Raw genomic sequence first — 53,803 nt, forward strand, 5'->3', positions numbered from 1 at the left:
GAGAAGTTCTATGTTCCACAAAATGGTTGCTAAAATGTGAGGCGTGTACTCACTTTTGATACAGATACAGTGTGAGGGCTTCATAGCTAACTAACTTGCATGACTGAGCTCTCATTATGATGCAGAACACAACAAAAAATATTATAATATAATTATAATATACAACAATATTTTTCTACCTGTGCATGTGTGGGTTTTCTCTGGGTACTCCGGTTTCCTCCCATATTCCAAAAACATGCTAGCGTCAATTTGGAGTAAATTGTCCATAGGTATGAATGTGAGTGTGAATGGTTGTTTGTCTATATGTGCCCTGTGATTGGCTGGCGACCAGTCCAGGGTGTACCCCGCCTCTTGCCCGAAGACAGCTAGGATAGGCTCCAGCACGGCCGCAACCCTCGTGAGGATAAGCGGTAGAGAAATTAATGGATCAATGAATGAATGAATGTTTTCATGACAGTGGTATGAGTCTGAATGAATCTTAAAGGGATAGTTCTGATTTTTTTTACATGGAGTTGTACGACACTACATTCCTCAGCACCGAAATCCGACTAGAACTCTGCTCAGGACAGGAATTGGAGAGTGAGTCGCTGTTGACGGACTTCACTGCTTATGGGGCTGTCATAAAACTTCATGTCAAAAAATTCGAACTATCCCTTTAATGCATTGCAGATTACAAATGTGATGCACGTATGCCAGGAGAGATGAAATTCCAAACAGCATGAGTTCTGTGTGACTGTGTAAATATGTGTTCCTCATGTTACTTCTGGCATCCACATATCTCTTAAGGCTTTCCTTCAACATTGATGATGTCGCACCTCATTGAGCTGTAGCTTTTGGATTTGCCAAATATGGATTCTGGCTCAACTTAAGCAATGGAGATGTTGTGACAAATATCTTTGCTATTTTAATGCTAGAAAATGTTTAATTTAAGTTAAGAATCTGTAAAATTTGCTTGTGTATGCATATTTTGGGAGTAATATTTTTTGGGGGGGGAAGTAATAATAATAATAATTCAACCATGAAAAATGATTTATTAATTAACGTGAGAAACCATGATAGAGTGTAGCTCTGAAATATCAGCTGCAAAGTGGTGAGTAATGACTGTATAACAATTGTGTATTGACACACATGATGCATACTTCAAATATATTGAAATTATTAGGCATCTTTGAGTAAACGCCAAGCATCACTTGAGTATCTCATTCCCGGGCTGATTGTACTGAAGATGTCACAAGATCTCATCAAGATGAAAATGTGACAAGATTTGTCATCCAGAACAAAACTGTCTTGCGGGCATTAGGCCAGTAATAAGTAAATTAATTAATCACACATTAAATTAAAATTAACTGGTTAATTGGCGACTCCAAATTGCCCATAGGTATGAATGTGAGTGTGAATGGTTGTTTGTCTATATGTGCCCTGTGATTGTCTGGAGACCAGTCCAGGGTGTACCTCACGTCTCGCCTGAAGACAGCTGGGATAGGCTCCAGCATGCCCACGATAAGCGGTACAGAAAATGCCAACACTTTTAAAAAGAAATTTAATTAGTAGATTGCAATAAGTCGCCATCTATTTTTTACATTTTCCATTGTATTTTTCTGTTTTCTGTTTAAGTCTTGTTTGGTAGACCCAATCTTCTGGATCATCTTGGCTCGTGACCTGAGTTTCTTTCTTTTACACCTCTTTTGGTAAACAAAATATGGATCCCCCTAACATTGAATATTTGACAATAACAGCTGCAGAACTACATGAGCCCATTGTTACTGTGTTTTTACAAGGTCTAAACTGGTTGTTTAGAAAGACAATCTGGTTTTCTTTTGCAATCAAATGTTTTTTACAGTGGACAGGTTCCAAAGTGAACTGAGCTATTTTATTAAAGCACACAGGCTTCTGGCCAACTCTCAGCATGTTGCATTAAAGTGTGGCCAAAGTTTAATACCAGAAGAGGGAATAAAACTGAATGGTACAATAACAACCACAACAACAAGTCGAAAAGCTGCAATTTTAAAAAAATATGGAGTGGGCAGCTTAATCCTGTAACAGATAAATTGCATTTTTAACGGTGGCCCAGTGGTTGGCATGTTGGCCACACAGTAAGGAGATTGGGAAGATCTGATTTCATTCTTTGTTTGGGCATCTCTGTACTGGGCTACAAGTTAAATGTTTGCACCTTTTATTTGAACAAAAACATATAGGCTTGTTCCAAAGCTGTGATAGTCAAGTACAAAAAGCATACCAACACAGTGCCAAGCCAATGTACCTCTAAAATAAATTTTCTGCTACCTATATTTTTTTTTACTGAAAGCTGAGGCACGATTCTTCCAGCCGAAAGCAGCTGTGTTTAAAAAAGGAAAGCTGGTGAGAACCGGCACAACAATCATTATGTTGGTGTCATAAAAATAAATGTTAGGGCTGTTTACTTTTTTCACAACCAATCCAAATCCCCAGTTGATCCTGATGCTGTGTCATCAGTATATAAATGTAAACAGTGTCAAAGCACTTTGATCACCTTAGAAGTGGAAAAGTGCTATACAAGTGAAAGACCATTTTCCATTTACTGACAAACTGTCAGATTTATTGTGCATTTTGAAAAAATTCATCAATGGAGTGGCATCCACAGTTCATAGACACATACAAATATGAATGAGGTGTCAGCCTGGTGGTCATTGCAAGTTTCACACACAGTTTCAGTACTTTACACTTGTTACCTTCACAAAAAAGTGTTACAAGCCTGCAGCTGGACTCGTGAGAATAAACTTAGAGTGTGTAGTTTCACATCCATTCTGTCAAGCTTCAAGCTGTTCTAATTTTCTGCCATGTCACACATGGTTATGACAATATTCTGTGAATAACTGTCAAATATGGGTCCGATGCATCTACTTTGAAGGCTCCTGTCAAAGATTCTGGATGCTGGATTTCTTATTTTGATCATTCATCTGCCGTTACATGACCTGGATTCTAGTCAGGGATGGTACCAGGAAGAGCTGTGAGGCATAAACCCTCGAGTGTGTCTTCTCCCGGGCCTTCTCCTAGCTGGGCATGCCCAAAACACCTCACCGGTGGCAGCAACCTCAACTGGCTCCTCTCAATGTGAAGTAGCTATTCTATGGAGGAAACTCATTTCACCGATTGTATCCGCAATCTCGTTCATTCAGTCACAACACAAAGGTCATGACCGTAGGTGAGGGTGGGAACACAGATCGAGCGGTAAATTGAGAGCTTTCCCTTCTGGCTCAGTTCTCTTCACCATGGCGGTCTAGTACAGCGACTGCATTCGTGCAGATGCTGCGTTGATCTGCCTATTGACCTCAAGCTCCCACCTGCACTGTGAACAAGACCTTGAGATACTTGAACTCCTCTACCTGGGGCAGGACCTCATTCCCAACCCGGAGGGTGCATTCCATCCTTTTCCGACTGAGAACCATGGCTTCTGATTTGGAGTTGCTGAGTCTCATCCCAGCTTCACACTCAGAAAATGTTATAAATTAGTAGCGGGGGATGCTGGAGACTATCCCAGCTTTCTTTGGGTGAGAGGCGGGGTACAACCTGGAATGGTCGTAGGGCACATATAGACAAACAACCATTCACACTCACATGGAATGTGGGAGGAAACTGGAGTAACTGGAGAAAACCCCTTGCATGCACGGGGAGAACATGCAAACTCCACACAGAGATGCTCAAGCAGAGAATCTTCCTGATCTCCTGACTGTATGGCCAACAAGCTAACCACTCCTCCACCGTGCGGCCCCAACCCCTTTCCATACAGTTTCTATTGACTCTTCCGCAAAGGTATAGTATTTGTGAACAAACCATCTGGCTTGTCAGGTTAATGAGTCTCTCAAAGAAATGATTTTAATTAGTTCTTCATTCACTACCAGTAAATGATTTAACGTTATCATCCCTGGCCAGATGGTAAGACTGCTGTGAAATTTCATTCATGTCATTGTGTGAAGGTTTGTGGATTTAATTAGGACTATAAATATTGTGTAGTTTCATTTCATTTGGTTCCTCCACCCTACCTTGGATCTTCCTTCCTGTGGTCTTAGTTAAACATACCCATATGGCTTCCTCCTTTGAAGTGTTTCCCAAATCCTTGTGCCTGTTGGTTATCATGCTGTTGCTTCATGGTTGGCACATTCCTGCCTTACAGTGTGAACAAAGCACAATAACACTTATATAGTAGTAAATGCACAAGGTATCCCCCTATCTTTTTAATGTGAACCAAACAAACTACGATCAGCAGATTCTAAAGTCATTTCAGCAGCTACACACATATTATTATTATTAATTCCTACATGGAGTGAGTGGTGCCTGCACAGTGAGCGGCAATATGTCACCCGTTTTGGCAAGCATGAAGGGCACCGCTCTCATCAAGCCACACGATGCTCGGCAGCCTTCTGCAGGTGACAGATGACCTCGCTCACAGACGTTTTATGGCTCCTTCCGCCATGCTTAATGTTGAAATATGGCAGATGATAAGCAGAGTATATTTCACGGCAGACGAGAGAGGTCACATCCGTCCCGTTATGAATTTTATAGCGGTTCATATTCCGAGATGGGGGAGAAAGGCAGAGTAAGGGGGGGGTGAAATAAAAGTCGCAATCTACGTGATGAATGGGAGAACATTCTCAGCGAGAAGTGTCGTTCTGAGAGATTGATGGGTCTCGCTGGGTCCACCTGTTTAGACCTCAGTGGATTCAAGGCTTTACGATGTGTGTCAATGTCTGATATCCTAGAAATGAGTACTGGACAGAGCAGAGTTACTATTGCAACTATACATCAACAGTAGGGTAAAACTAACCTGTCTCACACTGGTCTAAACCCAACTATCGTTCCCTGTTAGTGGTACTTAAATGCTTTTAGATTGCTTTCTCTGGGCCAAATCAGTTGGTGTTTGTAAAGTGAGCTTGTAATTTGCATGCACGCAGGTCAGACGCTCCCAGTATGCACACACTATAATGCTACACAGACAATCGCTTACAAAATTAACATAGTTCGGACACTGAAAAATGGTTACTTACAGCTTCTTCAGCATGACCGAGTAATGTTGGAAAGGCATCGGCCTTCAGCAACAGTTTGGTGGAAAGTTCAGCTTCATCCATGGTCACAAAACAGTCCCATATTTTTTGCTTGTCAGGAACCTGCAGCTCCACTTCTGCCTGATGTTTGCCGCTTTAGGCAGGTTCAAACCTGAACAAATATTTCCCGGAATCCATTAGCATTAGCTCTGTGGTAACACGGTGAAATCTTCCACAAATAGCAGAGTGGGGCAAGGGCAAGCCTACAGCTTGTACCAGGGAACGCCCATATAAGGAAATCTGGCTCACTGTGAAATCACAGTGAGCTGCTGTTAGGAACAGCTCTCTGAAACCGAGTGTTCAGAGCCATCCCAAACTTCTTTCAGAGCTCACTTCCAAATGCACAAACCTCATTATCTGAAACTTTGGCATAGTTTAATATGATAATACAACATTGGAACAACATTTATAGGTCAGAAAACTTGAAAAAAAAATAGCTCACCTTAAACAATCCTTTCTTTTAAGCCACTATTGGTTACATGTGTTAGGAGATGGTGTCTTATATATTAATTTTTTTTCATGACACCAGTACAATGGACAAAACAGCCTCAACAAGGGGAAGAAAAACATGAGGACAGCAACATAGACAACAACACTTTAATCAGTAGGAATACTATCATTAAAATAGTTTTAAAAATTTCCTAGGTGTCATATGGCACCGCAGAGCTTGCCAGAGTGTTCTAATTGTGTGCAATTTCACCTTTTATCTTTCTAAACATAACTCAATGTAGACCTTAAGGTGCCACATGGACATCATTTAATGACTGATCATTTTCAACAAATGTTATCATACTATTACACACCCCTGACTCTATTCATGATAAGTGTATGTTAATGCTAATTCATCCCCCCGTGTATGTGGTGTATGTATATGTGGGCACAACCGCGCCTGCATGTGAGATAAAGAAGAGGGAGACTGATCACACAGAGGCAATCACTCTCCTGAAAGTATTGTGAGGTTGGTGCTATTATGCAAATGAGTGCGTTTAAAGTAGATGCACATCAGCCAGCGTCATTAAGGCTCTAATGGCTGTAGGCCTTAATTCAATGTAGGCAGCTGAAGCATATGCTTACCATGTCATCAACTTCCAACATCTTTTTTGGTTTTTACTATGCAGGCAGCTTGTTTTTTTTAATGGTACATTGTATTTTTTTATTTTATTTCACAGAGTAGAAATAAAATTCAACCAAAAACACCCAGGAAAATTGGAATAATAGGGCACCCATGGATTACTCAAAACAAACTGTGTGTTATTTGTTTCATATGGAGACTTATTAGATGCTTATACATCTGTTGCATGGCAAATAACTAGTAGACTTTAGTTCTGAAAAAAACTGACCAATCACCTGTATGCATTTTTTTATATGAGCGGTGTACAGAAGCTTTCACATTTGGAGATTAAGAGTTTATAGCTTTCTTATCTAAAGAGGAAATTGCTCTGGCTTCTTGTTAGTATGCAATTTAACTGCTGTTTGTCTGCTATCAATTGTCAAATATTGACAGTTACAATGAAATTCTCTAGCCATAAAATTGTGTTGGGATGGTACTGGGCTGTAGGTGTTTTCTGAGGTGACAGGCAAAGAAAAGGTCACAAAAAAGCAAAAAAAAAAAAAGAGCAATGACAACAACAGCTAAGATGGAAAATAAAATAAACATAAAATAAACAACTATACAACAACAAAATTCACCAAAACTCCCCAACGATAGTGATAGATTCAAACAAAACAGACAAAAAAAAAAAACTACAACGGCAACTTGGCTTGTGAGGGGATAGAGAGAAAAAGGGGAACAAAACAACAACAAATAATACCAGTAGATACTGGAAAAACAAAGCAGACAAAAACCCTGGGAATAACAGCAGCGATATCCTCATTCTTTTCCCAATTTCCTCTTTGTCCATCCAACAGTGTACTTTCCATTCCAACCCAAATATTATCCAAGTAGAAATAAAAATAAAGCCTATTACCAATGGCTCATCCTATTATGCCACTGGACAGAGTGTATATGACATAAATGTAGCAATCCACTCCTGCTTGTAATGATGATCAGAGGACTGCAGTGGAAACCCATTACCCCAATTACCCAATTATATCAAATGATGGGTGATTATGAGACATCACTCACATTGTTGCCGTGTAGCACCACATTGAGAGGAGAGCTGTGTTGAATAAAAGTATCCATACCCTGTTTTTTTTCCACACATACATTAAATCTGGTCTGGTCTGCTCCCACAAGCGTATTTTGACAGGTCATTCAGGGTTATTGTTGGCTTTTTGTCCCTGTGCTTAAAACTTGGGTGCTTGATGGCAGAGGAAACAGCTTTTGCTGCAGGGTCACAACCTCTCACCTGTAACGTGAGCAGCCTGTTTGTGAATGTGGGAGTTCAGACATGTGAGTCGGTCGCACTGCTCAGCATTTATTCAATGGTTGAGTTTGGGGTTTCTCTCTGTGCCCTGCTAAGTTGCTTTAAATGCCGGTCCACACAAACTTAAAGAGATATGCACCCTTTTTTCCGGACTGTAAGTCACAGTGTTTTCCTGCGACCATGTCAAAATTTTGAATATTGTGTAATTTTTTGATGAAAGACAGGAAGTGATATTGTGGGTTCACTGTTGTGTTTAGACTTACAGTAGCCTTTGTTTTTATTATGGATTATTGTGCCTGCTGTGAGACAAATCAAACCTGCAATAAAAGCCTGCTTTTCTGGCGATCAAGTCTGGCGCTTAAGTGTCATGACCGGCACCTAATGACCAGTGTAGAGTACTACATATCCTTCACAGCGTCTTTGAATGCGTCTTACGAATGCCTTTTTTAGTTCATCTAGCCAGTTTACCTTGTTTATGCTTGAACATGCTGAATTTCAAAAGGCAAAACAGTACAGCCCTATCTGGGCTGGCTCACGGATGTCTCCATGGCAACTGCTATGTTATTGCAATGTCACTAAGCGAATTGAGGCTCTAGTCTTGTTTTCATGTTGTGTAAAAATGTGCTTACTTGTGCAAATGTATGCTAAGGTTTTTATTTTTTCATTTTTAACAGTCCCACGCTGTCTTCCTCCCCTCTCAATGTTCCCCTTCTCTCCCACCCCCCATCAATCATCCTGTCCTGTCAACCCCCCCCCCATCTTACTGTATAGTATGTTGTAAATGTATAGACAGATGAATGATTGCACAATTTAGCTTGTCCCTCTGTATAATTGGCAAATAAAGGGCTTATTCCATTCTATTCTATTCTATTCTATTCTATTCTATTATATTCTATTTATTCACCAAGTTAGTTTTTGTTGTATAATACTAGTTAGTGTGGCCTTAGTAAAACTGAGCTCATTCATGGTCCATCAGTTGAAGATATGACAGTAGCAATGAAACTGAAATACAGACAACACTTCCGTCCTTTCATTAGCGATAATAGCTCAAGGTGTCCATGCATTAAGAGTTAAGAATGTGAATGTGAAGCACAGACCTGTTTCCTGATGATTATCTGTTTCCTCCCCTCATCTGTCCTCCTCCTTCCCATATTTCCCACCCACCTCCTACAACTCATGGCATCAGAGTCGGTGATGAACGACATCTTTAGTACAGACCCAATGTTTACTCAGTCTAAAAATAAGAGGTTAGACTCCAATGCCATAACCCACGTACTCCTGGCATGTAGGCTGCAGCTTGTATTTACATGTGAGCGTGTGTCTGCATTAGGAATTGCTGGGTCATTCCGTAGGTCACGACTATATATCTACATACAGGTAAAAGAAATGTCCCATGAAGGACGTGTGCGCCTATGTCTATCTCTCGTCTGCGTACTCGCTCACTGACTGGTAGTAGTACATATTAGGGGCTATTCTTAGATTCTGTGTCAACCCTGTCTCTGGGGAGCTGTCAAGGAGTCTCCATTACATACGCACACATCCATGCAGGTGTCTTCAGACATCTCTATTTGATCTTTACTATGCGCTGAAACCAATTGTAAGCACACGCCTCTAAGTACAAGATCATGTTGCCGCCATATCTGAAAAGTCAATTAATTGAGGGGGACGCGGATTGGGTTGCTGCAGTAGGTTGCCAGCAGTTGTTACTCGCTAATATAAAGTGGCCTGACCCTGACGGAAAAACAAAGGAGCACGCCGTGTTTATGGTTCCACGGTAAGAATAAGAGCTGACATCAGCCATTCCCAAACACTGACTCTGGAAACAAAAAATATTATATTTAGGTCGCTACATTTGCAGGCTTTAACAACGCATATGCTGTTATCGTGTATATGCTGTTATTTATACAGCAACGTGACCATGAGGTCAATCCTAGTGATGGGTGGTGATGGCATTTGTCATAAAGTACCCAGAAGATCACTCATTAGATAGGATAGTAATTACTTCCATCTACATATGCACTCTTTAAAAAGCATTACTTTTAAGTATTTTTCCCTTTGATACAGTTCTCATCTTGAATTTCATTCAATTCTGCAGGTGTTTCTAATTTTGTGGTCAGTAAGTATATCAGTTTCAATCCAAGTGAAACAATCTGAGACACAATCTTTTCCATGTTGTTCATGTTTGAAACCATTAAATCAAAATAATCAAGCTATCATCATCATGTAACTGTACAGACATGTTTGAAGTAACATTTTAACAACCTTAGCTATAAAATAAGTTCACCAATGCTTCACGTTACTTTGCATGAAGACTTCATGGAGTTCATTTTGTGGTCTACATTCTGTTTTTCTAGACAGCCTGGCAGATATGCATATATTCTGCATTTTTACTTGTGGGGACATGGGACAAACAGCAAGTGTCTGGTGTAGGGTGTCTGGTTTTTTTTTCTAATTATCATTGCCAACTGAGCATAACCGGAAAATTGTACAGAGCAGCTGGGACAGGGTGTATTGCCTTTGGCGCTACCGCTACGTTGGAATAACATTGATATTTCCGGTTCTATGGTCTTCATTATATGTATTTCTCCTCTTGACATACTGTGACGTTTTGCAACATTTGCTTTAGTGTCACGTGACATAATGGCATTTTGACCTCCGAGATTTGTGTGTCTCATAATGTGCTATGCAATAATATAATTTATTAATAATAATAATATCTGTGATTGGCTGGCAACCAGGCTGCACGGTTGAAGAGTGGTTATCGCGCAGGCCTCAGAGCTAGGAGACCCGAGTTCAATCCCACCCTCGGCCACCTCTGTGTGTGGTTTGCATGTTCTCACGGTTTTCTTCGGGTACTCTGGTTTCCTCCCACATTCCAAAAACATGCTAGGTTAATTGGCGACTCCAAATTGTCCATAGGTATGAATGTGAGTGTGAATGGTTGTTTGTCTATATGTGCCCTGTGATTGGCTGCGACCAGTCCAGGATGTACCCAGCCTCTCACCCGAAGACAGCTGGGATAGGCTCCAGCAGACCCTTGTGAGGCTAAGCGGTAGAAAATGAATGAATGAATGGCAACCAGTCCATGGTGTACCTTCTTTTCGTCCAAAGCCAGCTGGGGTATACTTTTGACAAAAATGCTCCATATTAAAAAATCAAATAAAATAAACATTGGTTGTGAACAAACTCTCATTAATGACTGAAACTTGGATAAATGTTAGCATTAAATAAACTCTGCTTCATCCTAATTGTTTTAACATGTTGAGTTGTGCAAATCTAAATGTGTGAAGATCTTTAATGTAACATGTTTGTCACGGTTTGGCATGTCGGTGTTGCGGTGCGACCCCAGGATGCAGAGATGAAGGGAAGGTGCAGGTAAAAGCTTGGCTTTATTTCCAAAAAGCGAATGCAGCACTGGCATACAACAAGTCGAAATGAACAAAATGAACAATGCACCAACGAAAGGAAGACTCACCCGGCTGAACTAAATACAACAATCAAATTACAAACAGGTGCACGTAGAAGAGAAAGGAAGTGACGGAACACAGGACAGACCAACACAGGAAATAATACAGAATAAGTACATGAAAGCAGGAACTAAGGCTGACAAAGTGAAAAACAAAAATTGTCACACAGGCAACGATGCAGATTGTGACAATGTTAGGCATGTCTGAACATATTTTCTGAGTTACTTTTTTCATTAAGATACACTCTTTAATCCGTTGCAGAAGGTCGGACTCTAATTGAAATGTACTCTAACCATATCATTTTTTTCCCAAAAGAAGTGTAAATCCAATGAATCCGTTCCAGTAAGCCTAACACTTTAAAACACGTTTTTATAGTTTTACAATTATAGTTTCACATGCAGAAAACAATTTGAAACGCATAAAAAACATAGAAATGACAAACGGAAGGTATAAATTAATATTGAAGGTTACTTTACCTTCTTTTAAAACAACAAAGGCATGATGATGTGGCAGCAAGATCAACACGGACCCACTTTTGTAGGGATGTCATGAGACGCCTCGCTCACGAAACGATACAAGAGATTGGGGCCACTTATTTTATTTTTATTTTTAAGAAAAGTACAATGAAAAAATATGTGACTGGATATCCAGACTTTTTAATTTAACAGAGTTACAAAACTATACAGATGCATTTTTTAACTTTTTTATTCTCCAAAATATTATATAAACAATATTATTGTAAGCATTATTAATCCCTGTGCAAAAAAAAACAAAAACAATGTAATTGTCCCTTTTTTCTGCCCTGGTGACCTTAGCCTCACCATGTATTTGTGGTGGTAACTCAACCCTCTTTATAGATATGATGCACACTTTGCGGCAACAAATTTATTCCGATCTCACTATGTATGTGACAATAAGCATGTTTCTATTCGCTGCCACGTTGAAACTCTAGCACCTGGCATTTTGGTGGCATTTGTGAACACCCCATCCCGTCACATGTAAATCCCAAGGTGGGCGTCTCAAGCACATAGCACCTCATAACAAGGGCATTACCTTACAGACCACACGCAAGATCGACACCCAAAGCTAAAGTCAAGAGAGCAGAAACCCTGTCCATGTGTGTGGCGAAGGGACCTGGTTTGGAAGTCAATGCAGCTGCTTTTAAAGCAGCATTACTTTTGTTGAACATTTTAACCGTGTTAACTTGATTAATCTGTACATATAGTATAATTTCATATTATGGAGTAGGCACCCCTACATAAAGGTTAAAAACCTGTGAAGCTATGGACGTTTTGGTGATTATTATGTCTCACCAGCAAATTAATTAAATAGCCTGGTTTATCCTCAGAAAGTATATACACATAAAACAATATTTTCCCTTCCATTTCAGCTCTCCACACAGTCACACTTAATGCTGCTACATGTAACGTCTTAGCTATTATGTACTTTTTCCTCACCACATGATCTCTTGTAAATGTCAAGGTAATTGTAGGTGAGCTTTTCAAAACTTCCACTTTCCTCCATTGTATATGAAGTTGCAAAAGTGTAAGATTGTTGGTAAAAATGTTCACCTGGCTCTGACAGTTTTGATGAGGACCATGTTGTTGTGCTGTTGGTGTCTAAATGTCATGTGTTTGGAGGGAGATGAAACGAAAGTAAAGAAACGCTGATACAACACATTCTCTGAATTTGTGGTATAATATTAGTAGTTATTAGTATGAGTATTTCAGCTTCTTCTGTTTCCCACTGTGGGACTAATAAAGACTACTGTACATTTTGCCTTTTTGCTTTATTTTTCCCATTGTTGCTGACTTTCATTTAAGTCAGACTTAAGACTTTTGATTTAATTTTGTGTCTACTATGTGCTGTGGGAGCTGGGATAGGCTCCAGCACCCCCCGCGACCCTTGTGAGGAAAAAGCGGTAGAAAATGAATGAATGAATGAATGTGCTGTGGGTCAGTAAAAAAAAACAGCTGTCTTGTATAATGCACCGCGTACGTTGCGAAATAAGTTTTCCAAGTAACTTTAGATACAAATCGAAATAGAGGCAAGCAGAGAAAAACCCAACAAAGTTACATACGTGAACGAGGCACTGCAGCTCCTCTGTGGCTGCCGTCTGCAGCCTGTAGAGTCGCTACATCCAAGTCTATATAGTATTGTCTGACAAGAAGATGTAATAAAATGGCTGATGGAATATGAGATACTGTACAGTTAAATTACTATTAAACTGAGATACAGTACATTGAAAAGAGCATAACAAGTAAAAAGCAATACTAAATTTATTGCAAATCGAGGTCACAGCTGGCTTGCGTGTTACAATCTACCACTGTATGGTTCAGCTGCTGAAACTGTGCCTGCAGTCATTTGCTCTGCAGCAGAGCTCTAAAGCTACATTTCTGGTGGTTAATGGCCTCCCATGAGCCTGCTCCCGCTTTTACTGCCCAGTTTGTGTGAGGGCGGAAGAGACAGTGATGGTGCCTGAGGTCTAAAAAAAAAAAAAGTATAGAAAGTCAGAGAATGAAAAAAATTGATAAAACAAGGAAAGGACTGAGTTTGAAGGGTGCAGAAGGAAGTAGATGCACTGGTATGAAATGGGGAATGAAGGATGTTGACAAGGAAGAAAACAAGTAGGGGTTGTGGTGTGAGACATGGTGTAAGGTAACGGCCCTTGAGTCAGTCTGACCCGTGCTGATGGATGAGCTGTTCAACGGGAGACGTCTGACTACTGAACAGAAAGGTTCGACATGAACCGCACAACATCCACATGAAAATCCATTCAGCAAAATATCAGTTTTCAACCACTGTGCAAATTTCATCTTGCATATGCTAAACAGCAAACAAAAAACTGAAATTCATAGTCAGAGAACCACAATGAATGTATTCAACTGGGCATCTTCCAAATGTCATAAAATACTGACATGAATCGTATGTAGCCTGCAAATTCAGTTAGGTTAAGTACATAAGTTAAGTACATCCAAATATTTTTGTAGTGTAGTGTAATCTTAAGGTTGATTAGTGTCTCTCAATGTAACTCAGTTTGTCTGTAGTTACTGGATATACATCAGCTAGTTGAGCAATGTGTGTGTGCTTGCATGTGTTAATCTTAGTAACTGGTTTTTGCAGGCTGCCTCCCAAAGTACAGACGTCCACCATCAAGTTCAGGGTCACATTCACAGACATTAATCACAGACCAGATTCCAGCATTGAAATGCTTGCTTCCTTGCCACCCCCTACCGACCCCCAGATGAGGATGCATTCAGCATTTAATGGTGAGACAGGAAATTGGTGACTGAGATAATTTGACTGTGGGTGTTTCTTGGTTATAATAAAAACTTCATTTGAGGCCAGCAAGAAAACTACCAGGAAGTTGCGGTTGTACTTTATGACCTTGGTAGTCTGAAGTCGATGGAGTCATTTACAGGGCAGAAAGACGGAAACATGCACCAAGGCATATATATATATATATATATATATATATATATATATATATATATATATATATATATATATATATATATATATATATATATATATATCTTTACTATGTATTTGGTATATTTGGACTGAAGGTATAACTTAGACCTTACTAACGACAAAAAATATTGATTGACTATTCAGCCACAGCAGACATAGTTGCACATTTGACCTCTGCCACTTCATCCATCCTTTTTTTCACATATGAATCAATAGTTTCTTGCTTTGACATTGAGAAAAAGCCCCTTTCAACTCAAAGAATACTGCTTGGGCCCTTCCTATAGATAATTCTACAGCTATAGGCTATATTCCTATATTTGAGGCCCATGTTTCTATTGCTGCTTTTTGTCACCTTTTACAATTAACTCTCTGGATCTGCAGAATCCAGTAAAAAAACTACCTTGCCCGAATGGCATCTAAAATGTAATTGCGCCTGGTGGTAGCAGGCCGTGCTTCTATAAATCGTTACACAATCCAGGAGCCAAGCATTTTGTCTGGAAAAGCGCAATTATCCACACCTTCACAGAGAAAACACACTTTCATATTGAATATTGTGTATCATTAAGTCAGTTCAAGGATGTTCTGAGGCGGGATACACTGAACTGGAGGTGGTGAGGGGTCCAGGTGAGAGCAAGCAAAATAAAAGGGTTGGCAGGAGTCTGGGTGTTTTTTTTTCAGCGGGAGAAGACGCTGACAGCAACAGGATGCATGGACATTGTAACGATGCAGTTGTTTGGCGGAGTGGGAGTGGTTGGAAGTGCTTCACTCTGATTTAGTGATGTTTAAGCACACACACTGTGGCCATTGTCCCGAGATGACTGACCGCTCATTTGCTCTCATTGACCAGGTGCAGAGGCCAGACAGATGACCTTCGTATGGAGTCTGCAGCCACTAACGACTCATGGAGGGGCGAAAATTATCACGTGCAGCTTTTAGCCTTACACCAGTGGTTCTCAAATAGTGGGGAGTTTGGGAATTCTTTGACGTTTTTTGCCTTAATTTTTTTAATTACAGACCACAGCTTGTTTTGCACTGGCCTTTTACAATTTGTCAAACAAACATACATTATTTTTTATATATACTGTAGTACTGTGTTAGATATACCAATAATAATTTGCTTTGTCACCTAAAACCCAAAGTTAAAATGGATGTTTTTTGTTGGACAGCTTAATATAAAATTAACAATTTGATTGGTTTTAGCGTCTTTAATGCACAAAATATGTAGAAGTGGCCCATTCAGAAGTGGCTTTTACAATTTAAGTATGCAACCTTCAGTGGAAAAATTTTGGACACTTATGTCATATATAAAATAACAACAACAACAACAACACTTAAGACATAAATCAGCCGTGTCTGGTCCTAAGATTTCTGTAAATGTGGGCCCCAGAAACATTTAGCTGAATAACACCTCACTAGGCACCTCATTGTTAAACTGTTAACTAGATGAAAACTATTACCAGTAGTATCAAGAAGGAGTACCATTGCAGGATGTAAATGTAAGCGCCATATGTGTTGCTTTGTGTGTTTAAAAGGCCACACTGGGTGCCAATCACCTCTGGTGTACTGAGAAAATATTTATCCACATTCATGACACTTTCTTTTGTTCAACACCTCTGTTTCTCTTCCAATCAATACAGACTGTTTTTTTCTACTTGGTACCATGTGTAGCACCTGGTGTGTGTGTGTAAATCAACACCATGTCTCACACGTCACAGCCACCTGTGGACAAGTGGCCATTAAAAAAAGACACAGGTGGAGCTTGAAGGCAATATATTTTGCCACTTTTTGCTCTGCTATTCACATTTCATGTGATGTATTTGTCATTCAAAAGCCATCTCGAGTCCCACTGACTGTAAAACCTATTGTGCTCATTTTCGCCACTTTGTATTGCATTGTGGACTCCTATAGAGCAGCTACACACCATAACCTACACGGAAAGCTTTCTAGATCTTCCAGATTCTGCACCTATTCCAGCTGTATTTCAATACAGTTCCTGTTTCCAACCCAAACAGTGTGTTTAATTTACTCCACCTGTTCCGGAGGACTTCCGGATACATAGGTCCTCGTTAACTAAGTGCAAGCAATCTGCATTGACATCAGTAGGACTCAGTGTTACAAAAATCTGTTCAGACCCACTCAAAACTTCTTTCAGGGCTCACATCCAAATGCATAAACCTCATTATCTGACAATTTGGCATCATTTAACACGAGAATACAACATTGTAACAACATTTGTAGGTTAGAAAAGGGAAAAGCATAATAGGTAACCTTTAATTTGAAAATGACTTTCAATAAATTTATTTAGTAAACATGTACATCAAGTTCTATGTATACGCGTGGCAATTTTTGAAGGGCTATTATTTTCTTCAAAAAATAATACACTGTTAGAAGTTTATGTTGTTCGGTTTCATTGTATTTCGGTGAGCAGCAAGTCTTCTCACTTTGACTTGATGGGCCTTGAATGCACCATAGCTCTGTTTTCCGACGTTGCACTGATAAGACTTACGCTGTAGTTTTCTCGTTCATCTATCACCAATGTTTAAAATGATTTGTATTCATTTTGTACTTATAAGTTGATGTTGTAGGTGTCGTACACATTATGTACATAATAAATAAATAACTTTAGCATGGTAAAATGTACAACCCCACCCCCTTTCAGGTCTGCCAGAGGTTTGTGGGACCACGAGCCAGTCTGCGGGTCCTAAATAGTTTGGGATCACTGCCATTAGATGTTCTGACAAACACTTATGTTCACAAACAGACTAACAGTGCCACAACCAGCTGCTGACTTTGGCTGAGTGTGAAAGAGAAAAACCTAACAAGACAGCTACAGTGCGAAGGTGTGGGAAAATGATGACCTCCTACTGTATTCCTGATCAAGTACTTTGATCCTTTGCATAACATATTTTCACAACCAGTAACTACTCCCAAAGCTGAATCTACTGTTACTGTTAAAAAAATACAAACCCAGAAACAGATACTTGGAAATGCATGTGGTGTTCATCAAAACGTTGTACAAATACAGAAACATTTACAAGACACATAGCCAGCATTGGCACTGCATGTGGACCACACAGTTTCTATCTTGCGGTATCCATTTTGCAGAAAAAACAGCCTGGATCAACAAGTTGTGCTGGGAATAAGGCACTTTCTGAAACATATAGGTGATTGGATGAGCTGTATCATCCGATTGAGCTGTATTAAAGGGAACCTATTAAGCTTTTCCCAATTTTCTGACCTAAAAAAAAAAGCAGTACTCAGCCATATTCTGATGGTTATTTACTTTTAAACCATTGCTTAGTTAACTAAAGAGAGGCATCAATTGAAAAATCTCCTCAAAGTATGCTAGGACACCATCTAGTATTAGCAGGATATACTGTATTCAAGAGTACATGCCAACAAGGTCATAGTGAGCATAATGAAATGCCAAGAGACACTTGAAATGATGTCAATATAGTAGCCAATCAATACAAACGACACTAGCCAATCAATAATAACAACACTAAGCAAGCCTCCATGCACTAAGCAGGCTTCCATGAGCAGTCAGATCTGTTTTCAGCAGCCACATGTCAGTATTGCAAATGAGGTCATCTGATACGAGAGGCGTTGTCTAAAAAATGTTCCTGGACCAAAATGGCCTCGATATACACTATTAAACCGATGGTCACCCCAACAATTCAGTTCTGTGCGTCCTGGATAAATCTCCAGAAAGTCTTCATTCTAATACAAGTTATTGAGGAGACCACAGCAATAATATATTGCAGTAATACACTGTTCTAATATTTAATTAGCGTATAATCAATAGCATGTGTCTTGTTAATCCTAGTATGTGTGGAATGGTTAACATCTGTAATAGTAATGTTATCAGAAATTAATTTTTTTACCCAAGTATGAGTAATGCCATTGAAGCTAAAGTCAGCACGTGTTCTTTTTCCTGTCGCACTCTGTGCTCATCAAGGCTGTAAAATTGTCATCACAGGACTATTGGACCCCCATCGGCATGCAGAATCAAAATCTGTGTATCATATCTGCACTTTATCTGCAAAGGTTGTGACAGTCATATTTTTGAAAAACCGTGATAGAGTGAAGCCATGAAATTCAAAAGGGCAAAGGGGCAAAGGACAACTGTAACACACACACTGGTGATTTTCCCGTCTTTCCCCCAAAATGTACACAATGAACAGTTGAAGTGAGGCATGGCTCTGCAAATGCTTTATTTGAACGTATTCATTATGACCACAAAGTAATTAGCCTCATTCAAATACAGCTAATACGGCTAACAAACAAAACATGTGACCTAATAGATGTATGCTGTATATTTTACCTGTACATCACATATTTAAAAATAAGGTGAATGAGATGATGAGATGATGAGATGTGCTTTCAGTGGGAAAAATGGCCTATATAAAAAACAATACAAAAGTAACTGTAAAAGAAACCGTCTCTACTGTCATGGATCTGATGCAGTTATTTTGGGGGATTTCAAATGATGAAGTGGAACTACTTCCTGTATAATGCTACCTTGCAGGCATTTTGACCAGTGGCTGACATTTTATTTTTTTAAACAAAACCTTCAAACCATATCTTCTACACAAGCTGCCATTTGGGAGCATTCTAATCTCAATCCCATAAAAAGTGCCGAACATATGGTCATAATGACCAATGGAGTTAAATACATTCATTTTGCTTTTAAACCTAATTGAAGTTATCTTAGCAGGATGGAATAATATGTTTTTATTTATGCTTCTCAAGCTGCACCTCCCTGAAGTCTTCTGGCACCTCTTCCAAAGTATTCCATCCAAAGCCCTTTATGTGCTACTGTACAGTATATATTATACAGTAAATGGTGTCACTATACTAGTGGGAAGACTTGTTACAGCAGTGTAAAGTATTAAGGTAACTCTTGTTGACAGGACAGCACCACTATTTTAAAAACATTCTCCCACAATACAGTCCTAACAGCCCTCAGCTATATCAAATTGCCAAGATGGAAAGACGCCCTGTAACTGACTCGAGTGAGTGGAACCATCTGTGGGGCATAAGCGTCAGTATGCAGCCCTTGTCTGCAGCTGGATGAAAAATACACACCAGTCGCTCTAATCTAACATGCCCTGCTTCACTATTTATTATTTCAACCTGAGATGGAAACACACTGTAACTGGACCTGCACTAGACTGACAACTACACTGACAAGTTCAGTGAGTGTTGAAGATGATGTGTCCAGCAGCCGTGCAAGCGATCAGACCTATACCTTCCGAAAAAACAAAAATTGACCTATTTATAGTGCAACAGCGGCTCAGGAGGTAGAGCAGGTCGTCCACAAACTGTTGGTGTAAATTGGCAGCTACGTTTCCATTAGTTCACCAGAGGGCAGCTGTGGATACAAATGTAGATTACCACCACCAGTGTGTGACTGCAAATGAATAATGGCTTCTCAATGGGAAGCACTTTGTGTGTCTGGAAAGTTAGTATTATTAATGAATTTGGTCAATTCATGACAATGTAGGCCACACAGTCAGGAGATTAGGGAGATCTGGGTTTGAATCTCCGCTGGAGCATCTCTGTGTGGAGTTTGCATGTTCTCCCTGTGCATGTGTGGGTTTTCGCCGTGTATTCCAGTTTCCTCCCACATTCCAAAAACATGCTAGGTTAATTGGCGACTCCAAATTGTCCATAGGTATGAATGGGAGTGTGAATGGTTGTTTGTCTATATGTGCCCTGTGATTGGCTGGCAACCAGTCCAGGGTGTACCCCGCCTATTGAGGATAAGCGCCGTAATGGATGGGATGGAAATTCATGACAGATGTTGACTCTTTGGGTCCAATCCAAGGATCCACTCTAAGAAATCAATCTTAAAGTCATCTAAAGTCAACAACCGTATTGTATATTTTTTCACTCCTAACCCCTGCTTAAATATTTAATCCACATGGACTCCCTGGAGACTCAACTATGGCAAAAGAAACCCAACCGGATGAGCCAAAGTTCATGTTTAGACTTAAAGGTTAGCCTAATTTGTCTTAGATTAGTATTAAAAGGGGGTAATCATTATGTTGTTATGATTTATAAAGTTACAATCAACTTGCATATGAAACAAAAGCAAATTTAAACCACAACTTCTCAGTAAAAATTAGATTCCAATTCAGAATTCAATTAAGACTCCAACTGTAAGTGGCAGCAATGATCAAAACGATGGTAGAATGTTTTATTGGTTTTTAGCAACAGTAGTTAACTTTACACTAATACCCCCACTAAGGGACAGAAATGTTTTAGCCCTCTTTAAATGTCCCATATTGTATTACAGTACAGTATATTGTACTACAGTATTTGCAAACATCATGCAAGCTTATCTTACTTATCTTAAAATTTATGGATGAGTTCTTGTTTCAAGGTTCAAGGCATTTTGGTCACGCTTGAATAAAATATTGCTGTATGTGTCCCTCATGTGATGATTGGTGAGTGTACAGTATTTTTGTGGAACACTGCCAATGACACAAAACCCTCTGAACCCTCTGTGTGCCATAATTTTCTGGATTTTTTACAGCACTAGTTGAAATGGTTGCCCTTCACATCTGTGCCTATCTGCCTACATTCTCACTGTACTCCCCTGCTGTTCACTCCCCCCACTCTCCCCGCAGAGGCGGGCAGCAGACGGGCATGCCCAACGCTCGCGCCTGTCCTCCTCTGAGAGTGGATGACATCACCCTCTCTTCCCAGGTGAGTGTGTCATACACATCAACATTTTTACTAACACACGTACCTTTTCACATCAGACCATTAAGGAAGGAAATATGTGCACATCTTTAGTGGTGCTCAACACAACAACAAGGCGGCGTTCTGTGGATCTGCATTTACTGTAAGTGAACATTGTTTCCTAGCTTGTAGCTTGAAGCTTGTTTTATTGACATTAGATTAGCAAATTGTGTGTTTCCTTGACACAGTATGTTTACCAAGTGAGTTACAACAATGTTTTTTTACATATGATTTTAATTATTATTAGGGCCCTTCAGACAGGAAATAATCGTCATCTTTCCATGCATATGACCCAAAATAGTAAATATAATGAGAAAATAAGACTAGTGCTTGTTATTGTTTCAATAAAGGTCGTCCAGACGTGTAGACAGGAAGTGACATTGGGGATTCAGAGTTGAGTTTTGGGCTGGAATAAGTATGTTATAAGTTTATTATGAATAAGGAATCGTACTTTGCGGAAATTCACTGACCATTGTCGGTTTTTGAACCAACTCACCACACCATAAACGTAGGATTACTGTACTGTATTGTCTGTCTAAGATTCCATTTGAGGGGAAGAAAAAATGCCATCTGAAAAGAAAACGTAGGGAGAGTGTATGTGTCGTAAATAGGGGCAGTAATGAAGAGCAAGTGTGTTGGGGTGTGGTTTATGATGGCAGCCCACTTAATGGAATTATGAAGTGTTTGGTAATAAACTTGCGGCTTTTATGGAGTCTGCAGAGGCTTGTAATGAGCATGTTCGTCTGTAGATAGTCAATATGTCGTCGTATAGTACATGCATTTTGTTTATATGGAGCTGTATTTTATCTATGCAGAAGGCTGTTTCATAACTCTGCTCAACAATATCAACTATAAAGTCAAACGAGTTGGTGAATGCACACTTGTATGTTGCTGTAACATGATACAGTCTACATAAATCATTTTGGGGGCATCCATTAAAAAAATAAGAACATATGTCTATTGGAAATTGTCAGTGTCCTCATCAATCTTCAAACTGTAACAGTGACTAAAATAAAACCGATGTGTCTGTCACAGTGTGAACGCACCATAGAACCTGAAACCAGTGCTTCAAGCTGTTTACATGAATCATTTAAGTCTAATCAAAAGAAGATGGAAGTATTCTCACATAGTTCTCACAAGTGAGTATCTGAAAGGCGTGAGAGCTTCTTTTTGCTGCAAACCTCCAAGGAGACAAGTTGTTTTCGAGATGCTTAGTCCGTGTAGAGTTCCCTCAAGTGAACCAAACCACACCAGAGTTCACTTGCAAGCGGACAGAGACCCATTTCACAAGCGGTCTCGGTCCACTTGTTTAGTGCAGACCAAGGCTCACATGATCTTGTTCTCACATGTACAGGCAGAATAAAACACACCTCAGTTGATTTAAACAGATCCAAACAAGACAACTCTGAATGCACCCTAAATTAGAGAAATATGACCTTAAGGATTTTGGCTCAAAGGCCATTCAAACTCATTAAACAGGGAACAGGAATAAGAAATGAGAATATTGTGACGAGGAACATGCAAACTTAAATAGCATTCAGTGCTGTCATAAAAGATCAGCACAGTGTAGGGGTATAACACATTCAGAGACGCGAGCATAATTTTAAATCCGATGATACAAGTAGGTCATAAGGAGCGTCTGCATCACACATACGCATTCAGTCTCCTGTCATTCGGTCTATGCAGCAACGTCACATCTACATCACACGTGCATTGGTTTCCGTTCCTGGGAGTACACTACCAGGATACCTCATTAAGTGCAGCTGACTGTTCCCACATGGAGGTGAGGTCAAGTGGGGTTAGCATAACTCGCCTGCTACTGCTCAACTAGATCCTGTAAAATTAGACTGTTTTCCAAGCAAAAGTGGCTTGTTTTGTGCTCTGTCCAGCTCTGATAGTGTGATAACCTTGGACAAAAAAGTATCATAATTACAGTTCTAAAATGTGTTTGATAACTTCTATTGTGAGGAATAAATGCTAATATGGAAAGGACCATATTTAGTACCTTAAACGAGCAATTTGTTCCACAGAATTATCTGTTGGAAATTCAAAATATCTGAATTCTGGAGTTAAATGATTCATGATTTAACATTTTTATTGTCAATTTCACTATATGTTCAAACAGGAATATTTAAATATATATTTTTTCTGTCTATTTCAAACAATAAACAAAAAAGGACATTGATCCATCCATTTTCTATGCCGCTTATCCTCACTAAGGTCCAGGGGTATGCTGGAGCCTATCCCAGCCGTCTTCAGGCAAGAGGCGGGGTACACCCAGGACTGGTCGCCAGCCAATCACAGGGCACATATAGAAAAACAACCATTCACACTCACATTCATACTTATGGACAATTTGGAGTCGCTCCAAATCACTCAACAACAAATATTAAAAAAAAAAAAGAAATTATTTGTCTGCTACTGCGCAGATTCCAAATGGATAAAAGGCAAAACAACTTAAAAAAATAATAATTTTTCCATGACAGTGAAGTTATGCTATTCTAAAATCATCCAATTTGACTGTAGAATAGCAGCAAAGAAAGAAAAGGGAGGACTCACTCTAATAAAAGAAATATATACAATAATAGTCACTTCAGCAGTCCCCTCATTGTCCTGATGAAGCGAGGGATGGTGACACTTTATTTCCTCTCATTAAATGCACGTCACACACTCTTAGGGTCAGTGAGTGGCAAGCTAATTGAGCCTTAAGATGACTAAAATATAACATGCTGCCAGTCAGCTTCCACCGCAATCTGGCATTGTTGTAGCCACACTAGCAAACAATTCTTCTGGTTGAGTGTTTGCAGGCACGCAGTCAAAATTTCCATCACTCGAGCCTCGTTTGTTAAGGAAGCAGACACAAACTATCCGGCCAATGTGGTACTGCTTACGTTTTGTTTGTCAGTGGAGGGCATTCCAGAGAATGTGAATAGTGATTGTATGGTGAATGGTGTTTTTTGTATCAAGTCGACTACAATATATGACTTGAGCCATCCATCCATTCTTTTTTAATACCACTTGTCCTCACTAGGGTCGCAGGTATGCTGGAGCCTCCCCCAACTGTCTTTGGGTGAGAGGGTTACACCCTGGACTGGTCGCCAGACAAATAACCAACCACACACACTGTGTTTCCAATTAACCTAGCATGCATATTACCGGTGAGAACACACGCGCGCACAACATGCAAAATCTACACAGAGACAGAGACACAAACCCACAATCTTCCAATTATGAGGCGAACATGCTAATCGTATTAGGTTGTTCTCAAAATGCTTTGGAGCACATGCTACTTAGCCTTATGTGAAACATGAACACGTATTTTACACAAATATTTCCTTTTCTGTCTATTCTAATGAAATAAAATGAGTTAATATAAGCTAGCTAAAAAGGCACGTCATTGGGAGGTACCTATTTCTACTATCAATACTCCAACAACATTGTATGGTTTAATATACATGCTTACATCACACAAGTACATTGACGATAACATGTAATACTTACGGTATCTTGCCGTGTTTTGATTATTTAAAACATGACCGAAATTTATCTTCTAGTGCATTTATTTCCAGTACCAACCCAGGAGCTTACACTACTTCCATCAAAAACAGCAGCATAGACTTACAATGTTCACTCTCATTGGGATGGCTGTGTCTTCCAGCACAAGACTCCAGTCCCCAGTTACAAATTGCTGACAGCCTTGCAGGATGTTTTTATGTAGTTGTTTACTGTTGTTGCATTTTGTGTCATGTTCCTGATTACCACCAGTATATTCCCCAGGAGTTATTTTGTTTTAAAATGCCCTTCTTTAATTTAGTGTAAGTTTGTAGATTGGCCAATCTGTTCCAAAGTATTTGGTAACTGCTACATTTGAGGTTTTTGGAAGACCTGCCCTCATGTTGTTATACATCTGTTTTTCCTTACCTCTATTACCGTCTATTAGCCCCAGTCCTATTGCGCCATCCTTTTTATTTGAATGATGTTACTGTTGACTGTTATCTTTGGCTTTTCTTAGCAACCACATTTCTTTTTGTCATCAGTTCATTTGGCTGACCCAACATGTCCCATTGGATGCTTGTGTTTGCAAACGATGACCAAGTGTCACATTTGCCCTTTTCTGGTTATGCAGGCGGCAGGCTGGAAATGGTCCTTTACATCACACTGTCCAACCTCATTGAGACACAGACACACACATACACGTGCGGACAAGCCAGAGCATGTCCTCACATAGACCAAACATGCATTCCAGGAAAGTAGAGTGAAATCTTTTGCACCTTAAATGCCATTCAAAATCCTTATCCATCCATCCTTATGAGCCTGAAGGACAAAAACGAAGTGATCATTTGGCATTTGCTTAAGTTGCCATTGAACCGCATGAAACGGTCTGTCTCAGTGCAACTTAAGACGTCCTCATTAGCTCAATGACTCATTAATTTCTAGCAGAGAGTTATTAAGATAAAGTTAATGAAGGTAAAGCTAATTAAGTCATGATGAAGTGACGTTTCTTGTGGGGCCATTAACACACTATCTACTGCTGTTATCACACACGGTTGCTTCTACTGCAATATACTGCCAGCCAATTATAAATTCATGAGTCATCCAACTCATTTACCTTAGCGACTGACTTTGGGTACTTGGAAGAAAGTTACATTTCTCATTGGCCATTAACTTTCAGATTATTTTAGTTGTTGAAATTAAATGCAATTCTAAATTAAATTAAATGTAATTCTTGCAGAGGCAATCGGCAAGCAACGGTGCCATAAACCACCAGTGAGAAAATGTCCTTTAATTCCAGACTGACTGATCAATGTAAGCTTGCATGATGTCAAGTTTCTGATCAGAATGGATCAAGCCTTTGCTTCTTGTCTACTTGTGATGGGATGGGCCTTTCACAAATTGCCATGTTGTTCTTCTTGATCCCACAGTTTAGTAGAGACTGAATCAACAGTGCCTCCAGATAAGCAGTGCACACCAATAGCTTCAAGATGTGACGCTAATGCTACATCAGCTACAATAAATTCCATACAAGAGAATTCTGCTTATCCGCTTCAGGGCTGAAGCCTATCCAAGCTGATTTAACACAAAAGATGGAATATATCCTGGACTAGTTGTGGGATTGCAAAAGAATCAGATTTGTTCAAACAGCAATTGCACAAAAGTCAGCTGTGTGAAACACAGCCTATCCCAGCTGTCTTCTGGCGAGAGGCGGTGTACACCCTGGACTGGTCGCCAGCCAATCACAGAGCACATATAGACTAACAACTATTCACAGTCACATTCATACCTATGGACAATATGGAGTCTAATTCAATATTTGTTTTGAAATTGTGCAATTGTGCTTATCGAAAATGCTGAATGGATTATAGATAAATTAGATGTTACTTCTGGTCATCCTTTTAAAATACCTTATTTTAGCTGATAAAAGGTAAAAAAAAGTACAGCTGGAGACTTAATGTGTATCCTTTGGTCATTTCCAGCAATAACTTAAAGTGAAGAGCAATTTCTTCTCGACTAATTGGTGTGGAGTTGGTGCTATTTTACCTTGAGGCCCCCAGAGAAGTGAGCTGCATGGTTCAACTAAAAAAGAAGGTGCCAAGTTGTCTGGCTGTTGCTGTGATCCCGTCTCTCAAATATGTCTGCATGCTTACCGAGAAGTGGAGAAGTGTCTGTTTTATACGGGTCAATGTGGGCTGAAAAATAACTCCTTTCTAGTCTCATCTTAGTCAAAACAGCAACTTCACATGACCTGGAAAATATGTCTCTCACCCCAGGAATGATGTTTGTAGTAGCCACCCACTCTTCCACCACATTCAAGGTAGGTGCTAGGGATGAGCGAGTGCGCTACTATCTGTATCGAAATTATCTGTATCCATATCCGTACTCGGGGCGAGGGGGGTATAAACTGGAAGCGTGCATGGTTTAAATCTATACATTATTCTAAGTCAGAAATTGACTTGGCATGATCAGAACTTGTTATATATATATTGTTTATTATTCAGCTTTATGTGAACTGTGTATGTGTGTAAGTGATCCTTGAGACTTTATACTTTAATTATTGTTAATGAGCTGTGTGAAGGTGGTGAATTGTGCAAACATGGCAAACAGGGAAATAATCTGTCATCCTTGATGACTCTATTTTTCTTAAACGCACCACTTTCAGCAATACAAGCAATTTTCCAACTGACTTTATATCACCAGCCAAACCAAACAGATGAAAAAAACACCATCAGTGACTGATGCACGATTGTGTCCGCTGTCTTGTGAAATGCACCGTATTAGTTATGAAACAATTTTCAGATTGTAAGGTGCATACTGCAACGTATTGGGAGAGGTGTAATATTTTAGCATGCTTATGTCAGCCACACATGCAGAATGTGTGATGCTGCTCTTGTGCTACTGTGCAAGTCTACCTAATTTTTTGGCCTGTCAATGCAGGTTACCGTTACCACTGTTTGTGTACTGTTAACTGAAAATTAACACAATGCTTAAATTGTAGGTAGCGCGTAATTCTGTAATTCGATGGTTGGACAAACGATGTGTGCCTCCGAGTTGTGGTAGTGGTAGATTTAGTAACTTAGAGAGGACCGGCTGGTGTGGAAATACATTACAATGACCAAAAATAAATACGCAGTCAACAGTAAAACGGCATGTTGACTCTGTTTTCCTTTGGCTTTGTTGGTCTTTTGTCCTTTTGTCTTTTAATGATGAAGAAGGCATTGTGTTCATGTCACCCAGAACTGGCCAAGGTTACACAAAGACTACTCGATATATGTGCAAGCCAAGGTCCTGTATGAGAAGGTATAAATCTATGTGGAAGGATGCAGACGCATAGATCTCTTGTGTTGTGACCTGACCTTAACACCAGGAGCCCCATTAAAAAAGATGACCCCAATGGATCGATTGCGCCTCTTGAGACTCCCATCACTATTGACGAGGTCAGTCTTATCCATCATTAACTCTCTTAACACACAATGTTTAGGAGGCTCAATGCATGCTGATCCAGTTATGCAAAAATGATCAATATGATTAAAACGCACTGAGAATGATTCACATGGAAATGGTTTGAATTTTAATGAAATAAGTTGTTTAATTAAGGATGTTCCGACAAACAGCAATGCTCAAAAATGTTCTTGTTTTCTTTTGTATCATGTCAATGATGAGTGGTATTGTTATTAAACTACTAAGTTTGAGTTGTGACACCACCAGCCCATTGGGGTTGGTAACATGCACATTTTAAAGCCAAATATTATAAAGCCAAAAAAAATAATGTTATTGTTACTGGGTTGGTATAAATGAGTCAACCAAAAAAGATAATAGACGCCTCTGTGTATAAACAGGTTATACGAGGTAAAAGTGAAGCAACAGTAGCTCCTGTGTGTCCCCCACTTTGCCTTCAGCGCTGTGGCCGCAACATGGAGGAAAAAAAATAAGGGATTTTTTTTCAGTCACATTTCTTCCGATAATTTAATGTTATGTCTACTTCTCAACGGAATACCATTACATGCCTGGTGATGGTTTCGAACTCCATGGTCCATTTCCTCTGACTGCGTCTAAACATTTGTACTTCTTTAGTTAAATATGGCTCCTCTGTGAGTGGGGCGTCATTAGTCTAGAGTCATATAAGTGTGTTATTATTTTATATTTTTTAATAATTCTCATGAGTGAGATTTGTGAACCACCATATTCATCAAATAGAACGCTGAGAAGTTCAAGTGTCTGCTATGTGGTTCTGCTTTGACCAGTCACTTTGGAGCCACAGCCTGAAAGGGTTTGATGGTTTCTTTCATCAATCTATATTAATATTATTCATGTAGCCAACCAAACATTAAATATGGACCATCTATTAAAGGAATACTGCTGTAGTTACAGTATGTCCTGAGAATGGAAAGAGTAGAACCAGTATGTGGGTACTGACCATAATAAAGGTAAAAGAGAATAATTGTGGGTTTTTGTAGATCCCTGTGGAGACGAAAATCAGGTAGCCCCAACATCTGAAATATTGATGGATGATGATAAATTAATGCCAGTGGTATAAGTGCTGGAATTCTAAAACACTAAGTATGATTAAAGTTTTGGGTTATGAGTTTCATGCACGTTCATATGCTATGGTGGACCTTCTGACCACCATGATGAGAGTGTAGTCACGTCAGTGTTGGAGCTGATAAAGTAGTGTTCACAGTAAGCTATTCGGCAGCACTGAGGTCTTTGCTGCATACTCATCCATATTTCATTATGAAAGAGTAAATAACCAACAGCATGTGGTTTATGTAGTCATGAATTGTGCATGGCCCTCTGTCATGCGTCGTCTTGTCTGAGTGGAAAAGAGTTTACCACAATGTTGCTTAATGGCACTAATGAGAGTTAAGCACTTTTTTGTCCCAGCTTGTGCTATTTGGGTTTCGCTGGGTGAAATGCATGTGTTCCTCTTATAGTATACTGCCAAGATAGCCTGGGGGGACACTGGTCAGGGCTGGTTAGGGGTTGTAGTTTGTAAGAGAGTAGAAATGCCCTCCTTTTTCATCCATGCTGGTACACACAGCTGGCTCGCATCACTGAAGGTTTACATGCGGAAATAATACCTAGAATGTGAATACATCATTCCTGTCATTTAGAGGAACCCGATATCCACAACGTGGCCCATTGCATACCCTCAGATGTTGAACAGTATCTTCTAAAGTTTTAAGGACGAATAACAAGGGCTTGACAAATATGATTCATGTGCTTTAACCTGCTGCAAGTCAATTCATGCATGGTGCTTGTTTTAGCCATTCACTACTCCCCACCGTGAGGCTAATCTTAACCCCAGCTGGAGCGGGTGGATGTGTGGGGGGAGCTATGTAGGTTGGCATTGTAAAGGGTAGGTGGGCGGCAAATGTGGTTAATTTGCTCGTCTAGAGCTTGTGGTTCATTTTGCTGAGCCAAATCCTCTCATTTAGCGGATTATGTTCCCATGATTCTGAAGAAAGTAGGTAGAGGTCAGAGGGGATAGACGATAGAAAAGGTGGACTGGAGAAAGTGGATTTTCAGTTGTTTGTATGAAGAGTGGGATGTTGGGGGAGGTGAAGCTGAAGAGGAAAGCAGCTCCCGTGTAGAGAGATCTGAGGTTTTGGGGAGTACTTGTGTGGCTAAGAGGTGTGGTGAAGTGAAGTGTATTGTTTAAGAGAACTTCTTACTTTAAATGGGCACTGACAGATCCCCTCATCTGCTGTCCCTAATCCACACCTCCATGCTTTTCTATGATGAACTCTGACAAGAGAGTTTAGATCATAAGGTCAGCTGAGTTGCTCCCTCTTTGAAACACTCTATTTCCTTTCATTTTGAAGAAACCTACAGACAGTCAAGAACACAGCCCTCATTTTACTGCAGCTCTGTATTTTAAGAGCAAGACAAAGGGAGAGGAGATGTAACAATTCAAGATTACAGGCAACCTTATGAGTTAACACATTTGGACCAGAACTGTTGTTTTAAATTAAATAGGTTTAGTTTAAGAATTTTAGTTATGGTGGGTGGAGGTTAATCAAGATAAAAAGCAGGTATTGCTTGCAAAATAATTACAGTTAAATTTAGCCTTCGTCAAGTGCTTTGTGGTAGGGCTTGATTTGGTTTGTTGCAATGAGATATTTTTCCTTTGTTACTGGTGAACTATACCCCTGAGGTCTTAAGGTCAAAAACCACTTGGGCAGTTATGTACATACTTACTATATTCCAACCAAGATTGGCGGCTACATGGTAAAAAACGCAAAAAAAAATGTTTTCTTACGTTTAGCATGTGACCCTAAACCAAACCATTGTGTTTAACACTGCAGTGACCAACTCCTTGCCCCAGCGCTTATACTTTGACCTGTTAAAACCTCTGAAGCCTAAGAAACTATGTTGTGACTATCAAATGTTTTGGTGTTGATTTGCAAGTGGAAAAGGAGTGAAAAGCAAGAGTTTCAGACAAACAATGCAAACAGATGAAGGAAAATACACAGTGAACAAATGTACGGGGACCATTGGCCTGTACAACTACAGAACCAATACTTTGGTCCATATAGTACAGGGGTCGGCACCCTTCACTATCAAAAGAGCCATTTTGCTACCTCACCCACAAAAGAAAAATTATCTGGTGGTGCAAAATATATGGATGATAAACTTCCTTGATAAAGGTTTAATATTTCTTAATTTTAGCTGTTCGAACAGAATACAACAAACATAAGTACAGTGTGCATATGTAACAGATGCCAACTGGTCGGGTTGTGATCGTACTTTGGTTAAACTTCACAACTAGTGACTCAAAAAACATACAACAGAGTGATTGAAAGCGTTTTACTTTTAGCATGCTGGCTAACGCTGCTCAACTTAAGTATCAATCACTGGACTTCCGTGGTGGCTGGTTGGAGGCCGGCATGTGCATGGCTGGACTGAAGGGAAGACCACTGTTACACATGTAGGACTACTTCGAAATAAATTATTACTTTTCAGAAAATGGGTGTTTGTTATGAAAATGCCTTTCAATGTTTTTTGTTGTTTCTCGCAACATACTGTATGAAGCATATAGGTAAGCCAGCATCATTGGCAGAGAAGACTAAATAATGAAAACTATTTCTTCTGAGACGTTTATTTTTTTCGGGGGGATATATTAATTTCTAACTTACCGCGGGGGGGAAAAGAGACGTCTCTGTCCTGTCTCAAAGAACGCAGGAAAGCAAACAGTGGCTTCCTCTTTCTTCTCATGCCTATCCTGTCAGCAGTCACAACTCAGCCACGATGCATTCATAGAAAGTCGGTTATTTGTAACACTTTTAAAAAAATTTGAGCATTGCGAAGGGAGCCACAACAAAGAAGTTGAAAAGCTGCGGGCTGCTGTACCTTTACTTCACTTTTTATTTATTTTTTTTTTTTTACAATAACTATGGGACCTGGTGTTGCCATCAGAGAATTGATGAAAAGCGGTCCACTAAGCTAAAGTTAATTTCCATTTAAGGACCGAAATAATACTAATTATTTTAAGTCAAAATAGCAACTAAATGCTGATTAATATTTTTCTTGAATATATCCATATTTGACTTACTTCTTTTAGGTAGACTGTTATCCACTTAGCAGTTGTGTTCTAAAGACATGGCACTTCTGTATGGTTATTAACATGCAAAGTGCATGGCGAGAGGAAGTGTCGATTAAATTCCCAAGTGAACCATTCAGTCTGAATTCACCTCAAACAATTGCTCCTTAGCAGTGGCAGATTGCGTTACATGATCTCTAGCATAATGACTAAAATCCCACAAAGAACAGTTGGGTAAGCAGAGACTGCGGTGTGACGCTCGTTCCGTCCATTTCCGAGCCAAACTTACATTAGCATAACGGCCAGGCCTCTTCCACTCCCTGCAGGATTAGTTCTGCTCTCCGCCCACTGTCTGATGGGTCTTTATCCACACAGATTCAGCCTGGTCGAGGTCTTGACCACCCCCATTGCCAGTGAAGTCATTATCATTCACCACGAGAAGGAATCAGCTCACTGAGAGTCTGCTGTTTGGAGTGTGATTGACATCTCATTTGGGATGCTTAAAGAGAAAAGACAGGGAACTCCCCCCTTTGACTATGATGGAAAAGCCAGTCAATCTGTCTCAATGCTTAATTGTTTTTTAAAGACACTTCATCTGATCTGGTAAGGATATGTATTGTTTTAATGCACAAATCTGCCTCTACAGTCGTCTGCTCAAATAGTAACGTTGACTGCCTTTTGCCTTTTTTTGTCTGGGAGCTACGATCAGAGTTGTATGCATCTTGTGTGTGAATTTCAGCCTTGTATGCAATGTATTTCTGTCCCAGTAGGGGGCAACAGTTCTGTTTTCCTCTGATCGGCAGCAACTGATTGGATATGAAGAAGTTGGTGAGATACGCGCTGACAGAGGAAAATGGTGATGAATCCAGCAGAGACAAAAATACATGCAGCTTACACTGGCACAGAGCTTGTCTGGCTGTGGATCTGTTCGCGGTCGCGAACGATAGGGGCGACATTGGTGAGGGCGTTGTTGTTGTTCGTCCTTAAATATTTGGCGCGCACACAAAAGCACGCGTGCAGACACAATCAGTGGACTTACAGACACACACATCTATAGATTACGCATGTGCACACATCAAATAGTAATATAGTATAAATCTTCTTTTACCTGTGTTCATTTGATGTTTCATACATGTAATCAACTGTTGAGATGTTTGAGGTGTCACTCAAACAAAAAAATATGGATGTCACCCTTTTGCTTGAATTTGCTTCTCTGCAGAAAAAGCTAATTTTCGTAGTTTTTTTGGTCAAAATATTCGCTCAAACCACCCTATGTTCTACTGCCAATTTATAAAGACCCCAAAAGGCTAGAAACTAATTATTTTTTTCTGATGAAAGAAGAGAATCTAAAGTGTATTCACATAGTTTTGATGTTTATGTAGTCCTAAAACACAGTATTTTGTGGATCTTGTAAGTTCAGCAAAAATGCCCAAAACCTCTGGCAATATGTAGCTCTCTCCTCTGAAAATGGCTGGAAGTCAATGGATTAAATATCACATTGAGGTGGGGGCTTGTGATTTGATGATGAGTTGAGATGTTTCTCGACAGTAATAAAACATTTTAAAATTTGAAAATGTAGTTTCCAAACAAAAAGACAAATTCTAGGAAGTACCTTGCTCACGTATGTGACAGTTAAAAGCTTTGTGGTGCTATCACCAGTCAGACCCATCTCTAAATCCATTGGTCTCGAGTGCGTTTGGTTTTACTTTGCAAAGGCATTCATGAAATAGCATGCAAATGTTATGGAGCTCCTTGCTTGCTATCTCAAACAATATTACCTGGGATTTTCAAGCTTATGATCCTTGTCCATGACGGTGACCACAGGGGCCGACCAGCTTTGGCAGTGTTGATCTCTGGTTTCACTTTCATGGTGGTGGCTTTCCTCTTATATGGCATCTGGGGGTCTGCCTTGCAGTAGTGTAGTTACTTTCAACTATGTATACTTCCTCTATGCAAACAACTACTTCTCCAGTGAGTCATGTATTTATGATCCAAACCACTTTGGTCAAAATAAAGCTTTTAAAGGGACCTATTATGCTAATATTTATCTCCTCTCCGGGCACAGAAGAGGGGGTCGGCTGTATCTGCGCTTTAGACGGCAGCGGATGCGGCTAAAGGGATCCAGCAAAGGTGGATAAACCTGATTTTCATGCAGGTTTTCAGTTAATAATGTGAGAAGATTAGAAATAAATGCATTGTGAAATACAAAATGTGAGTTGTGGATACCAGCATTTTGGTCATGTTTTGATAAAACAATCATATTTGCTTGAAATAAGCTATGAAAATAAATGTTACAAAATTGAGTAGCTCTTGGTCATTTTCATTTTGTAAAAATATTGATATCAGTATAGGCCGATTTCAATGATGGATTATTAGGATCAGTATCAGAACGTCCCTATTTATATTAATGCCTTTGACATTGTCAATCTACATGATGCATTCTTTATGTTCCAAATCATCAAGCATCAAACCTTTCTAATGTAATCCTAAAAACAAACATTAATTTCTCATGTCCAACTACTTTCCTGTTTTTTATTGCCTTGCCCTAACATTAACTTCTGCTTTCTCCTTTCTCTTTATGTGTGTCTCTCCCCCGCCTACATTTCACTTTCTTCTCAGTCCCTCTCTCCCTCTCTTTCCCTATCTGTGTGCACGCTGTCTGGTTCAGCTGTGCTCACTTGCACTGTGCAGAGTGGACAGGACAGAGCTGTTCTAAGTGGAGTGCTCAACTCATCCACATGACTGTTGAGCAAGCAGGGGAACAGAGTGGATAAAGAGAAATCAACAGAGAAGACCGGATTTAAAAAAAAGCAGATTGCAAAGCGGAATTGTTTTCCCTCATTGAACTGAAGCGACGGTGTGGATGGTGATTGTAAAACAGGGCTGCATGCTCTATCCCAGGACTATGGCAGATATACTTTGGCTTATCTACAATTCATTAGTAAGCTGGTGCTGGTGCTAAGTTCACCTTGGGCTTGCTGCTGTGACGAGATCTGATGCAGTGACACTGACCCGTAACCCCCTGACTCATCTTGCAGGTTCCCTCAGAGTTGGTCTGGCTTTTGACCCTTGAGAAAGGAACTTGTTTAGTCGGAGATAAGTCCAGCTGAGCACCAGTCTGGACTGACCCACAAAATAAGGACGTGCATCTTGAGAATCTTTTTCCTCCACTTCTGTGGATCTGTAGGTCCGAAGAAGTGTGCAGAGAAAAGCCTGCTTTATAGCGTCTTTGAAGTCAGGACCATGGGCTCTTTCTGGGGCAGCGTGGCGGTCTTGTGTGGACTGGTTCTACTGAGGAACGAGGGTGATGGAGCCCAGCAGACCGAAGCCAATGTCCCACGGCTAAAACTGTCATACAGAGGTGAGCTCTTTGAACTCATTGTCCATGCTTGTTTAGTTTGAGCTAAAAAAACTGACGCATGCAATAATAATCATAAATGTTCCATTTAGATTACTATGTTTTATTATTGTTCTTATTATTATTTGTACATTGGATGTATTTGTACAATGTGCATTTTCCGGTTTCTCAATTGCATTTTCTGGCTAAATGACAAATTGTACAGAAAATCAGTCTTATTTAAGCATACGCTCACAAATGTACACAGTAAAGATCTCAAAAACTGTACCAAAAGTCCTTCATTAAATAAATAAAATGGCAGTGAAGTATAAATGCAAAGGTCTGTAGTGATGGTTGTGAATTAATATTAAATTTAATGTGAATATTGTCACAGATGACATTTACAACTGCTGTCTTAATACTCTCTAAATCAGGGAGGAAAGAAAGAAAGTTAAAATAAGGAGAAAATCTCTCAAATAAACCACAGCAGCGATTTCAAAATCCTAATGTAAAGAAATAACCCAAATGGGACTTGGTATAGAATTTATTTAAACCACACTTGCACTAGAGACCAGAGCCAAGATGTGCAAGAATCAGAAGACACGTGCATATCTCATGTGTGTTTGCTTCTATTTTATAGCTGAAATGTGTCTCTCATCCACTCTATTGGCCCACCCCACGCTTCCTTATTCAGATCAGCCGCGGTTGTCAATTGCGTGCTGTAAAAATGTTGCCAGAGACAGACTCCCAGCTGAGCGTCATTTATTTCTTTTCTCCCTCCATGTCATTTTCCTTTCTGTTCTGCAGTGCAGGGCAATTATGCTCGGAATGAATGGCACACGTCTGTTTAAGCAGATGGCTTTCCCGAAGAGAAATAGTCCTCGCTCAGCACTGGGAGATCCATAATTACACACACACACACACACACACACACATACACACGCGTGCAGACTCGTTTATCACATTGCCATCTGTAGATCGCTAATGATACCTGTGAGTGTAGAGAGTCGGTTAAAAGTACATGTTGTCAGTTTGGTCAAACACACCCATTCAGCGATATCTATATTAGACCGGAAGTATTTTGCCCTGTGTTGTCCTGAAATACGGAATTTTTAACATCTAATGCCGAAAACGGTTTTCATGTGAATGTATGTTTCAAGATGCAAAGTGACATGTGATTATTGCATGATGAATCATTCATATAAATGATGTACAGTATGATAGAATGACAAGCAGATTCACTGATGCAAAGCAGGAAATCATCATCAGTAGCGCATTAAAGAACAGTACTTTTCCTTGACAGTAACATATGGTCCCGTCCCGCATTATCAGTGGCACGTGGACCGATGAACTTAAAGAACTTTGACCCCCAGAGGTCACAAGGAACACTTGGTGTGGGTCTAAATGAGACTACAAAGACTTTTCTTGTATGTCGCAGAAATATGTTTCACAAATCACAATGTGATTTCTGTCTCCATAGTGCGAGTTCCTCGCTGAACGGTTATACTATCTGACAAAACACACATACAAAACACGCACAGCTCAACCGCAGGAGATTCCGACTTATCCTTAGAAGTGAGGGCTGAAGTGCAGAAGGTCAGTGGCGTAGGAGGAAAGATAACAATGGTACCCCACGGCTACCTAAACACGAGCTAAGGTCCAACTGTATCAACAATCAAGTGTCGAGGTGATGCCGAGGCAGACGCAAGGGAATGCTTTAAAAGAAAACGTATGATAAACGATGACTGAATAGCTAGTGGGACTAAATGAATTACCCGGGAAGTAGACAACGATTCATAGTCTTTATGAGCCACAAGAGGTAGAGGTGTTAACTGTAAACAAGTGATGACATGGTACTTTACTTTAATAGGATATGTGACTCATTTCTGTTCTGTCAACATTTCACAGAGAAGAGCTTGCAATTAAAGAAAATGACAGCAGGCGGCAGAGGTTGTACTTCTCGTAGTACTTTTCTCAGACATTTGTGTTTTCATTGCGGCTTGAACTGTAAGTGGTTAACATAAGCATGCAAAGAATCTTCAGGGTGGACTAGAATTTCGTTTTCTGAGTGTTTAGGACAGACCCAGTGCCTCCGAATGACCATTTGATGGAGACATATACACTCTTGAGAACTTCATGACGAAGAAGATCATGATTGCAATCTTCTTTCTGGCAAAGAGAGGCATTATGGAGAATCGTGTCCTTTGAAATAGGAACTTGTAACCCTGATTGGCACAGTTTGGTCTGTGGGACGCTGTTTCATTAACTATGACTGTGGTATGCATCTTTGTTTCCCATGGATTACCTTGGTTTGTGGAACAATGTGGTCGAAATTAAGTATGGTATTGCCACAGTTGCCATATTGTGTAGATATCACAATAATATAAATGTATTACTGCACAGTTGTTCAAATCCTGTGGAACTGAGGGTATAGTAGACCTCGTTATTAGACTGAAATATACAGATTTCTTGCAAAGCTGTAAAAGCAGAAATTAGGCTACCACAACTATTTTTAGTCTGGTATATCCACAAGATAATCAGCAAACACACAGTTTGTATTCTGCCTCATGTATAAGGGGAATGGCGCATAGGGAAGGGCAATGTGGAAAAATATGAAACAGAATAACATACATACACAGACTAACAAAAAAGGGCAGAACGACTGGTAATTGAAGAAGAGAGAGAGGAATCTGCATAACGATCCACAACATTCATATTAGCAGTAGGCCAAACAAAAAAGTAAAAATAGGCAAAAGTTTAGTGTATGTAGTGTGTGTTTTGTCAGTGTGCATTCACACATACAGTTGAATGAACGACACATTAACAAAGCTGCAGTGTTCATAAACACACTCATTCCACTTGTGGGGTTTTGACATTATGTGTTTGTGCTTTTCTACTAGAAGCACTTAAATAACACTCCTGGTACCCTCCAGTCAAGAAAGAGAAAGAATGTAGGGTAAAAGAGTTTATTTTTACCGGTCTCACATGGGACTGTTGATTCTTTGCATCCCTTCCATCTGCCCTCTCATCTCTCTCTCCTCTCGTTCACATTCTTTGAGGCAGAAGAAGAGAGTTGGTGAACAACAAAATGGAAAGGGATGTTAGTAAGAAGGGGCAACTGTTCAAACAGAGGATGGGATGCCGGTAGAAGAGAAAGTGAGCTCAAAGCAACTGGTGTAAAAGCACGAGGGTGGGATTGATCAGAAAGAAAGGAGAGAACAGGTTGCTTACAGTAGCAGCTGACACCTGGAAGCGGCATATCCTTCGATCCACCTGCTTATATGTTATTATCCTCTTTGTTTGTTCATGTGGTTGTTCATGTTTGCATCCTCAATCAAACAGCGGACATGTCTTTCTAATTATAGTCATTGAGAAAGCTTTCCAGTGGATGCCCCACAGTGACAAAAAAAAAGGCAATATTGTCTATATGCGTAACAACATTATTGATTGGACCGTGACCATTTAAGAATTAGCAGTTTTGTGTAGCTACAAAAACACAGTAGTGGGCGATATGTGAGTGGAGATAAGAGTTTTGTTGGAGAGCACCAAACAAACAAAACAAAAGACAAGCTTGATAGGCAAATTAATTATAGTCAGAGATTTTTTTTAAATTGAATTGTTCTGCATTGTGCTTTTCTATAACTTCCTCAACACTCACTTTACCTTCTCACTCTCTTGGGTTCTGACACAATTCAGAGTTGGGACAATCTCCCCATCTAAAAGATTCATGAGCACTTTATTTATTTACTCTGAGAAAAGACAATACATGCCAAATAAATTAAATGGTTCATTTCTTTCGCTTGTGTGTGCATCCAATCCAGTGTGGCTAGACCTGAATATGAAAAAAAAAATAAAATAAAAAATGCAGCCATGAGATTTTCATTGTCGGTTAGAAACATGTTCAGCTTTCCGCTGTGAAGGCAAATGTTGACTTGGCAGACGCTCCGATTACACAGCAAAACGTGAGCTGTAGCTGTCTACTTAATGTGTCTTAATAGTGTCTGTGGTTAAGCGTAATACTGCAAGTACTGCAATTTGGGCTATGGAGTATATTCACACTTGAAATATTCCTTCTTGTTTTCCACTGTAAGAACGCACCAATTTCTGCTTGGTGTTCTGGAAGGGGAGGGGTAACTTTACCATGCAGATAGTTTGATCATTGGCTCCAATGTTGGCGGGCCAGTTAAGCTTAGCAGTTCCGCTTCGCTTTTGCCTGAAGTATGGCAGTCTATTTGAAATATGAAGGAAACCACATCCCTATGTCAACACACATTAACGGTACCTTTTAAGTGCAAAAAGTGCAATTTTCCTTTAAGGAGGTTCTTAAGTAGAGCTTCAAAATGTAAGAAATTGAACAAAAATATTTTGAGTAATCAATTTATTGCAACAGCTGCACGGTGAGAGTGGTTAGTGCATGGGCCATACTGCTAAGAGACCCAAGTTCGATTCCCATGCACCGGGTACTCCAGTTTTCTCCCACATTCCTAAATCTAGGTTAATTGGTGACTCCAAATTGTCCATAGGTATGAATGTGAGTGTGAATGGTTGTTTGTCTATATGTGCCCTGTGATTGGCTGGTGACCAGTCCAGGGTGTACCCCGTCTCTTGCACGAAGACAGCTGGGATAGGCTCCAGCACGCCTGCGACCCTGGTGAGGATAAGCGGTAGAAAATGAATGAATGAATTTATTGCAACCAACATTTAAACTGAAATAGCTTTATTATTGTATGTTAAAAAAAAAGAACAGAGCCCCCCCCCAAAAAAAAACTCAGTTACCACACAGAGGAGGGCCTTCAATCATAAAAGATGCCCACTGTAACATTTCCACAGAGCCATGTGCTGTTTGATGCTCCTGAACAACCTGAAGTGCCATTGTTCCATTGAAGAAAAAAGTATCCAAGATCATGATGGAATCTTCTCCACCGTGTGGAAACATTTTTTTGGCCTTTTCCATCAACACATCATGACTGTGTGAATATACCACTGATATATACTAATATACCAATGACATTGAATCCACCTTTTTTGCTTTTAAAGGCTGTTGTCTTAAAGGAAAACTTCACTTTTTGTATTTTGTTCATCGTTCACAGTCCTTATGTGGAACATGAAGATGGATGGCTAAAACCATTTTTTGGATTAATTTTCAATCTGGTTGGAAAAAAAATGAACTAAAAAAAGAAAAGGTGATCGCTACTATCAGTCCTGTGTCATGCCAACAGTAAACCATCCTGAAATAATTAATGTGCGGGGGTGCTTCTCAGCCAAAACAGCAACTTCTAAATCTTTCCACCTCCCCCTGCAGACATGCTGGAATCAAACAACCTTGTGACGTTTGAAGGTCTGGTCAACAGTTCGTCTTACCACACCTTATTGCTGGATGAGGAGAAAGGAAGACTGGTTGTGGGAGCCAAGGACCATATTTTCTCATTCAACCTCCTCAACATCAGCAAAGACGTTGTACAGGTAAAACAAACATTTCGGGATTGTGTCTGGCCGACCTCTTGGCATCCAGCAATCAGAAGCTGATGTACCGCCGGGTCTGTTCTGTTTCAAAAGAAAAGTGCCTCATGAATATTAGAAAGCAGTGCTGTCACACACTATCACACGCTGTGCCAGGCATGCTAGCCGCTCTAAGCTCACCTGGATGAATAATAGAGTGAACTGAAACAAAGTGGATGACAAATCGCATTGTGACCCTTTCAACCCTCATATGTTGTACACACGCATGCATGCATGCACACACACTGGATGGACAGAAGGAATGATTCTTTTGGTTTACGTTGCAGATCCCTTGGTTGGCGTCTCCCACCAGAAGAGATGAATGCAAGTGGGCAGGAAAAGATCTCTCGGTAAAACACAAATCAGCCTTCAGTCAAGTGCAAAAAGAAAGAAGTACCACAGATAATTACATTTCAGAGCCTAATCATATTTTCTATCATTTGGAGAACACACTGGCTACCTTGGGTCTGATCATAATCTTAGTGCCAACATCTGATCTTAAACTGGTAAAGCTTCTTGGAGCTACATGTAAAAAAAAAAAAAAAACAAAGCCTTGGGAATTGCTAAAGCTCCAAACTATTGTGCTGGTATGATAAGTTCATACTTTTCATTATTGTATGTCCAGTACCACACATCATATTTCATTCTTTTGTCTTTGTGCTATTAAAACCTATATGTAGATGTTTGTTTTTTTATTAATTTAATTAATTTTTACTCTAAACGCACAAGCAGACGTGAACTTGATTAACTATAACTGAATCTGTAGCATTTACATTAGAAAGACCTCAAACTATAGCCATCCATCTTCCAATTTTTCTGGACATGATTAATCTGAATAGTCAGATTTGTTTTGCCTTAACAAAGTGCAATTTTATAGGTGGGACCTTTAAAACAAACAAGTACCCTCGTATCTCATATTTCAGTTCAGCATCTGCCCACATTTGTAGTGTAGATGCTCTGCATGTTAGCACACCAAGATGATGCTCCACAAGCTGTGCTCACTATGCAATTTTCAGCAGAGCCTGAGGCACCACTGTTTGTTGCCTGAGCTCACAGCTTGGACGTTGGCCAGGACAAGGAACACACTTCAGCTCTTAACTTTGTATGAAAGATGTAAAGGACACTTTTGTGTGGTATCCGTAAACATTATGGCATAGAAAAATAAAATGCCGAAGGGATGTTTCATCCATCAAATCGTAAGAGCAGGGTGAGAAATAGAGAAACAGCGAGAGTCTCCCTGATGCATTGAAAGGAATACAGTCGAGAGAAAACACATAATAGGTGTGAAAGAGAAAAGCTGTATTATGCGACCATAACCAAAAGAAATCTTGACAATATCGCAACTTACTTTGCGATTCCTTTTCCCTTTAGATGAGAATGTTTTACTGGTAACATATTGCATTGCACAACCACACCGAATAAATTCTTGGGTGCAACATCTGTTTAAACGGTGGCTGTTGTCTGCATATGACCCATTAAAGCCAGATGAGCTTCGTCATGCATAACTTGTGACATTATTCATTTGTTTCCACCCCTTTAACAATCTGATGACACAGTGTTTTATTTGAGGTCGGGCTTGCTTGCCTGCCACGTGCAAGAAAATAAATACACCATAAGGCAGCGGAGGAACGGATATAAACACTTACAGATGCCACACACACAGACACACACATCGTCACAAGTACACATAAATAAATGGTAAGTCTGCAGATTTAACTACAGACTAAAAACAGGTTTGTCTTATATTTGAGTTTGTATGAGTATATAAAGAGAGCCCTTGTTGGTTACATTTTAGTGTGTCAGCATAAGTGTGAAACAACTACATTGAACAGTATTTTCTTGGTAGATTTCAATTAACTGCCTCCTGTGTCCTTTATGGAATTTATTACAAAGCATGAGGAATTGTGGAACAAGGCTAGTCGTGATATGACATTGGAGGTTTTTAGAAGGAATGGAACATAAGTACAAGAGGTGAAAGAACCCCATTGCATGAGCGGCTTGCACAATCTGAGTCATAGCACATCCACAATTATAAAGGCCTTTTTGTGTGGGATTATGCTAGTGTACATTACAGCCCTGTGTGATTTCTCCTATCCTTGCTGGATCTCTTATTACATTTTTTTCCTCTGTGAGATGCGTTTGTCTATCCTGCAGATCAACTAATATGTCCAATCAATTCCTCTTCTATTTGTCCTGCAGAGAGAGTGTGCAAATTTTGTGAAAGTGTTGCAGCCATTCAATCAGACACACATTTATGTGTGTGGAACAGGCGCTTTCCATCCTGTGTGTTCCTATCTAGAAGTGGGCAAGAAATTAGAGGTATGTTTGATATTCTATGGCTTGTAAATATCCGCATGTCAAACTGTGGCGCACGTGGAACTCTGGCTTTTAGCAGCTTACTTGACTAAATGGAACTACTGTGTGTTTGTGCGTGTTTGCAAGAGGAAAGGAAATTGCTTTGACCACTCTGTAAGTGAGCCATGGTCACTGAATCATACAGAAAACCAAAAATGTTTCCCATTTTCCATTAGTTTATTAATAAAATATATGTTTGTAGAGATGCTTTAAAGAGGCACAAAGCTGAAAACTACTTTTTAACACAAGTGAGCATTAAATAAATTAACCATTGTATTTTGTTTTAGTAACATTTTGTCCATCTGCCTTTACTCAGGACAGTGTTTTCAGATTGCTTCACCACACAGAAAACGGCAGAGGAAAAAGTCCCTATGATCCGAAGCTGCTCACTGCATCCATGCTGATTGGTGAGTCTGAGACACTGAAAAGCCATAAAAACGTGGGAGTCCTGAAAACACCCTCTGCTGTTCTCTTTCATTTCCTTAAGATATAATAATGTTCAAGTGAAATGTACAAGGCTGGCTTGTCATTCACTCCAAGCGGATATGCTTTGTAGTTGGTATTTACACACTGAGAACCCATCATTGACAGGACCGTTAAACTATTTCAATCTGAATACTTGCTTTAAGAGCTGGGTGTGTGTTACAGATGACATTTCCCCTAGCTGTGCTTTTGCTGTGCATTAAATGGCCAGTTTTTTGGTAAACAAAGCCCGACAGTGTACACATGACAGTCCTATCTGTCAGCAATTATCTGCTGTCACATTTTCTGACATCGCACCGTTTAACCGGACATGGCTTCTTTCCAGCCTGTCACTCTTCATCTCGGCCTGCTTTTTTGTTCTGTATTCGGTGCTGCCTCATTATGGACTCCCACCGTCTGGCATGTCTGTCCTGTTGCCACGTATCTATATGTCACCTCTGCTCTTTGTCAATTTTACTCTCTTCATGCTCCCCATCAGTCACAGTCCCTCGGGAAATGTAATTTTGACTAAGAAATCTAGGCCCTGATAGGAGAATACAGCCCATTGTGTTTTCTTAATAAGTGCTACAATGCTTACACACTTCTTGCTTGTGCTCTCAGATGGGGAATTGTATGCTGGAACATCAGCTGACTTCATGGGGCGGGATTTTGCTATCTTTCGTACCCTTGGAAAACATCACCCCATCAGGACAGAGCAGCATGACTCTCGTTGGCTAAATGGTGAGCAACTATTGGTCCTTTTCGAAGCGTTTGAGAAAAATTGAAGAATGATACTGGAACAGAAACTGGCCTTGGAAACACTTCCAAAAGATTTGGTCTTTGTTAGCAGTCAGAAAACTAAAACGTCTGTGTCATTTCTCTCTAAATAGTGCACTTGCATTGTTCACAAATCATGTGCGTGTGTCTGTGTGACAGATCCAAGATTCGTAGGTGTTCATCTGATTCCAGAGAGCGACAACCCAGAGGATGATAAAATCTACCTCTTCTTCAGAGAGAATGCCATGGATGGGGAGCATGCTGGGAAAGCCACACATGCTCGAATCGGACAGCTATGCAAAGTACGGACAATAGAATCCCTTGAGCCCCATTCACATACTACTTCATGTAAAGTAGCCTCTGTATTTTGTTAAAAAAAACACCACTTGACTGGTGTCTGAGAGGCTTTCATAATAGCTGCATTCAGAAGGTGTTAACAATGGTTATATTTAGATTTTTGAGCAGAGTGGGCTTTGTTGTGCAAATTTCTTCATCCCATATAAAAGAAACCTGAGAGAAATACTGAATGTCACCAGAAGTGAGTATCCAAGGTAGGCTCACTGTAAAACAGGAGGAAAATTACAAGAGAGAAGGACATTTTCCTTATCCATTGTAACCAAGCACATCATATCAACCCAATAGTAGGGGTCGTCACCCGGAGAGCAGCCAGAACCTTCCTTCCAGCCTCCAGAATTAAAAAAACATATACAATATAACTCAACATAACATATAGAATATAAACATATAATACAATTCAGAATTTGGGTACAGAAAAAAATAAAATAAAAGAAAAACAGTATGCTAGTCTGAACAGTACAATTACAAAGGCTCTATAAAAATGTACTTTTGTAAATACCTCAGTGACTGGCGGGGCAGCACTATATCTATTGTGGGTGGGTCATTTATTGTAAAAAATGTGTATTGTGGAAACACCACAATTTCCCTTACTTGTCCTCTATTCAGGGAAAAATCCCATATTTTCAATGACTGAATGAGCACAAAAGTAGGTTATATTAACTTTGATACAAAGTGAGACAGTAAATTATCACCTGGGTTGGCAATTATATTAATACATATATCGATATTTAGCACATGTCCACATTGGCATAGATTGGATTTGCAATGTAAATCTTGGTGTCTTAATGCAGAGAGGTCTCACTCATCACTGAGTGTGAGCGCCATTGAGCGCCCAGCCCAGCCTCCTAAGTCTGTGGTGGAGAAACTGATCAATAAAAGCTCAGTAATTTAGATGCACTCCGGATTCAAACCACAGGATCAGAAACAAAATTAAATGTAGAAAATGCCATTATAAAAATGTGCAAAGATGACTGGCAAGTGTGGAAGTACAACGAATCTTTGTCACCACCTTTAAACATTGTACAAACTCCATTTCGAGGAGTTGGATGATGGAAGAATGAAATGGAAGAAGTGTGGTAAAAAAGATTTGTTCTTATTGCAGTGACGTTGCACCCCATGACAGAAGACAAACTGACCCCTTTTTTGCTGACCCCTGCCTTATAGTCAAGAAGCAGACTTTCAAGCTATGCAGCAGTGTAACACTAATTCTAGGCTTCATATAATGCACCACCGCAATCACAGCAACATGTCACTACTGTCCACAGAATGACCTTGGGGGTCACAGGAGCCTGGTGAATAAGTGGACCACCTTCTTAAAGGCGCGACTCATTTGCTCGGTGCCAGGAAGCAATGGCATCGACACACATTTTGATGAACTACGTGAGTAACTACTCCATTCACTTGCTGAAAATTGATTGTACGGTTAAATAAAGTCAGTGTTTTTTTGTCTTTCAGAGGACGTTTTTCTCATCAGCACAAAGGATCCAAAAAGCCCAATCATCTATGGAGTATTCACCACATCCAGGTATTGCGGCTGGATTTGGAAATCAATGTATTAAATCAAACTCAATAAATTGCCCAGCTGAACCTGTTCTCTTCATACAATCAGTAACATCTTCAAGGGCTCAGCTGTGTGCATGTACAGCATGACAGACATCCGCAGAGTCTTTCTGGGCCCTTACGCTCATAGAGATGGTCCTAACTATCAGTGGGTGCCCTACCAAGGGCGTGTTCCTTACCCACGGCCTGGCACAGTAAGTGTACCTACTTTAACACACCAAGGTCCTCTTCCGAAATGGATCGTTCCAATGCCGATTACATTTTCTCGACAGTGTCCAAGCAACACGTTCGGAGGATTCGACACAACCAAGGACCTTCCTGATGAAGTCGTAGTCTTTGCCAGAAGCCATCCAGCAATGTTTAATCCTGTTTACCCAATTAACAACAAACCAATCATAGTTAAAACTGATGTGGACTACCAGTTCACACAAATAGTGGTGGATAAAGTAGAAGCAGAAGATGGCCAGTATGACGTCATGTTCATAGGAACAGGTACGATTGAGTCACTACTCACAAGGATTCACAATTCTTCAAAAGCATGAAACATATTCCATTCTAATGGTCCAGATATAGGAACGATTCTTAAGGTGGTCACAATCCCGAGAGGCTCGTGGCATGACCTGGAGGAAGTGCTGCTGGAGGAAATGACTGTTTTCAGGGTAGGTTATTTTCTCCTCAGTTCTATTGTAATCCCTGCAGGCCATTACACGTGTTGTTACACATATGTACACAGTTTGTAATCTTTCCATATTGTGTGTTGCAGAAGCCAACAGCAATTACTGCGATGGAGCTTTCAACAAAACAGGTACTTATCACAATCAATCCCAATGAGCACATTAAGTGTTATTCACTTGAATGGCTTCTCGTCACAACTGAGTGAAATTTGAAAAAAAAAAAAAAACTATTTATGCTCATCAAAACATTTGACTACCGGTGAGTTTTGGGTGTTTTCTTTATTGCTTAGCCCATCAGCAGAAATGGCCGTCTGAGGTAAATTATTACCACACAAAGATGTCAGAACACATGCAGGAATGTCACCTGACAAAGTGTTCACAAACACACAATTGTTCAAAATGTTAAAAAAAACTGTATAAATATCTATATGTATAAATCTATAAATATGTTCAACTAACACATAATGGTTGTGCTCTATTTATACAGCAACAACTGTACTTGGGCTCAGACATTGGTGTCTCTCAGATGTCTTTGCATCGCTGTGAGGTTTATGGGAAGGCTTGTGCTGAATGTTGCTTGGCAAGGGACCCCTACTGTGCATGGGATGGTAGCGAGTGCTCCAGATACTTCCCCATGGCCAAAAGGTATTGATGGCATCTTTGATTAATTTAATGAATATACAAATACTTTCCATGATGTTTTGTGTAGTGTGTGGGCCGGGTGATGAAAGTGGTTTGTATTTTTATATACAGTGCAGCCTCCCACACAATGTCCCATTGGTTTTATTGATTCCAAAGCTCAACACTAACCTTATGTTCACAAAATACAGAACTTCACCTCTAACTACCAACAAAGCAATGTGCCTCATGCTAGCGCCTCAGGATTGAATGATCTATGACGCGTCGTAGCCTCTGCTAACACTAATTGCTTTCAAACACACACACAAATACGTAGTTCTCTTCACACAAGACATAAAGGTCACCCCTGAATCTGGTCTTTGTGTTTCCTCAGGAGAACCAGGAGACAAGATATCAGGAATGGAGATCCTCTCACACAATGTTCAGATCTGCATGGTATGATGAGGAAAATTCAATACAACACATTGTCTTTAGTTGTACTCTGACTTATAGCATCCTTTTTTACGTAAGTCATAGAAGACACATTGAAGCAAAATAAGTGAGCCTTTCTGTGGAAACATGTTCTTCCAATCTGATCTTGGATAAAGATGAAGAAGATAAAGTCAGCGAGGCCAGACTGAGATGGTTGGGACATGTCCAAAGGAGATATAGTAAATATATTGGATATAGGATAGAGGAAGACCAAAGAGGAGGTTTATGGATGTAGTGAAGGAGGACATGAGGGTAGTTGGTGTGAGACAAACAGATGCGGAAAACAGGGTTGGATGGAGGAGGTTGATTTGCTGTGGCGACCCCTGAAGGGAAAAGCCCAAAGAGAAAGAAGAAGACATGGTACAAACAGTGTGATTATTCTCAACGGATGAAAGGACACGAACATGAGGCTTGTTGTGTGAGATGAGATGGTCAAGATGGTCAAAATCCAAAAAATAAAATTAGCATTGTTGGCATTCAACTGAAACACCCTACAAGCATAATAAAAGGAATGGACTGCAGGAATGTCTTCATGATTTGTGTGACTTATGCTCTGATTCCTTGTGTTAGACAAACTAAACGGGCAGAAAACTCTGGAGGACAAAACAGTCTATGGAGTGGAAAACAGCAGCACCTTCCTTGAGTGCAGCCCCAAGTCTCAGCGAGCATCGACTTATTGGCAATATCAACACTCCCCTGATGAACACAAACAAGAGGTTGGCACTTTTTCATGTGTTAAAAATGAGAATGTGATACTGTTTGCAGAGCTAATAAAACTGGCCACACATAAAACATTACTTAATATTTCAGAGTCATATGATACTTCCATTGCTTGTTTGAAAATGTTTGTTTTCCTACTTTCTGTTTCCACAACCTGCAGATCAAATCAGGGGAACGTTTTATCCGCACAGAGCAGGGTTTGTTGATCCGCACACTTGACAAAGAGGATTCTGGAATTTATCTGTGCCAGGCTGTGGAGCACGGTTTCATGCAGACGCTTTTGAAGGTCACCTTAGCGGTGATCGACACTGAGCGACTTGAGGATCTGCTCCAGGGAGACGATGAGGCCACCTCCAACACTTCAGTCCAGGACCTTACACCACCTCGAGAGACACCCAATCACAAGCTCTGGTACAGAGACTTCCTGTCTTTGGTCAATCACCCGACTCTGAATAGCGTGGATGAGTTCTGTGAGCAGGTTTGGAAGAGGGAGCGGAAGCACAAGAAGCAAAAAGCTCACCTGGTGCAGCAGGCGCAAATGCATCAGCAACACCCACAGAAGGTTGTGGGTAACAGCCACAGCCACATGCACGCTCAAGGGCTAGCTGCCAAGTGGAAACACCTTCAAGAGAGGCAAAAGGGGCGTAATCGCAGGACCCATGAGCTGGAGCGAGCCCCCCGCAGTGTCTGAGCTATAAACCTTGAATGCGCAAATCTGAAAGCACACCCCTTGCCTCTCATTGTGCGAACTTAACTTCAGACTGAGCGATAGACTCATTCCAAAGTGACTGGATTGTAAGTGTATTTCTTCCTCTGCCAGCTGATGTTTGGAGTGTTGTATCACACCGGACCGTTGGAGCATGTTATTTCAGCTGGCCGGACAACTGCTTCAGGACAGTATCAAATAGCATAGAAACTGAACACACAAACACACCTCATAGACATTGAATGGCTTCATACAAGAATTTATTTTCTACAACACAAATGTGATAGAGCTGGCTCTGGCATGGCGGTGACATGGGTTTAAAGTTCAGGTGAAAAGCACAAATTGAAGTCCGAGTAAGAAGTAAGAAATCATCTAAGCGCACGGCATGACACTGGGAGCAACACAACTAACCACTTCAACAAAGAAGTAGCTACAAAATGTAAATACTGTGATACACTAAAAGGGAGTGTCTTTATGTTGTTTCTTTCCCCTGATAGATTTATTTAAGGCGATACCAGTTATAGTACACAGCTATTGTACTAGTATGTGTGTATGTGCCATCAATAAGCTTCACATGGACATGTTTTTGATCATTTTGTTCCTCATAGATTATTGCCACAGTGTTCCTTAGGATGCATCATCTCAGTGTGGGAGATGCAACAAATTATTCCACGCTTAATATATTCCTCCACTACCTATATATTTATTGATGAACTCTTATTGTCATTTTTGGAGTGATATTTCAGAATGAGCTGTCATTGATTAGCCGTTGTAATGGACCAAGTATATTATCACAAATATTGATGGATTCTCTAATAAAGAGATACTTGTCAACATTGGTCAATAACAAATGTCAATTTGAAATGCACTGAGCAATAACACAAAACTGTATCGCTTCCAAGTGGCACAGTCATGTAACCTTATTGGATATCATACAAGTAATGATATGATGCAGATACACAAGATGGAATGTAGCTGTGAACAATATGTAAATAGATACTCGTCTCCATGTTTGATGATGGTGCGCTAGTGCATGTGGATACTGTTGTAGTGTTCCTATCTCTCAACAGCGGTAAATACTGGCTGTTAATTTGTTTGTTTGTACAAGACTATTCTAGGATTGTGAATATTCTTTCTCCTCTAACTCTTGTGTATAAAAATATGTAATTATTATTTCTGAAGTTATTAAAGGGGGAGTATAAAAGAAGCTCTAAATAAATTGTCATTATGGATTATATACACACACTAGCTCACATTACAATGAGTAAAATGTGGATAAAAAGAGCACATCGGTCACCTTTGTCTTTCCATGAGAAACAATACAAGCAAAACTATCCATAATTCAAATTATTTTCGATTCACATGCAGCGGGACTTTCTACAGGAAGACAATACAATAAAATCATAATTGTGATAAGGAGAGAATGTATGTTTCCAAGTGTGGAAATTAATGATTGATGTTCTGTTCCAATAAATGTCTCGTCATAACAATGTTTTTAATACATTTGTTTGTAATTTTTTAAGTGGCAACTGCAAATTATTATATCTACTTGTACTGGATATTTTGGAGCACTTTGCTGAGCTCTTTTCAATGTGAAATGTGAATGTGAAATGGTGTCCACTTTTATGAACTAATGCATAACATCATTACATTGAGTAACTGACTTTATCTATCAAAGATGAACTACTGTAACTTGACTGCCTCCCACATAAAAAAGCGAGCGGTTCAGGCAACAGAGCTCCCCGGTTATGCAAAACGGACTTTACCATGCTGTAACATTAATATATGCCACTACAGCCTGTTTATAACCACCAAACAAGAGAAAAAGCTACAATCTCCCTCACTTGTTTGTTCCACATTTGAGAAAAGAGGCGTTCAAAAGTTGTAAGTTTGATCCTCTTGTTAAGCTATCAAAGCATCATATTGCTGTTCAAATGTGACTGTATTGTTAGCAATGTAGCTCACATAGCTATTCTGGTGTTGCTAACTTTTACATGTTGTATTTTACACATGTGACCTAGCATGCCAGACAAGCACAGTAAAACCGTGGCTCCTGGGACTGCATAGTTCACCTCTAATGAAAGTCCTCCATCCCCTTTGTAGCTTTAATATTCACACTTTATTTACTTGCAGCAAAATAGCAAATGCTAAGCAATGTACTGCACATGCTGTTAATAGGAGTAATGCAAAGGCTGATTAATTATAGCTGGGGAGTTAATCTATTGGCAACAGGTGATAAATGGAGAACGCTCAAGTTGTGTTCCAAAATGTATGCAAAATTGTGACTTGGTTAACATACATGACCCAGTTAGCGTCCAATATGGTGAATTTGTAAAATATTTTTGTCACAAAACATCCCTGTTAGCAGCCTGTCACTGTTACTAAAACGTAACCCACTACGGAGGTGGAAGTGACAGCACTTTGATAAAGAAGATGATAACGATTTAATTCAAGAAATAACAAGCAAAACAAGAAGATGGTATCATGTGGATCTCCGCTGAGCACTGCCTCATAACTGACTTGTCAACAATCAAGACGTCAATCAAGGTAAATGTGACATTAAATGTTTATTTATCCCTTTCAGTTGTCATTATATACATTTCAAATTGTTTATGCATGTACGTTGCATTACGTTGCTAAAATATGGTCCTCGTTGCAACAGTGGAAAATACGGCTCTAAAAACCTGGACGGATTTCCAAAGTCCAGCGAGGCTTTCAAGTCACAATTATTTAGCACGATAAGCTGTATCACAAATGTACATGTCACAGTTGCATCGGAGAGAAGGACCAAAATGCAGATTAAAAAAAAGTATTTTCTTTAATGATCGTTTGCTATACAGCAGCAAAGAAATGACAACTGGCCAAAACAAACAAATGATAATGAACCAACAACGGAAGGAGCACACACCTGAACTAATTAGATGGGAGTGAAATTAGAAATAGGTGTGGGAGATAGGAGAAGCGTAAAAAGACATAGTGAATACAAAAATAAGAGAATCTAAACTAAAAAGGGAACATAAACACACTATCACGCAGGAACCAACACAGGGCGTGACAGTACAGTTTCTGAGCCTGGTGCAGTTTGGTATTCCTGCCACAAAATAAGGACATGCATGTGTTTTGTAAAAATATGGACTTAAAAAATACTACTGTTCAATTTAAAGTATTTTTGAGTTGCTGGCATTTAAAAATGTCCTGGGTTTGTCAAATTATCTACTTAAAAAAGAGCTATTTTTAGGTAAGAGTTTTTTAAGTGCATCTTACATGAAGATTTCAAATGTATAAAAACATCCTAATGTTTAATATTTATTTTAATAAAAGAACTTGACGCGCATATTTGGCTTTGATTTTGTCTGAACTCACATTTTGGGAAAAAAAATCAAGATATATTATATATTGTATGAATGATGATGGAACTATTTCATTCATTCATTCATTCATTTTCTACCGCTTTTTCCTCACGAGGGTCGCGGGGGTGCTGGAGCCTATCTCAGCTATCCCCTGGACTGGTCGCCAGCCAATCACAGGGCAATGGAACTATTTGCTCAAGACAAAACAAGACCCTCCAAAATGAGGCAATACTGGCTCTCTCTAGTGTTTGTAGTTGTGAGGACATGTGACCTGTGTGAGTATACGTTAACAACAACAAAAAAACGTAGATTACATTAATTTTACATTAATTTTGAGGAGAATGGGCAAAATTAAGAATGCCAAAGGCCTGTTTTCTTCCATGAAGCTAAATCCTACATATCCAGCCACAGTCCATACATTAGCAAACTCAGCATGCTTGTTTTTCTGTATAGAACAACACTTCCCCCTGGTGGCCAAAAGGACCATGCAACACCTTCTTAACCACACTCCACTTGATGGAAAATTGCAGTTCCCAGTGAGCAACGAGGAGTGACTCTTACACAAAGGGCCGATAGACCTCAGTGGAAAAAATGACACATGACTCACATCCAGCAAATAGAGAGATTAAGGAATGCATTACTAATCGTTTTATTTATGTTATATTGCTATGAAACTCTTGTGTTTATGTGGACTGGGTAACATCATTTTAAAGGGCTTCATAA

At 39.8% G+C, this 53,803-nt stretch overlaps 1 protein-coding gene across 2 annotated transcripts; it reads left to right on the forward strand.

Annotated features, from left to right (window-relative positions):
• The first annotated feature begins 26,886 nt into the window (after positions 1-26,886).
• sema3ab (sema domain, immunoglobulin domain (Ig), short basic domain, secreted, (semaphorin) 3Ab) lies at positions 26,887-50,937 on the forward strand. Of its 2 annotated transcripts, XM_058074724.1 has the most exons (19): positions 26,887-26,947; positions 27,868-28,067; positions 34,793-35,534; positions 40,813-40,973; positions 41,297-41,359; positions 43,209-43,328; positions 43,681-43,771; positions 44,448-44,567; positions 44,763-44,905; positions 46,226-46,340; positions 46,416-46,485; positions 46,570-46,714; positions 46,793-47,012; positions 47,088-47,179; positions 47,284-47,325; positions 47,682-47,839; positions 48,207-48,268; positions 48,875-49,020; positions 49,185-50,937. In XM_058074724.1, exons 3-19 carry the CDS (start codon positions 35,417-35,419, stop codon positions 49,713-49,715), a joined length of 2,397 nt encoding a protein of 798 aa, XP_057930707.1. In that variant the 5' UTR covers positions 26,887-26,947; positions 27,868-28,067; positions 34,793-35,416; the 3' UTR covers positions 49,716-50,937. The 2 variants fall into 2 exon arrangements, with proteins under 2 accessions (XP_057930707.1, XP_057930708.1); XM_058074725.1 differs by lacking the exons at positions 26,887-26,947; positions 27,868-28,067 and adding an exon at positions 32,656-32,776.
• The last annotated feature ends 2,866 nt before the right edge of the window (positions 50,938-53,803 follow it).

This window comes from Doryrhamphus excisus, chromosome 6 (genome assembly GCF_030265055.1).
Source record: "Doryrhamphus excisus isolate RoL2022-K1 chromosome 6, RoL_Dexc_1.0, whole genome shotgun sequence".
NCBI classification, from domain to species: domain Eukaryota; kingdom Metazoa; phylum Chordata; class Actinopteri; order Syngnathiformes; family Syngnathidae; genus Doryrhamphus; species Doryrhamphus excisus.

What these genes read in the sequence shown, in the direction of transcription:
- sema3ab (XM_058074724.1), top strand. Translation starts at nt 35,417, where the DNA reads ATGGGCTCTTTCTGGGGCAGCGTGGCGGTCTTGTGTGGACTGGTTCTA. An exon ending in AAGTGGGCAAGAAATTAGAG is followed by an intron (nt 43,329 to 43,680) that starts GTATGTTTGATA and finishes GCCTTTACTCAG; the next exon opens with GACAGTGTTTTCAGATTGCT. An exon ending in CTTACCCACGGCCTGGCACA is followed by an intron (nt 46,715 to 46,792) that starts GTAAGTGTACCT and finishes TTTTCTCGACAG; the next exon opens with TGTCCAAGCAACACGTTCGG.